The sequence below is a fragment of the Phaseolus vulgaris genome, chromosome 4 (assembly GCF_051622355.1).
Source record: "Phaseolus vulgaris cultivar YP4 chromosome 4, ASM5162235v1, whole genome shotgun sequence".
Taxonomy (NCBI): domain Eukaryota; kingdom Viridiplantae; phylum Streptophyta; class Magnoliopsida; order Fabales; family Fabaceae; genus Phaseolus; species Phaseolus vulgaris.
This window is the reverse complement of record NC_143501.1, coordinates 6798075-6862162: the sequence shown is the minus strand read 5'-3', so window position 1 is coordinate 6862162 and position 64088 is coordinate 6798075. Positions and strand designations below refer to the sequence as shown.

The 64088-nt window shown below is 33.8% G+C and overlaps 8 protein-coding genes and 1 long non-coding RNA gene across 23 annotated transcripts; 4 read left to right on the top strand and 5 right to left on the bottom strand.

Annotated features, from left to right (window-relative positions):
* Positions 1 to 3760: 3760 nt before the first annotated feature.
* Positions 3761 to 12504, top strand: LOC137837036 (uncharacterized). 3 transcript variants are annotated; one of them, XM_090301098.1, is made up of 9 exons: positions 5989 to 7446; positions 7527 to 7841; positions 7920 to 8019; positions 8096 to 8910; positions 9010 to 9424; positions 9513 to 9639; positions 9738 to 10025; positions 11725 to 12151; positions 12230 to 12504. In XM_090301098.1, exons 1-4 carry the CDS (start codon positions 6131 to 6133, stop codon positions 8882 to 8884), a joined length of 2520 nt encoding a protein of 839 aa, XP_090157224.1. In that variant the 5' UTR covers positions 5989 to 6130; the 3' UTR covers positions 8885 to 8910; positions 9010 to 9424; positions 9513 to 9639; positions 9738 to 10025; positions 11725 to 12151; positions 12230 to 12504. The 3 variants fall into 3 exon arrangements, with proteins under 3 accessions (XP_068501960.2, XP_090157224.1, XP_090157225.1); XM_068645859.2 differs by lacking the exons at positions 7920 to 8019; positions 8096 to 8910; positions 9010 to 9424; ... (2 more) ...; positions 11725 to 12151; positions 12230 to 12504 and adding exons at positions 3761 to 4018; positions 4944 to 5028 and having other exon boundaries at positions 5162 to 7446; positions 7527 to 7845; XM_090301099.1 differs by lacking the exons at positions 5989 to 7446; positions 7527 to 7841; positions 7920 to 8019; ... (1 more) ...; positions 9010 to 9424; positions 9513 to 9639 and adding an exon at positions 10125 to 10229 and having other exon boundaries at positions 9647 to 10025.
* On the top strand, positions 5165 to 6073 carry LOC137836964 (uncharacterized). Its single transcript, XM_068645773.1, has one exon. The coding sequence runs from the start codon at positions 5165 to 5167 to the stop codon at positions 6071 to 6073; it is 909 nt and encodes a 302-aa protein (XP_068501874.1).
* A 3623-nt stretch (positions 12505 to 16127) lies between the features above and the next one.
* Positions 16128 to 24296, bottom strand: LOC137836685 (putative disease resistance RPP13-like protein 1). 3 transcript variants are annotated; one of them, XR_016520468.1, is made up of 3 exons: positions 21374 to 24296; positions 20927 to 21263; positions 16128 to 16377 (listed from the first exon to the last, which is right to left on the bottom strand). XR_016520468.1 is itself a non-coding variant. In XM_090301435.1 (2 exons), the coding sequence occupies exon 1, from the start codon at positions 24294 to 24296 to the stop codon at positions 20964 to 20966; it is 3333 nt and encodes a 1110-aa protein (XP_090157561.1). In that variant the 3' UTR covers positions 16128 to 16881; positions 20927 to 20963. The 3 variants fall into 3 exon arrangements, 2 of the variants coding, with proteins under 2 accessions (XP_090157561.1, XP_090157560.1); XM_090301435.1 differs by having other exon boundaries at positions 16128 to 16881; positions 20927 to 24296; XM_090301434.1 differs by having other exon boundaries at positions 20927 to 24296.
* Positions 16128 to 27806, bottom strand: LOC137837047 (calcium/calmodulin-regulated receptor-like kinase 2). Its single transcript, XM_068645901.2, has 7 exons — positions 27678 to 27806; positions 26620 to 26746; positions 26407 to 26489; positions 26256 to 26327; positions 25727 to 25930; positions 23967 to 25651; positions 16128 to 16377 (listed from the first exon to the last, which is right to left on the bottom strand). The coding sequence occupies exons 1-6, from the start codon at positions 27753 to 27755 to the stop codon at positions 25517 to 25519; spliced, it is 699 nt and encodes a 232-aa protein (XP_068502002.1). The 5' UTR covers positions 27756 to 27806; the 3' UTR covers positions 16128 to 16377; positions 23967 to 25516.
* A 6-nt stretch (positions 27807 to 27812) lies between these two features.
* On the bottom strand, positions 27813 to 31091 carry LOC137837044 (chaperone protein ClpB1). Its single transcript, XM_068645870.2, has one exon. The coding sequence runs from the start codon at positions 30855 to 30857 to the stop codon at positions 28116 to 28118; it is 2742 nt and encodes a 913-aa protein (XP_068501971.1). The 5' UTR covers positions 30858 to 31091; the 3' UTR covers positions 27813 to 28115.
* Positions 31092 to 33453: 2362 nt separating this feature from the next.
* On the bottom strand, positions 33454 to 41742 carry LOC137837045 (pentatricopeptide repeat-containing protein At2g01510, mitochondrial). Of its 8 annotated transcripts, XM_068645893.2 has the most exons (10): positions 41375 to 41697; positions 37647 to 39199; positions 35564 to 36596; positions 35205 to 35392; positions 35040 to 35118; positions 34521 to 34585; positions 34320 to 34398; positions 34092 to 34218; positions 33857 to 33953; positions 33454 to 33685 (listed from the first exon to the last, which is right to left on the bottom strand). In XM_068645893.2, exons 2-3 carry the CDS (start codon positions 39144 to 39146, stop codon positions 35790 to 35792), a joined length of 2307 nt encoding a protein of 768 aa, XP_068501994.1. In that variant the 5' UTR covers positions 39147 to 39199; positions 41375 to 41697; the 3' UTR covers positions 33454 to 33685; positions 33857 to 33953; positions 34092 to 34218; positions 34320 to 34398; positions 34521 to 34585; positions 35040 to 35118; positions 35205 to 35392; positions 35564 to 35789. The 8 variants fall into 8 exon arrangements, 6 of the variants coding, with proteins under 6 accessions (XP_068501994.1, XP_090157565.1, XP_090157566.1 ...); XM_090301439.1 differs by having other exon boundaries at positions 33857 to 34218; XM_090301440.1 differs by having other exon boundaries at positions 33857 to 34218; positions 35205 to 35345; positions 35622 to 36596.
* A 7055-nt stretch (positions 41743 to 48797) lies between these two features.
* On the top strand, positions 48798 to 51929 carry LOC137837043 (chaperone protein ClpB1). The gene has a single exon (XM_068645869.2). It carries the CDS (start codon positions 48994 to 48996, stop codon positions 51733 to 51735), a length of 2742 nt encoding a protein of 913 aa, XP_068501970.1. The 5' UTR covers positions 48798 to 48993; the 3' UTR covers positions 51736 to 51929.
* Positions 51930 to 52050: 121 nt separating this feature from the next.
* On the bottom strand, positions 52051 to 53659 carry LOC137836921 (uncharacterized). The gene is made up of 3 exons (XR_016520472.1): positions 53550 to 53659; positions 53062 to 53215; positions 52051 to 52194 (listed from the first exon to the last, which is right to left on the bottom strand). It is a non-coding gene; the product is annotated as an uncharacterized LOC137836921 (long non-coding RNA).
* Positions 53660 to 58975: 5316 nt separating this feature from the next.
* On the top strand, positions 58976 to 63615 carry LOC137837035 (calcium/calmodulin-regulated receptor-like kinase 2). Of its 4 annotated transcripts, none has more exons than XM_068645856.1 (8): positions 58976 to 59369; positions 60240 to 60635; positions 60970 to 61123; positions 62101 to 62227; positions 62357 to 62439; positions 62518 to 62589; positions 62915 to 63118; positions 63194 to 63615. In XM_068645856.1, exons 2-8 carry the CDS (start codon positions 60307 to 60309, stop codon positions 63500 to 63502), a joined length of 1278 nt encoding a protein of 425 aa, XP_068501957.1. In that variant the 5' UTR covers positions 58976 to 59369; positions 60240 to 60306; the 3' UTR covers positions 63503 to 63615. The 4 variants fall into 4 exon arrangements, with proteins under 4 accessions (XP_068501957.1, XP_090157558.1, XP_090157559.1 ...); XM_090301432.1 differs by having other exon boundaries at positions 59026 to 59369; positions 62915 to 63105; XM_090301433.1 differs by having other exon boundaries at positions 59302 to 59369; positions 62340 to 62439.
* Positions 63616 to 64088: the final 473 nt, after the last annotated feature.

Genomic DNA, 64088 nt, shown 5'->3' with positions numbered 1-64088 from the left:
ATACAGTTATAGAGACTCAACTACTTAAAACAAAAATACATAAATAAAATATTTTAACATAAACTTTATTGATCAGACATTAGGAGGGTGTACAATTTACACAAGATTTGTTTGCCTTGATAAACTGCAAACTTTGAATAAACCAAAAGCAACTAAAATTTTTGGTTTGAAATTTTTTACATGTCTGAACTGAATACAATATTTACAAGATATGCTCCTCCTGCAATCACTCCTGTTTAGAAAAACTTTCAGAAGATGCGAAAGTATCAAAACAAGTTGTCGAAAAGAACCAGAAACATGAACTTAAAAGGTGTCATGATCATCCATCGTTATCAGTGTGCAGTCACATCTCCATTTCACCATCTTCATCCTCATCCATTTGCTCAATCTTCAACTTCTTCACTGCCTGGGCAGCATCAGATCGTTGCAGCAGTGGTCCATTAGGCATCTGAATCAGAATATATAGCTTCCTTGCATCCTTGGGTAATTACCATGTGTTTGACTTTTGTAGTAAACAATGCTACAACATTTTTTAACTTAGATAACCAACTTATTGTGCATCCTGAAAGTATAAACACATAGCCAATAATAGATCTCATTTTACCAAGATAACCTCTAAACTTTGAACCAACATAGCCCCTAACAACTAATTTGGATCCTCCAAAACATAATGTCACACTTGAAGTTCTTTTAATGTATTTAAGGATCCTCTTAATAACATTTCACTACTTTCCACCAGGATATTTTTCATAAATCTACTAATGAATACGATACTCAAGACATTTCCATCCTCTATGCTTTATTGTTAGGACCCATACTTGACAATAACTTATAATTGATAGGAATTTAGGTAGAAATTTGCTTACAATCTGACATTTTGAAGCGCCATGATGGAATTGTATAGTCGCGTCCAGTCTCAAAATAAAACTAAGAATATATATTTAATAGATTTTGGATCCAACTTGATTCTTTATTCTTTCTTGGTTGTGTACATCACGTACAAGGACAACTGAATAGACCTAAGAAAGATCAGTAAGATGGTTTTCCTATCTAAATCTTCATCGGTGTCTTCAAGCCAATAGTTATTGATGGTAATAGATTTATCACCTAACACACTATTTTAACTCCTTGTTCCTAGAAAGAGTTGGTCACTCGTGTTATTCTTAGCATAACCCTTGTTCTATTAAGGAAACTTCTACCCACTCGTTCTATCACCCCCATTTGGTTTAGGTGTGTGTAAAATAGAAAATTGTATCATAATACAATTTTGCTTGCAGAATGCTAAAAATCACCATCTACATGTTCTCCTTTATTATTTTTCCTTAAGCCTTTATTTCTTTTCATAGATTCAAGTTCTACTTGTGTTTTGAATTCCTTGAATATTGGAAACAACTTTGACTTCCTCTTAATAAGGTACACCTAATATCCTAAAGTAATAATCAATGAATGATACAATATAATTTGCTCCTTCAAAGGATAATACTAGTGATTCCCACACATGAGAATAAATCAAGTCCAATATTTGCTTACTTTTGGTAGTCATCCTAGTAAAATTCAATCTATGTTGCTTTCTTATCCACAATGCTCACAAAAAAGTGAAATAACTTATTTGAGTTCAGGTAAGAGATTATTGGTAGATAATAGATTCTTTATTAAGTTCTTCACATGTTGTATCCTTTGAATTGTGCATACAATACCATCATAAATTTTTATCTTAACAATACTTACTCCAAAAACATTTAAGGCTCAACGTGGAGTCATGTGTCAGGTTGGACTTGAATCCACTACACACCCATCATAAAATTGTTTTTTACTATTATAGCTAATTATTATTTTGCTAACCAAAATATCTTTATCTTCTGGCGTGCTTGCAACACAACCTTTCGAGGTTCGTGCTTCAAAGTTATGTCCTCCATTCTTCATATGCCAACAATCTTTCTTCACATGTCCTCTTTAGTCACAATGGTAATATTTAAGATTCTTCATTCTTAGATACTTTAATCTACCATGATTTTGACTCCCACTAGAGTCATGTTTTATTGATTTATCTCTCATCGTGATTAAAAGGGTTAGTCAATTAAAAAAGGTTAGTCAAGAGTCACTTGATGCATTCATGTGAGCCAAAAGTGATAATAAATATATTTGTTGTAATTTGTGAATTATAATAAAATCCTTTAAGAGTTGCTTGAAAGAGAACTTAATATAGCTTAGTTTGAATCAGCCAATATAAATAAGTACATATCTTCTTTTTTATTGTGCTAGTCGTCAAACTATTTTCAACTAAATTTTACAAAATTATTTTCAATAGTTAGATGATCTTCCACCAAACCATCTGGTAAAGGTTGTGTTTTCCAAAACTTATGCAAAAAAAAATTAAACTTCATTTAAACCCCTTCTTAAATTAGTTTAGTCGTATATTCTATTTGGTGTTGGTTATTTAATTTATTCTAAAGGTTTGCATCCATGTAATAAATTTGTTGTAGGTGACATAAATTATCTTATATGGAGACTAAGTGGACCAACTGACAATTGAATCGTAGCATTTGAGTTGTTACACTCTTAAGTAGAAAAATATCCACCCTACTATAGATTTTGGTCTAATTGTAAACACTTAATACAATAATTAGTATAAGAGTTAATTGGTACAATAAGTCACGAGTTTGATTCCCACAAGACAATTGTTGAGGAAAAAGTTGTTACAGATGACCTTAATTGTCTCGTGGTGGAGGTCAGGTGAGCATCGAATCAAGTGACATTAATTATCCTATGACAAAAATTAGATGAACTAAGTCACAATTGGATCATGACATTTGAACTGCTACACTCTTAAATACAAAGAGTTTACTATCACCTATAAATTTTGTTAATACTTGAAGAATCAGTCTTGGATAAATATATTTAAATCTTATAACCATGTCATTGATATAAGGAAACTTTATAACTATATTGCAAAAACATATATTAAAATATAAACTAAATAAATTTATAAATAATGAAGTTATTCATTTGTAAATTATTTAGTCAGTTTTATTTATCTTTACTTGCTTCAAACATTGTTTATAAATATATCAAAATACACACAACTATTAAATTAGAAATTTACAATTAATAAAAATTTACCAGTAATTTTATGTTATTAAATTATAAATTTACAATTAATAGAAATTTACCAATAACTTTATGTGGATACAATTTGAAAATTACAATAGAACATTCACTACAAGAAAATGATTAAATGACAACTAATTTAGAAACCAAAAAAAAATAGTTTCTATAGTAACTAATTTAGATACCATTTTATAAACTAAAAGTTATTAGTTACTAAAATGGTATCTATTATTAATAAAAAATATAATAAAATTAGATACTACATTTTTGGTAGCTAATAATAAATAAAAAATAAAATAAAATTAGAGACCATTTTTTTAGTCTCTTTGTTAAGATGTAATTAGAAACCAATTTTTAAGTCACTTTTAATCTATTTTAGAAACTAATTTTTTTGTTTATAAAAATAAAAAATTAAAAACTAATTTTTTAGTTTCTAATCATCACATAATTAGATACTTAAATTTTTAGTCACTATTATTTAAATTTAGATATTTAAATTTAGTTACTAATTTTAGAGTAATTAAATTTTATAAAATTATTTTTTTTTTAATTTGAGCAAATTGGGTGCAGGAGGTAAAATTAATTATTTTTTTAAATTTTTTTAACTTGAGCAAATTGGTTGCAGGGTAAAATTAATCTAGGGTAAAATGAATCTATCTTTTTCTCTGTAGCTTTTTCTTCTCATCTTTCAATCTCCACAACACACTCTCCAACCGGCGACGCATCCACGACGGCGACGCTCTCCGACGGCGACTCACTCGCGACAGCAGCGCGCAACGGCAGTGTATCCCGCGACAGCAGCGTGCGACGGCAGCGCATCCCGCAACAACAGCGTGCGACAGCAACGCGCGACGGCAGCGCAACGCGCGACGGCAGCGATTCTGCGACAGCAACGCACGACGACAGCAGAGTAGTATACTTCTCCTTGTCTCATTTCGTGCTCTATTCTTACTCTGTTTTTTATTTTTTGTGCTTGCTCATCCTTATAGATTTTAGGTCATTGCAGTAGAGTATGATGTTTTCCCTTGTCTCAAATTTAACAATTATATTCCAATGTGGAGTTTCAACATTTGATTTTCCCATAGAATGGTCCTCCTTCACATTTTTATTACTATTTCAGAAATTCAAAACTTAGCAATTCTTTTTAATCTTCTCAGATTGCGTAAATACTTAATTTATAACTTCTCAACTATAAACTGATAACACAGTTGTTCCTTATAAGATAATAATGTTAGTTTTATATTAGTTGATAGTTTTTTTAATCTATGTACAGAATCCTTATAACATAATAGTGTTAGTTTTTGTTTTTTGAATAGAGTATTCTCTGCTGTGTGCTATAAAATGCAAATCAATTCATTAATTTATTCACAAAAGTCTCCATCACTCTTAAATTTATGCATCTTGAACACATTAATAAGATATCCATTTGTATGAAATTGGTCTTATAATCTTGCACACACTTTTTGATCTAGTTCCAGACCTATAGGATTGTTACATATAATATTGAATGACTGAGTATTAAAAGTCATAAGATTAGAACGTCTTATGACTTGGGATAACCTAATTTTTTATGAGTTTCCTTTCTACTTATTGGACTTAGGATTTTAATTGGATATCCTCTTTGTTATCAATCCTTTTGAAAAATGGGATTTGTTTAGCACTACCATCTGCATGAAGCTGAAAATTAAACAAGAACTGCCCAAGATAACTTAATTTCTTCTATGTGTTGAGATGGATTTGTTTAGAAGTCTTATATTTATTCATAGGCTTTATATATGAAACTGTTTTGTTGAATGTCTACGTAGCTAATATGTGTATTAATATGTGTGTGGTAGGTGAGTAAATAGGTTGAATTCTTTTAGTCCAAGACTAGTACCTGTGGGGCTGCAAGTTTCTCCTGTTCTTCCGGCAAAAAAAAAGGTTAGAAATTTTTTATTTTAGTCATTGTATGTTAATAGTTTAGGGAATATTTGATTGTTCTCAAATAAATTAAATAATGATAGATTATTAGACTTTCTTTTATAGTTGAATGATGCATTGTGTTATACGACAGATTATGGATATTCGTCAAAATCGAAGTTGGATGTATGATAGATTTATGTCTGATAGAAGGGGATATAAAGATGCATTTTTAAAAGGAGTAGATGAATTTGTGTCATATGCATGTGCAGAAACAAATTTGTCAAATGGAAAAATAAGATGTCCTTGTTCTAAGTGCAAAAATCTAAGGTTCTTCCATTTTGAAGAAGTTAAAGTTCATCTTTATAAGAAAGGATTCATTCCTGAATATTGGTATTGGACATGTCATGGAGAAAGTGACCCAAACATATGCATAGATACTAGTCTTGAGATTTTGAGTACACAAGAAGGATACCTCAATAGATTTGAGAGCATGGTTTATGATGTTGCTGGTCTAGAGTATGAAATATATCATGATCAAGAAATGGATGACTCTCCAAGTATGAATGAGACTCCAAACATAGAAGCCCAAAGGTTTTACGAACTATTAGATGCAGCCCAAAAACCATTATGGCCCGGATGTAATAATCACACCGAATTATCTTTTGCTGTTAGATTTTTGACAATTAAATCAGAGGGGAACATGTCTCAAAGATCTTGTGATCAAACATTAGCCCTTATGAAAGAGACACATCCTATTGGTAATCTTATTCCTAAAGATTTCTATAGGGCCAAAAAGTTAGTCTCAAAACTTGGTTTAACTGCAAAAAAAATTGATTGTTGTGTTGATGGTTGTATGTTATTTTACACTGATGAAGAAATGAAGTTAAGAGAATGTAGATTTTGTCACAAACCACGTTTTCAGATACGAGGTGTTGGTAGAGATAAATACAAAGAGGTTCCTGTTAAAAGAATGCATTATTTACCTCTCATTCCTAGGCTTAAGAGATTATATGCCTCCATGAGTTCTGCTCCACATATGAGGTGGCATCATGAAAATAGATGAGAACCTGGGGTGTTGTGTCATCCATCTGATGGTGAAGCTTGGAAACATTTTGATAAAATGTATCCTGAATTTGCATCTGAACCAAGAAATGTAAGGTTAGCTTTATGTTCTGATGGTTTTTCACCTTTTAATAATTCGACTCCACCTTATTCTTGTTGGCCGGTAATTATCACCCCTTACAATCTTCCTCCAGAATTATGCATGACTACTCCTTTTATGTTTTTGACATTAATTATCCCTGGGCCACATAGTCCAAAAGGTAAAATTGATGTGTATTTGCAACCATTGATTGATGAGTTAAAACAATTATGGAATGGAGTGTTGACATATGATATTTCAAGAAAGCAAAATTTTATGATGAAAGCTACATTAATGTGGACTATTAATGATTTTCCTGCATATGGAATGTTGTCGGGTTGGAGTACATCAGGGAGATTAGCATGTCCATACTGTATGAACCAATCAAAAGCTTTTAGATTGAAAAGAGGTGGGAAAATTTCTTGGTTTGATTCTCATCGTCAATTTTTGCCTATGGACCATTCATTCAGAAGAAATAAGGATGCATTTTATAAAAATCGAATTGAAAAGTCTCAACCTCCAAAATTTTTTACTGGGAATGAATTGTGGGAACAAGTTTGTTTTCTCCCAAAAACAACTGAAGTTAGTCCTTGTATTTGTGATGAACATGGTGGGTCTCATAATTGGACAAAACAAAGCATCTTTTGGGAGTTGCCTTATTGGAAAACCAATTTGATAAGACATAATCTTGATGTAATGCATGTAGAGAAAAATGTGTTTGATAATGTCTTCAACACAGTGATGGATATAAAAAATAAGACCAAAGATAATGTTAAGGCGAGAATGGACTTGAAGGAGTATTGTAAGCGAAGAGAACTAGAACTACAAGTTCAATCTAGTGGAAAAGTCTTAAAGCCTAAAGCAAAGTTTGTTTTGTCCAATGAACAAAAAAATATTGTTTACAAATGGATTAGTGAGTTGAAAATGCCAGATGGGTATGCCTCAAATTTGCGTAGATGTGTAAACCTAAATCAGAGGAAGTTGTTTGGAATGAAAAGTCATGATTGTCATGTGTTAATGGAGATGTTATTACCTATTGCTTTTCGTGCACTTCCCCATCAGGTGTGGAATCCTATAGCTGAATTAAGTAAGTTTTTTAAGGATTTGTGCTCAACAATTTTGAGAGTGGATGATTTGTTATTAATGGAAAAAAACATCATCATTACGACATGTAAGTTGGAACAAATATTTCCTCTTGGATTTTTCAATTCCATGGAGCATCTACCTATTCATCTACCTTATGAAGCTAGAGTGGGAGGTCCTGTTCAATACCGCTGGATGTATCCATTTGAGAGGTAATTGTTTACTTCATTTAATGTACACAATTGTATATGTTACTTATAAGTTTAGTAGTTAACAATATGCTTTTGTATAGGTACTTGAATAGGTTGAAACGAATGGTTAAAAACAAATCCCATGTAGAGGGTTCTATTTGTGAGGCATACTTAAGCTTGGAGACTTCTCATTTTTGTTCATATTATTTTGAGTCACATGTCCAATCAATGAGAACTAAAGTTGGTCGAAATGATTTTGGAGGTCAAAATGACACGAGGCAAACAACTTTATCAGTTTTCAATCATGTTGGTCGTCCAGGAGGAACTTGTAAGAGTCATTATTTGAATGAGAAAGAATTAGCTACTGTGCATTTGCATGTCCTGCTTAATTGTGAGGAAGTTCAACCATATATTGAGTAAGTATTTTAATTTTATATCTCATTTATTTATTTTTTTAATAGTTTTAATGTATATAAGAATGTATACAATTACAGACACTTTGTGCAATATTTGGAAGCATCTATTCCAAATATAAGTAGAATTGATATTGATGGGAGAATTGCATCCGAATTTCCATTTTGGTTTCGAACATATGTAAGTATTATACACTTTTCTTTTGAATAGTTTTATTAATTATGAAAAATAATGATTTTGGGATTGTTATTTATAGGTTCATGATAGAAATAACTTAGTACAAAATCAACATTTGCATCACTTGGCATGGGGTCCCCAAAAAAAGGTTCATACTTGGCCCATATACTTTGTCAATGGTTTCAAGTTTCACACGAAAGAATGGAGTATTGGTAAGAAAACAATCAATTGTGGAGTTTGTGTGAAGGATGATAATGAAAAATACTATTATGGTATTATCAAAGAGATTATGCAAGTAGAATACTCAAGAGAACCAACCAAACAATTGGTGGTATTTAACTGTGAGTGGTTTGATAATACCATTAATCATGGTATAAAAGTTCAACCTCAATATGACATTGTGGAGGTTCATTGTCAAAGAAGATATTCAAATTTTGATCCTTTCATATTTGCAACAAATGCAATTCAAGTATATTATGTACCTTATCCAGAAAAAATAAAAGAAAAGGTCAATTGGTGGGTGGTTATTAAAACCAAACCAAGATGTACAGTGGATGATCGATATACATTAGAGGTTGCTTATCAAGAGTCAACAACTAACGTTAATATCACAACAAATGAGGAGTTACTTGGTCATTTGATGGATGAAGACGAGTATGAGGAAATAGATGAACTAGACATGAGAGTTGTTGAGAATTCGAAAGAAAGTAAGCAAATGGAAGAGGAAGAAGAGGAAGAAGAGGAAGAAGAGGAAGAAGAAGGTTTTTTTGAAAGTGAATTTGAGTATGATTCTGAAGATGATGAAAACTTAAATCAATATAGACTTGATGATTACTTTAATGGTAATAGTGATGATAGTGATGAGTAAATCACTTTCTTTATGATACTGTAAAGGTGAGGCTTCATTTGTATTTGTGTTCTATTTTCTATAATTTTTTCTATTATGTTTTATTGATTTCAACAATTTTCTAATTTGTTTTATAATTATTGCAGATGTTAAACAAAAATCATGGTAAAGAAGTTACTTTTTGTGAACATTCGACCAAACAACGTTCAAGACGTCCTTCTCAAATTACTTGTGCTTCTCGACCAATTGCTTTCCATCCATTGATTCATCATTCAGAACATCTCAGTTTGCAGCTCAACCTTTGGCATTAGGAGCTTTTAGTTCAAATTCAAAACCAAATGTTAATCAATCATTCAAAACACCTAAGTTTGCAGCTCAACCTTTGGCACCAGGAGCTTCTAATTCAAATTCAAAACCAAATGTTGATCAATCATTCGGAACATCTCAGTTTGCAGCTAATTCAACATCAAATGAAATTAATTCAACACCAGATGAAACTAATTCTACATCAGAGTCACATGGCAATTATGTCAAGTCAGTTTTAAACCTTGATGGGCAAGGGTATGTATATCAATGTAATCATTACTCTTATAACAACCAAATTAATAATAAACTGTGGAATTATGATAATTTACATGTCATTTTGCAGATTCTTACCTTCACGCCCTGCAGCTAATGGGATTGGAAATATCTTCAAAAGTCATTATACCGATCCATGACCATCTTGGAAGAAGATACCAATTAGAACAAGAGACTTGTGGTTTGGAGAGTTTTTGGTTGATTTCATATAATTAACTTTGTTTAATTATCTAGTTTAATTTTATTATCTATGTTAGTCTTACATATAATTAACTTTGTTTCTTTATTAATGCAGAAGAAGTTTTCGATTTGTCCACCGGATCATTGGTGGGCAAGAAAGAATTTTGAAATGCGAGGTGCTGTAATCATGAAAAATAATCTAAATAAGGCTCGACAGAGAAAGATTAAGCCAAACTGGATTGGAGATAGTACATGGGATATATTATGTCAGCAATGGGCATCTGAAGAATTCCAAAAGAAAAGCACGATCGGGAAAATAAATAAAGTCTCTGGATGTGGAGGTTTTGGAGGATCTCGTCACACATGTGGCTCTATTAGCACATCTCAGCATAAATATAATATGGTAATTTGTTTTCTAACTATTTTCTTTTTATAACATCTCAATATATATATATATATATATATATATAATATGGGAAGTGTGTGAATTTTATTTTTTTAGACAAAGATGAATGGAATTCCTCCCACTATATTAGAATTGTTTTGTCGCACGCACCAACGACGTAAAGACAACTCTTGGGTGGATAAAAAATCAGAACAAGTAAATGTAATGAACTATTACCTTTTATTTTAGTTGTTTTGTTATATTTTTTGTTTTTTCATTTTCAATGTTAAAGTTATTGTTAGTTTATTGCTGTTGTGTGTTTAAATATTTTGAAATTTTGGATGAAAAGTAGTGTGGTTGAAGTGAAACAGCTTGCGATAAAGCTCAATTTCATGATTTTCAAAAGCTGGGATAGGTTTGTAGAAAAAGTTGTTAATGTGCTTTCCCTGAAAACTGTTTGAGCTAGAGGCATACACTGCTATAGTGATTAGTCTCTCTCAACCTCTAGGTTCCTAGTCTATCCGACCTGTCCTTCATCATCAAGTTCATCTAGATTTTGCCTCTTAGGTGCATCTTACAAGACAAGGGTATGTATGTATGTTCCTTGTCACTTTTTTATTATTATATTTCAAGGGTAGGTGCATCCATAACTATTATTACAAAACACAACTCAATTATGCAAGACCACAGTGTAAGAACCGAGGGAAATCCTAGACATGGATGGGGCAACCTAGACATGGTAAAAAGCAACCAGAGAAAGGGTTACTCTAAGTGAAACCCTAAGCCTGCAAAGGAGTCAGACTCTGACTGGATATCTAGAATGGCCATAGTGAGCACGGGCTTTTGAATTAATATCTCACAGAGCAAATATGGAAGCATATTGTGATACTTAGGCCTTGAGGCCCTCCTGACCAATAGATTAGCTTTGAGATGGGTTTTCCTCCTGGGTTTGAGTCGTACTAAAAACATTGGAACAAATCAAAGGGAGCATGTCCCAATTAAATAAAGACTAAATCAAATTTAAATGCAACTTTCACGTTTAATTTAAAAATATAAACTGCTATTGGTGGTGATGAAAAGCCAGAGGAACCAATAGCTCCAGTTATGGCAGCATTGGCTGCCTGCTGAATATACACCATGTTGTTATTTTGATTACACCTGCTGAATATAAATCATTTGTTTACAGTTTTACACTTTAGAGCATATATAAGTGACCTCCAATTACAATAAAGAAGCTTTGCATGTAAGTACACAATGAATTTAAAGAAAATTAATAAAAGATAACAAGATAAATGTCTTGCACCACTGTATCAGAATGAAACCTGACAAGGTTTTAAATTTCTAATCAATAAAAACAATACCTTAAATCAATGCTAATGAACCGAGGGGAATCAAATCAGTGTGTTAGGTTGTTATTAGACATTGGAAAAACCGAGGAACCAGTATGACACCAAACCAACACTGGCAATTGCTTCTTTGGTGCCAAAGAGAAAGAGGGGAATTGCTGGCACACACATAGATCCTTACCAAATAAACCTCAGAGTACACTGTTATGATATGTCACTGTTATTGTTTACCTGTACATTAATGAAAAGTTTCCAACTAATTTCTTTTTAATTACTTCAAATAGACCGAGAAGCAATCATTCATGAAATAATATCTGTTTGTTTTCTTGATCAATATTCTATTGGTATAAATATTCTATTGATGTTAACAGGCAGAATTTACACGTAAATTTGAAGACTTAACACAAAATGCATCTGCACAAGGAATTCCCCCTCCAAATGAGTTAGATGTTTGGTGTGATGTAGCTGGAACCAAGAATGGGAGGATATATGGTCTTGGAATTGAATCTACTGTTATTGGAGGTAGGCCTTACTACCTTGGCTCATCTTCTTCCTCAAATGGGTGGATACAAAGTCAAGAGCTTGATGAACTTAAAAGAGATATGGAAGTAGTTAAGAAAGAAAGAGATGAGCTTCGAATCAAAATTTTAAATATTGAGCAACTTTTTGAGAAAAACAATGCAATGATTCGACAATGGATGGATAGTATTAATCGTCAATCAATGCCACCAAGTTTTGAGGAAACTCAAGATGAGGATGAAACACAACCACCTAGTCAACCACTCAGTCCTTATCAAGGTAATTTTGTTACACTATTCTATATATATTTTTAAATTTCAATCTTGCTAATAAATTTTATTTTATATTTTTTGACAGGTAGATGATTATTGTTATAGCTAGCATCAAAAGCTCACATGGTACACCACTGAGCATTAGCTCTTCATGGAATAAAGTTCACAAAAAAATGATAGATTAAGCATTTTACTTTTCAAGCGCCTTGTTTGAATCATTTGTAATGATTAGCAGCAGCTCTTAGCTTCTACATTGCATAAAATTACTTCTAACAATAGAAATAGTTGTTATAAGTTGTTAATGACAGCATAGTTGGTGCTGCAGAATTATAATATGTGTCATTCTCATGTGCTTTGAAGTCCTTTTGTTCTGTTTTTTATGCAGTTTTATTCCAGCTATGCCAATCTTTTTTTGCCTCACTGTCAGGAACTAAAACCATAGTTGGTAGAGGGTAGATAAAGTAAGAGTGGGTATGCTAGTAGGTGCAACTGTGTAATTTTTTACCTTAGCTGCAGGTTCCTTCTGTTGATAAGCTCAAGAGGGGTGGTTCTGCAGAACCTTATATAGACAAGTAAGATAAATGATATAGTGAACAATATTGAGAGGGCCACTATTACAACCATCTTGCTTGGACAAACTGGTTGATGGAAATCTTGCATGGTGTCTGTCTCACTGTATTGTGCTTGAACATTAGAATGAAATAAAGAACCATCATGATGAACACTGGTAAATGGTTCTTGAAAGGCATGTTCCTGAAAATTGAGATCATGCCACCAGTGATGATGCTCCAATGCATATTTGGCAAATCATTTTTAGAGCTATAGCTATATCTGTATTTGATAAATGCAGACAATGAGAAAGTTTTCAATCTTGGCTTTTAATTAGTTTTACACTCCCCAACAAGGAAGGTTAATCTGTTTGTTGGTTTATGCAATGAACGCATCAACAATTAAATAAAAAAAAATAATAATAATAAAATAAAAAAAAATAAAATAAAATAATAATAACATAAATAAATAATAATAAAATAATTAAAATAATAAAATAATATTTTATAATAAATTATATTATTTAGAGACCAATATAGTGACCATTTTTTGGTATTTATATTCTATATATTTTGGTCACTAAATTAGTTTAAATAAAATTGGTTGTTAATTTGGTTTTTATATAATTGGTCACTAAATTAGTTTCTATATATTTGGTCACTAAATTAGTTTCTACATATTTGGTTACTAAATTAGTTTCTACACATTTAGTCACTAAATTAGTTTCTATATATTTGGTTACTAAATTGGTTTTTATTTAATGTCACTAAATTGGTTTCTAAATTAGAATCTAAATTGGTATCTAAATTAGCGACCATGATTTTAGCCACTTAAGACTATTAGTTTCTAAATTAGTTTCTAATAAGTTAATGACTAATTTTATCATTTTAGAAACCAAAAAATTAGTTTCTAAAAGCACTTTTTCTTGTAGTGATTGATACGTTTGTCATATAAAAATATTATCTACTCCAAAATCTCATCACAAACTTAGACTTTAATGATAGGTCAGAATTAATTTGGTCTAATATTTTTCCTTATCTTATTTGGCATAGTTTTTATAAGAACCTGGAATGTCTACCTATGCATAGTTTTGCTTGATTCTTCCACATGAGTTTATGTTGTTTTGTTATCGTGTTGGAATGAATTAAGGAAAGAGGAAACACAAAACATCTGATAACAGAGAAAAGGATACTCTAAGATGCACCCAACCGTGTTGATTTTCAATTGGATTTAGTCCCTTCATTTTGATCTTAAGGGTTTAGGGTTTATATGCAGTGTATGTATGTGGTTTTTTTTTTCATTTGTAATGGAAAGGTTGGTTAGTTGATATCAATGGAAACAGATTTTTTCCTGAATTTTTTCAGTTTACTAGAACTTCTCAAGGAGGAGGCCATCATAATGACATTCTAGCACTCCTGATTATAGAAAAAAATTTATGTTGTTTCAAAGTGGCATGCAGGAACTCATGTTCTATCAAGAATGGTTCATATAGTGAATTTTCCCTTCAGTCCATGATTTATAAATGGCAACATTGGAACATTGATTTGAACATATAAGTTGTTTCATTAGATTAGCTGTAAAATTCCTTGGTGCCATAGTAGCAATGGACCAAAGTGATTCTTTGAAATCACCCCATATACAAGTAATTATGTTCATACAGTTTCTGTTAGGCTAATGGTTGACATCCTGCTAAGTTCAACCTATTCTATAGTCTCTACCTTCCTAACCCTAACCCTAACCCTAATCTCTCTCCAAATCTTTCTTTTTCAAACTCAAAATCTAGCTAATTAGCTTTAACACCAATGGACAAATTTTTTTTTACCAAATATTAAACAAGAACCAAAAGACTTAGAACACAATCACCAACTTTTTAGGTCAAACTCAGATTTAATTGGACAAACTTCAATACAAAGAGTGATAGCCCAACAATAAAAAAGAATAAATTAGCTCAAAGACAGCTTTGATAAGTAATTTTGGTAAAAAAAATATTGAAAATTTAAAATTATTTGGTTGAAAACTAACTTTTTCCATAAAAAAATATATAAGAAAAAAGTATATAAATATTTTCATAAATTAAAATTAACTTATATACACAAATAAAAAATGATCAATTTTTAAAAAACTTAAATATGATAATTTGGACTAATTATTTTTTGTAAATTATAAATTAATTAATTTCCTTTTTTTCTTTCATTCTTTTCTCATATGATTTCAAACGATTTTTAACAAATAAATACCACATCTTAATATTTACGAAATAAAAACATTACCAAAATGTAATCTATGGTTTTTTTTTACGAAAAAAAATAAAAATGACCTTTTATATTTTTTCTTCAATATGAAAGTAATGTTTTTTCTCGAACAAGGTGTGAAGAATCTAATAATCAATTATAGTGGGAAAATAATACACTCGTTTAATTTATGTGATAAAAGGTTTAATTTTTTTTACCAAGAAATTTGTAATTTTTTAAAATTGGTAATATCTATACATAATTCCAACAGTTTGATGAACATTAATTAATAGTTTTATGAATTTGAAATATTTTATATTATTATTTAATGACAAATAATAATATGTAATGATTTTTAGTAATCATTTTTCAAAAATTATATTTACGTTATTCTTTTACTAAGTGATAATAAACTTTTTATATTGATAATGTGTAAAATTCAAAACCTCAACATTAAACATTCAAATTCTCACATTATTATTTAATTTTTTTACATTTTAAAAAATAATATTATATGTATCACATGAATAATTATATAATAGGATAATATGATACATTTAATAAACCTTATTAAGATAATCTCTTGTATTATCTTAAATCAACCTATAAAAATGACTCTTAAGGTTATCTTTAATGTAGTATCTTATTATTTTTTATATCTCATTATTTTTCACATTTTCTTACTTCAATGCAAAAGTTATATAATTTTTCTTTTTTTTGATAAATTTCACATTAATAAATTTAATTTTGATAAAAATAAGGTAATTTAATTTGAGTAATCAATTAAATAAACTTTAGATGTGTTTTCAAAAACATTAAAATTGAAAATTGACATTTAATTTTTTTCATACTCTTAAAAGATCGAAAAGTATTCATAGTTATTTATTTCACATTTGAGAATCAAGTAAAAAATAAACTTGTTAATTCTGCAAATTTTGTGCTCTTACAAGGTTTTGAAACAAGTTTTTTCTCCTTATGCATGGTTTTTGTAGTCATTTGACTTTTTAAGCTTTTAGTGAGATTACTTTGTATACTAATTTGACTTTTCTTTTCTTTTAAATTTGAAACCAATTTAATAAAAAAGAAAAGAAAAGGAAGGTTAAAATTCCTTACTATTAAAAAGCAAGATTAAAAATCCAATTACAATCTCCAGATTGTAGAGGAGAGGTAATAAAGTAGTAAAATATAATTGAAACAGTAACATACAAATAAGAAAAGTGGGTTCTATTTTATTCCTTCAAAGACAAGTTTAGAATCAAATAGACCCACCAAGAGGTTCAACAAAAGAGTTTGGTTCAGAAATCCACTTTCCAATCTACAATGTTCTAAGAATTAATGTTTAAAGTATTTGAATTTCAAAACTCCATTCTTTCAATTTGTCTCTCAGATGTTGGAGTTTGCTCGGGAATTGTATAATATCATGGTACACTGCTAGAAACCAACTTTGGAAGAGCTGTGGAAGAAATAAGGTAGAAACAAAAGCATTAGCACATTGTTCCATTTAAATCATTAACTTAAAATTCAAGAAAGAATGTGTGTACCCATCATAAATACACTAGCATACAAATTTTATAGAGCTGCATGCAATGGGGTTGGAGTAGCTACAGCTTGAATTGAGTATGGTGAGTGAGTGATGTAGTTGATGAATGATAAAGCACATGTCTCTGCCATTAATGTATATTCTAATTCCTACTTTCAGAACCTCTACCATCACATGGAAAATGTTCGACACATTTGGTTGGAAGAATTGAAATAATTTTGCACGAAAATAAGAGTAAAATAAAAGTAATTGATTGATGAAAAACGTAGTTGAGCCATCCTCCTTTAATAAATATCATGAGTTTAAGAAGTATAACATGTGCTGCTCTTTTTTGGAAAATGGCAATTATAGGTTTACCGTTTGCAACTAAAAAAATTGTAATCCAAAAGGTACAAAGATACTGTGGAGAATTCGAACCTGTTGGGAAAAACGGGTAATTTTCCCACTAAAACAAAACCCTAACAGAGCTACCCGACAAATAATATTGAATAAATAAAGCGGAATAATAAAAGAGATAAAGAGGAAAAAACACACCCGAAAATTGTTAACGGAGTTCGGCCTGTTTAGCCTAATCTCCGAGCACAGCAAAAACAGCTCCCTTTTATTACTATGAGAGAAGATATTACAAATTGAGATATTTAACAGTGAAGGGGGAGAGTTTAATTTATAACCCTCAAACCTCCTTCCCAAACAATGAACCCACCGATGTGGGACTTGGGATTAAGCCAAAATCAACAAATCTCCACCTTGGCTTAATTTCAAGTCTCACCTAAAACAAATCTTCTCAAAACATAACAAAAACAAACTTTACAGTGCTTCAAATTTGCGCCTCCGGACGCCAACTTCAAATGTGCAAGATATTAACCAAGTCTAAACAGTGTTCAAACTTGGTCCTTGTAACCACCTTGGTGAGCATATCTGCAGGATTCTCCGTAGTGTGAATCTTCTGGAGAACAATCTCCTCTTCTTCGAGAATCTCACGCACAAAGTGATAGCGAACATCAATGTGCTTCGTCCGTGCATGAAAGACTTGATTCTTTGCTAAATGAATAGCACTCTGACTGTCAGAATATAACTCAAGTTGTTTCTGACCAACTCCCAAGTCTTTAAGCAACCCATGAAGCCAAATTGCTTCCTTCACAGCCTCTGTAATCGCCATATACTCTGCCTCTGTCGTAGACAAAGCCACCGTAGACTGCAAGGTAGACTTCCAACTAACTGGCGCTTTTGCTAAAGTGAACAAATAACCAGTAGTAGACCGTCGCTTATCCAAATCACCTGCATAATCAGAATCACAATATCCAACTATGCATTGACCAAGTGATTCATCTTGCTCAAATGTCAATCCAACATCTAAGGTATTTTGGAGGTACCGTAGAATCCATCTCACAGCTTGCCAATGACCCTTGCCCGGATCATGCATGTACCTACTAACAACACTCACAGCCTGTGAAATATCTGGTCTTGTACACACCATTGCATACATCAAGCTTCCAACTGCATTTGCATATGGGACTTTCGCCATGTATTCTCGTTCTTCATTAGTCGTCGGAGATAAACGGCTACTCAATTTCAAATGAGGAGCAAGTGGGGTACTTACAGGTTTTGTATCTTCGTGTATACCAAAACGTTGTAGTACCTTCTGCAAATACTGCTTCTGTGACAGCCAAAGTTTTCCCCTCTCTCTGTCCCTGTTTATCTCCATGCCGAGAATCTTCTTGGCTTCCCCCAAATCCTTCATCTCGAACTCTTTACTCAACTGAGCCTTTAACCTGTCAATCTCAACTTGGCTCTTTGCTGCAATCAGCATATCATCAACATATAAGAGTAAGTAAATGTAGGAACCATCTTCAAGTCTGCGCAAATACACACAGTGATCATATTTGCTTCTCTTGTACTTCTGATCCTTCATGAACTTATCAAATCGTTTGTACCACTGTCTCGGAGATTGTTTCAGTCCGTACAACGATTTGCTAAGTTTACAAACCCAATCTTCTTTACCATCAACCTTGTATCCTTCTGGTTGAGTCATATAGATTTCCTCCTCCAAATCACCGTGTAGGAACGCGGTCTTTACATCAAGTTGAGCAAGCTCCAAATTCAACTGTGCTACCAAGGCCAACAAAATTCGAATGGAGGAATGTTTTACAACTGGAGAAAATACCTCATTATAATCAATTCCCTCCCTCTGAGCAAAGCCTTTAGCAACCAACCTTGCCTTGTAGCGAACATCTTCTTTATTAGGAAATCCTTCTTTCTTTGCAAATACCCATTTGCACCCAATTGCCTTTTTACCTTTTGGTAATTGTGCCAGCTTCCACGTCTTGTTCTTATTCAAAGATTGCATCTCCTCTTTCATCGCACCTGCCCAATTACCACTCTCTGAACTCAAAATGGCTTCTGGGTAAGTGGATGGAATGTCATCAACAACTGGAAGTGCATAGGCAACCATATCCATGAAACGAGCAGGCTTCTGAATATCTCGTCTCTGTCTTCTAACTGCAATTGGCACTGATTGCTGTTGAGATTCTTGGGTAGGAACCTCTTCCTCATCTGACTCTTCTTCTGCCATAGGAGAGTCACTTGTGGTATTTCGTGTTGGGATCACCACTGTCGGCTCAAACTCCACTTGCTTCCGGGCACACTCCACCTGTTGCGGAGTACTATCAGCTCCTTCTGGATTTACCTTCTTTAACATGGCAGATTCATCAAAGGTAACATCCCTGCTGATAATCGTCTTCTTTGCCTCTAGACACCACAAACGGTATCCCTTCACTCCAGGACTAAAGCCCATGAAAAGAGCTTTCTTTGCCCATGGATCCAACTTTGATTCAATCACATGATAATATGCAATAGAACCAAAAACATGCAAAGAATCATAATCAGTTGCAGGTTTTCCAGACCATACCTCTAACGGGGTTTTGCCATCTATAGCAGATGATGGCAAACGATTGACAAGATGTTGAACGTATGTCACAGCCTCAGCCCAAAACTCTCTGCCTAACTCAGCATTAGACAACATACAACGAACTTTCTCCACAAGTGTCTTGTTCATACGCTCCGAAACCCCATTCTGTTGTGGTGTTTTTCTAACAGTGAAGTGCCGAACTATGCCACAATCTTGGCATACCTTCAGGAACGGATCACTCTTGTATTCTCCTCCATTATCTGTTCGGAGAACCTTAATCTTCCTTCCTGTCTGGTTTTCAACTTGAGCTTTCCACTTAAGGAAAATTCCAAGCACATCATTTTTGTTCTTCATAGTAAACACCCAAACTCTTCTGGAAAAATCATCAACAAAAGTGACAAAATAATGCCTACCTCCGATTGACGGAGTCTTGGCTGGTCCCCACACATCTGAATGCACATAATCCAGAATACCCTTGGTATTGTGAATTGCAGTGCCAAACTTCACTCTTCGTTGTTTTCCCAGAACACAATGCTCACAAAATTCAAGTTTGCAAGCCTTCGTACCTTTCAACAATCCTTGCTTGGTAAGAATTTGCAAGGATTTCTCTCCAGCATGTCCCAACCTCATATGCCACAACTTCGTTGCCTCAGCATCCTTCTTAGAGCTAGAAGTTGCTGCCGCTACTGTCCCCACCACTGTACTACCTTGATAGTAATACAAATTGTTCTTTATCACGCCTTTCAACATCACCAGTGCTCCCGAAGTTGCTTTAAGAATTCCATCTCGCATCGTCACAACTAGGCCTTTAGATTCTAAAGCCCCCAATGAGATGAGATTCTTCTTCAACTTTGGCACGTACCGTACATCCCGCAAAATTCTGGTGGATCCATCGTGATTCCGCAACTTGATTGAACCTATCCCGACTGTCTTACATGGATTATCATTACCCATGTAAACAACCCCGCCATCGAGTTCTTGAAAATCAAAGAACCATTCCCGAATGGGACACATATGATAGGTACAACCTGAATCCAATATCCACTCATCTGGATGCAATGATGCTGAAAGCGAGACAATCAACACATCACTTTTGCTTTCTGCAACATTTGCATCTTGCAGAGCCTTCCCTTCTTGATCCGAATTTGCCATTACAGACTCACAATATAATATTCAATATTACAAATAATTTCAAACAACCCAAGGCGAACCTTCGGCTCTTGATACCACTTGTTGGGAAAAACGGGTAATTTTCCCACTAAAACAAAACCCTAACAGAGCTACCCGACAAATAATATTGAATAAATAAAGCGGAATAATAAAAGAGATAAAGAGGAAAAAACACACCCGAAAATTGTTAACGGAGTTCGGCCTGTTTAGCCTAATCTCCGAGCACAGCAAAAACAGCTCCCTTTTATTACTATGAGAGAAGATATTACAAATTGGGATATTTAACAGTGAAGGGGGAGAGTTTAATTTATAACCCTCAAACCTCCTTCCCAAACAATGAACCCACCGATGTGGGACTTGGGATTAAGCCAAAATCAACAGAACCTGTTGAAGTGACAGACAAATTCAAATAGGTGCACGCCTAATATGATCGAATATCCAGTTTTTGGATGTGAGCAATCTTTCCCCAGTCTTCGCCATCTGGATTCCGACAACGCTCCTTCAGCAATGGACAACCACAGATTGTAAGAGAATAGATGGATTTGGGGAGACCCTCCGCTGGTAAGCATTCAAGCCTGGGACAACCATGAAGTGTGAGAGAGGAGAGGTGGCAGAGACCCTTGTAGTGCATCTTTTTAAGATTTGAACAATTATGGATATATAGAGAGATGAGAGAGCGTGGCAGCAAAACTTCATCGGGAAAACACTCCACGTCGTCCAACTGTTCAATAAACAAGGTTTGAAGAGATGTGTTGGGATCCAAGTTGTCTCTCAAGGAGGCTATAAGTTTTAAACTTGAAAGAAACATATGTTTTATATTTAATGGCAAACCTCCATCTGGGAACAACTCAACTTCTGGACAATTAAGTATATAAAGCTCAGTAAGAGACGGAAACAGGATTTGCATGGGTTTGGGAAACAGGAATGATTTAAATTGAGGGCAATCACGAATATGTAGATTCATGAGATGATTATGAGCGTACTCCTGTGAAATTATTTCTATGTGGTGGCACAATGTCAGATGAAGTTCATGGAGCTTTGGAAAGAAATGTAGTCGAAAGATGCCATCAGTATGCGATGTGTCCATACTGTTTCCGCTAATTCTGAGCTCATCACTAACAACTTCTTTCGTACCTTTCAGTTTCGGACAATCATTCACAAAAAGCAGTTGAAGACGTGGAAAAGAAGTAGTTTTACACTCCCATTCTTCCCATTCCTTCATATTCCTGAATTCCAACCACTCCAAGGATGCAAACGAAGAGTTACTCCCATAAAATTCATCACCAACGCTCACTATTCCATCTAACCCTATAATTAGGAGGGTCTTCAGTGATGACAAAAGTCCAAGGGGAGGCAAACATAGGCAATATTTACACTTCTCCAACTGTAAAAACACCAGATTTGAATTATCGAATTCCCAACTTGGGAATTCTGTACCACTGTAGTTCCTAATAAACAAATTCTCCAAGTGATTGGAAGGTTGTAGATTCTGAAGTACTTCCTTTTCTTTCTTTGGATCATCAGGCATGTGGTCCGACTTCCATTCTAATTCTAGCTTCACAAGGCGTTTATCTTTCAAATTTGCTTTTAATGCATCCAAAGGATTCCCAATATTCTGCACGTCATTGATTGATAGCCTTCCATGAAGATTGAGTCCTCCCAATTCGCCCAGTTGCTTAGTACTTAGCTCACTATTTTTATCCACGAAAAACATACTTAGTACTTGAAGATTCTTCAATTCTCCAAAATGCATTGGCATCTTTCTCACTTTTGTACCTTCAAATTCCAGGCAACGCAATTTGGTAAGCTTATGCAAATTTGAGGGAAACTCCTCCAACAATGAACAAGAGCTCAACTTCAGTATTAGTAAGTTATAGAGCAAACATATCGAGTCAGATAGCTTTTGTATAAATGTAAACGAAAGATCTAACGATTGGAGATGTTTAAGATCACCTACAGAATCTGGGACCTCTCTAAGGTCTGAACAACCATAGAAAGATAACACGCGTATAAACTTAATCTTGGAAAACAAATCATGTATCAAAATCTTGAAATGCCATCCCCCAAATGTTGAGATAGAAAGAAATGAACGAAGTCTTTTAGCATCAGTTAAACTCTCAAAACCATCAAAACTTTCGACGTCACGAAATTCAAATGAAAAATGACGGGTTGTTTTCGACATACATTTTTCATTATAAAATTTCAACCTGAAACAGAAATCCGCACATACATATTTTGCCAAATCATTCAGAAGGTCATGCATGACGAAACGCCCTACGAAGCTTGATTGGTTAAAAAAACACCTTGACAGTAGATCATTGAAGTACTCTTCACCAACTTGTTCTGGATGTCTAATCTGTTGTGGACTCAGTAGAAAATTTTGGGCCATCCACAAAAAAATTAACTCCTCCTTCCCAAACTTATAATCTTTGGGGAATAAGGCACAATAAGCAAAGCACCTTTTAAGATGAGAAGGAAGATGGCGATAGCTCAAAAATAACGCAGGAATAATTTCACTGTGTTCTTTTGGTAACTCCCATATCTCACTTTCCAATATGTTCTTCCAATCTGAAATGGATGACTTTGTGCTCAAAAGACATCCAATTGTTTTGAGAGCTAGAGGTAATCCCTTGCACTTCTCAACTATTCTTCTACCAACCTTCATTAACTCATCATTCAATTCAAGATCACCATCTTTTAATGCATGATTTTCAAAAACTTTCCAGCATTCATCCTCTCCTAATTGCTTTAGAAGATGCACTTCAGACCTCATGCTAGAAGCAACTTTCTCACTTCGAGTTGTGACAAGAATTCTACTTCCTGGAGCCCCGTAGCTAAGAGGAGTTCGCACAGCTTCCCATTCTGCTGGTCTTTCGTTCCAAACATCATCCAAAACAAGAAGAAATCTCTTTCCTAACAATTTTTCTTTCAGTTTTTTGTGAACCATTTCTAGGTTCCCACTGTCATCTTTTTGATTTGTGATTGCCTCAAGAATTGTTCTTGTCACGGTCAAAACATGAAAATGATCAGAAACACAAACCCATGCTTTGATATCAAATTTTGCATCTTCGATCTTAGGATCACTGTACACATGCTGGGCCAGGGTGGTCTTACCCAACCCACCCATGCCCACAATGGAAAGTATTGATGGCTGGTTAGGATTGTCAGTTTCAGATGTGAGCCAATTAATTATTATATCTTTATCAGCATCTCTCCCATAAATAACACTTTCAACCACCAAAGAAGATGATGGCAATTTCTGTGACATTCTACTGCCTGATCTATCATTATCATCAGAATAAGTACCCTTTTTCAAACCAAGAGCATCCTTTTGGTTTGCAAGATATTCTAGTTTCTCGAGGACTTCTTTCATCTCTGATTCAATTTTCTTGTTAAATGAAGTAGAGTTGAAGAAATTTGATACCTTGGAAGTAAAGGTTTGAGGTTGGGATTGAGCTTCGACTTGGCATCTGGTGAGTTCGTAGTCAATTTCACCCAACAGATCCTCTGCATCAAAGACAGCCTCTTTGGCATCAAAAAGCCATGCTTTGACGTGTGGATCTGTGAACTGCTTTAGTTCAGCATCATCAGCGAGAGCATTGATGGAGTGCAGCATGGTTTTCAAATTGCTGAGGAGCTTCTCATCAAGTTTTCTTCCACGAAAGAAGTCTACAATTTGAGGAGAAGCGAGCCTATCGAATGCAACCTGAAGAAAGGCGGAAAGAAGAGCACCACCAACAACTTCTGCTGCCATGGTAGGAAGGAGTTGGAAATGAAGTGAAATGGATTGAGTGCAGGAATGAATGGTAGAATGATGAAAAGAGAAGTTAGAAAGGATGACAGGGGAACATCTTTTTCTTTAAAGGAATGAATGGATATTGATTGAACTGAAGAATGATGGCTTGACTTTAATTGCTACTCAAGCAATATGCATTCAAGGGTTGTGATGAATTAAAGTATGAAATCCTGATATGGGAAGAGGGTTGTGGGCCCCAGTGAAGGAATAATTGTTGACTGTTTCTGATAAGAAAAGTGTTGCCAACTGTAATCCATGAATGGATGTCTGATAATAAGATGAAACAAATGAAATCTGAGAGTATTTCGAAACCAAAATTTTAATTGCTTGGATAATCTCTGACTTCAAATAATATCTTTTATGCAACAATTATATTATATTCATGCAAATTTAAAAGATATATGATATGGAGGAGTTTAATTTATTTATTCATATACTCTATATAGAGTAAAATATAACAAAATATCAAATATTAACAATATCTCAATCTGAATGTCTTAAATATAAATAATAAAGGAATATATTTTTATCTTTATGCAAGAGATATTTGTGAAGGAGAATTAGGGTAAGAAATGCTCGTAAGAGGAATGATGATAAAGATGCCAAGGAACCCTTGTCACTCTTGTTGAAACCTGCGACTGTGAAAATTTGTGTTCTGAGATACATGCCTTACCATGATGAAAGGCTTGTTTTTTAAGTTCTTCAATATAAAATTTTAGCACGTTAAAAATTAGCACCTGAATTGGACATTTTTTATTTATTTTAACTCCATCTTGAGTTCAATTACTATAATTTTTAATTTCTTATATTTTACTAATTTATTAAATGTTTACATATGTATTAATATAAAAAAAAAATCTTCAATACCTGTAAGATGACATTGTTTTCATATTGTTTCATTTTCTAAAGTTTTTTTTTTACTCATTAATAAATCTTAAACTATTCTATCATCTACGTTTCTTTTCATAATCTATCACTGTATTGTTACCAACTATTCTAAAAAAAAAGTTTAGTTGTAATGTTAACTTCAGACTCTTTTCTCTGGAAAGTTTGCTTTTTTTTTCCAACTAGTGAATTGGACATTTTATTATTTCTTTTTTTTAGCATGAACATAAACTGTCTATAACAGTTCTCTGTCTATAACATAAACATGTTCATCAATATGACATTGATGAACATTAGGACCATATGTTAGGTGATTTGTGCAAGCATTTGTGTCCAATCTTTGCAAGCTGCCTCACTTCTTCAAGATTGCATTTTCCCACTATTTTCTTGTCAAGAATCTCATCTATACCATCATGATCCATTGCAGCCTTGCAAGATAAACAACAAGATGAGACAGAAATTGTGAAGTATTCCAACATCTTCTTCAAAGAAAAGTAACTTACAAGGTTAACATACTCCATCAAATTTTGATGAGGGTGGATGGCAGTGATGAGCTCAAAAACTATGATACCAAAACTGTATATGTCACTCTTCGTTGTTAACTTGCTTGTGGAAATGTATTCAGGATCCATGTAGCCATATGTACCTTTGAGACCAGAATTCCGGCCATCAAAGATCTCTTCTTTTGAGAGTCCAAAATCAGCAACCTGCACAGTTCAATTTTGATAACAATTTATTCATATCTGGATAGAATATTATCAATGCCATGAATGCCAAATTTAACTGTTTATTATATATTCCAATATACAAACACAAGCTTTAGAAATGCCACCTAAGCTTCTTGATTTTCAATCATTTAGCCACCATGCAAGAGCTTCTCTCTGATTTTGTAGTCATGCACAAAGTTCTTTTGACCAACAATAACAACATAACCAATGAAGGATAGCACTGTTTGATTCAATATCTAATGCAAAATTAGGAAAATGAATGGGGATCTGACTTTTAAAAAGAGCATATACAAAAAAATATTACCTTAGCTCTCTTTGAGTGATCTAGCAATATGTTGGCAGACTTTAAATCGCGATGTATGACAGGTGGGATTGCCTGTTCCATGCATATTCATATTCATCAACACATTTTCTCATACATTTAAGAAAAAAAATACATCAATGAAAATACATACTCCTTCATGAAGGTATTCTATTCCATGTGAAATATCAAGAACAATTTGCAGCCTTTCATCCCAACTCAATACTTTTTCTTCACCTACAAACATTTGCAGACTATTCTCAATTGAGACAACTTAGTTTGTCACGTGACATGTAAAAACATGCAAAAGAAGATACTAGACAAAAAAACAATAAAAATAGATGAACAACAAAGACCTTCCTCTTACCATATAAAAGATTTGCTAAACTTCCATGACTCATATACTGATAAACCAGTATGCGTTGCCCTTTATCTACACAATATCCAACCAAATTCACAAGATTCCGGTGATGCAGTCTTCCTAGCAGAAATACCTGAAGCAAAAAGTTAAATATAAAAAGTTCAACAAACCAACTGATGGCTGATGTTATAATATATTAGCTTATCCTGAATTACTCAAATTAGAACCAATATCATCAATTACATAAATGATATAACCTTGCGGAAGTGGTCTTCCCTATCCATTTTAAACTGTGATATATTCAGTCTTGAAAATTAAACAACCACTGCAGGCTTTTATTTCCAATGATGATAACCATACTACAAAAACCAAAATAATAATTCTAAATTTTAAGGTCATTCATATGGTAATGTTCCAAAACAATTTGATAAAACGGGTACACTTGGGGTTTCAATTGTGAGCTAAGTTTTCTAGTTTTTTTATAAAAAAAAAATTATAGAACAATTTTCAAATTTTGGAGAGTAAAAGTGGGAGAATATGAAACAATGCAAGGAAGAATGCAAGTAACAGAAAACTTAAAGTAGAAAACCAAAACAACTTAGAAGAGATGTTCAGATCTTCTTTTAGATATGAAAGATGTCTTAGTTTTGAAAACAGTTTTCAAAAATTAATCTTATCAAGCAAGTTTTTCTGTTTTCTTTCTTTTTGTTTTTAAGAACAGAAAAAAATTTGCGAATGAGAATCGCTACATATTTTACATATATATACTGATTTTCTGAAAATGAACAATAAACTCTTTAATATGAGGAGTAATTGAAGCAAAAGCAAGGATAATCATCACCAGCTAGATTATTAATCACTTCAATTGAAGTCAAATAAATAAGTATCAAATCATCTATGAACTTTGCAACGGTTTAATACCTTTAAACTTATGTTTTTATGAGTCTCTGAATGAAAGGAAAGAAATGTAAATGGCTGAGGAGGAAATGTATAAGATAATTATGACACCTTTTTCCAGTACTATACAAAATTCTGAATCCCACAAACCAAGTAACAGAATATACCTCTGTTTGGAATTCTTTCTCCCCTTGTTTGGAATTAGGTGCAAGCACCTTCACTGCTACAACCTCCCCAGTAGGCATTGTTGCTTTATAAACTGTCCCAAATGATCCTTGTCCCAAGGTTATCGTGAAGTTTTGTAAGGTAAAATTAATTAAGAACTTAATACTAATAAAGTATTTTGGTACAATTTATACAAGATTTGTTTGCATTGTAAACTGCAAACTTTGAATAAACCAAAACCAACTAAAATCTTTGGTTTGAAATTTTTTACATGTCTGAACTGAATACAATATTTACAAGAGGATGATCCTCCTGCAATCACTCCTATTTAGAAAAACTTTCAGAAGATGCGAAAGTATCAAAACAAGTTGTCGAAAAGAACCAGAAACATGAACTTAAAGGTCTCACAGTCATCATCCATCGTTATCATCAGTGTGCAGTCACATCTCCATTTCACCATCTTCATCCTCATCCATTTGCTCAATCTTCAACTTCTTCACTGCCTGGGCAGCATCAGATCGTTGCAGTGGTCCATTAGGCATCTGAATCAGAATATCAGACTTCTGACCAGTCACAGCATCAACCATTCCACCGTTGTTTTCCACCCGGTAAATTAGGTCGCTGCCCTCAGGACCAGCATCAATGTAGACAGTGGAGTTCTCATCAATTTCTTCCTTCACAAGCATTCTAGAAAGCTCCGTCACAACCTTCTTCTCCAGCCACCTCCTAATCGGTCTGGCACCATAAACCGGATCATAGCTCTCACTAAGGATATAGTCAAGAGCTGCATCAGTGACTGCCATGGCAATTCCCCTCTCAGCAAGACGAGAAGCAACGTCCTTCATTTGTAACCGTGCAACCTTCCTTAGTTGCTGGTGCGAAAGTGGATCAAACACAACAATTTCATCAAGCCGGTTCAACAGCTCTGGCCTAAAATGTCTTCTTACCTCCTGCATTACTTTATCACGACCCACTTGCATTGAAGATTTTCCTGAAAGTCCAGAAAGGAGGTGCTCTGCTCCAAGGTTAGAGGTCATGATGATGACCGTGTTTCTAAAGTCCACAGTGCGGCCTTGGCCATCGGTTAACCTTCCATCATCCAAGACTTGAAGGAGAGTGTTGAAGACAGATATGTGTGCCTTTTCTACTTCATCAAACAGTACCACACTGTAAGGTCTTCGCCTCACAGCTTCAGTTAGCTGACCACCTTCTTCATGTCCAACATACCCAGGTGGTGCACCAATCAAGCGTGAAACAGAGTGTTGCTCCATGTATTCAGACATGTCAATTCTCACCAACTGGTTTTCATCGTCAAAAAGTTGCTCGGCGAGGGCCTTTGCAAGCTCGGTCTTGCCAACACCAGTTGGACCCAAGAACAGGAAGGAGCCCGTTGGTTGTTGAGGTCTCCCAAGCCCTGCTCTTGATCTCAGCACAGCCTCTGCCACAGAATTAACTGCTTGGTCTTGTCCTACAACCCTCTTGTGCAATCTGTCAGCAAGACCAATCAACCTTTCTTTTTCATTTTGCCCAAGTCTCGTCACCGGTATGCCAGTCCAGCGGCTCACCACCTCCGCAATGTGTTCGGGTCCAACAGTTTCTGTCAACATTACATTCTCCTCAGTGTTCCCTTCAAGCCCTTGAATTGCAGATTCCACCTCCTGAATCGCCCCATACCGCAAATCCGCAGCTCTGGCAAGATCATATCGCCTCTCAGCCTCCAAAAGAGCAAAGTTCAGCTCTTCTCTTTTCTGCTTTAGTCGTCGAATCTCATCAACCCTCTGCTTCTCCTTTCTGTACTTCATCATCAAAGGTTGCAGCTTGTCTCTCAGGTCATCAAGCTCTTTCCGCACTTCTACCAAACGAGCTTTGCTGGCTTTGTCTTTCTCTTTCTCCAGAGCATGAAGTTCCACTTCCAACTGCATTCTCTTCCTTTCAAGGTTGTCAATTTCCTCTGGCTGGCTATCAAGCTGAACTCTCACATTCGCGCAAGCCTCGTCAACTAAATCAATTGCCTTGTCTGGAAGATGTCGACCAGTGATGTAGCGACTAGACAATTGAGCCGCCACAACCAAAGCACGATCAAGAATTCTTACACCATGGTGGCCTTCGTATCTTTCTTTCAAGCCACGGAGTATACTTACAGTATCAACAACACTCGGTTCCGCCACATACACCTGCTGAAACCTTCTCTCAAAGGCTGCATCCTTCTCCACATACTTCCTATACTCCTCAAGTGTAGTGGCGCCAATGCACCTCAACTGACCCCGCGCAAGCATTGGCTTAAACAAATTAGCAGCATCCATGGAACCCTCACCTTTCCCAGCACCGAGAACCAGATGAATCTCATCAATGAACAGAATAACCTTCCCCTGAGCCTCTTCCACCTCCTTCAAAACTGCCTTCAACCGCTCCTCAAACTCCCCTCTGTACTTCGCACCCGCAACCAACGCACCCATGTCCAATGCAATTAGCCTAACATCAGCAAGATTACTAGGAACATCTCCTTTAACTATCCTCTGAGCCAACCCTTCAACCACAGCGGTTTTTCCAACACCCGGTTCACCAATCAAAACCGGGTTATTTTTTGTTCTTCTGGACAAAATCCTCACAACCCTTCGTATTTCCTCATCCCTTCCAATAACCGGGTCGAGCTTTCCTGCCTGTTCCACAAGGTCTCTTCCATAGGTATGCAAAGCCTGAAAGGTCGTGTCACCGGTGGCGCTTTCCACTTTCCTCCCTTCCTTGCCGCGAAGCTTCTCGACTTCCGATTTGACCTTCGATGCCGCCACGCCGGCTTCCTTGAGCAACTCCGCGATCTGAGAATCTTCCAGAAGGCCGAGGATGAGCTGGTCGACTGCCAGGTGCGTGTCGCCACGCGTCTTCTGGTGCGTCTGCGCTCTGCGGATGACTTTCACGAGGTTCGTGCTTGCCGGAACCTCATCCGGAGGAGGAGTTTGCGAGGGCAGTTTCGTCAGCGCCTTGCTGAACACTCTCTCCGCCGCGCGCGCCGATTCCTCGCCGGCCGCATTGGATAACGCTTGGAAGAAGATTCCGGCCTTGTCGGAGAGCAGAGAGGAGGCGAGGTGGAGAGGAGTGAACTGCGCGTGGCCATTGCTCACCGCTGTTTCGTGAGCAGTGACGAGAGCCTCGTTGGTCTTGTGCGTAAACTTCTCGGGATTCATTTTCGGACTTGAGATTATAGGTTTGATTTGTGGGAATAGAGAGATGAAATGTTAAGGAAAAAACGAACAGAATATGAATTGGTTTGAGTTTTGAGTGATCAATGTCTGAAATGAGGAAGAAAGGAAGCATAGCCAATTTATTACTGGAAAAGATGTTTCTTGAAAGTTTTAGAGCCTCCTTGAGGATGAATAAGAAGCTTCTTGAAAGTTTTAGAGCTTCTTGAGGATAAAGAAGAAGCTACCAGATACTTCCATTTTTTGTTATTTTAAATAAAATAATAGTTTATTATGTCATCATAATAAGCTATTCTCACTGTAAATACCAATTCTCTTTCTCTTTACAATAATTTTATTCTACCAATATTATTTTCTTCAATTGAAAATCAAAATCCTTACATGAGAACAAACCATTTTATAATATGTTCTTAAGAAAAGAATAATATGAAAAGAACCCAGAATTCGATGCAATAAAATGCAAAAGTTCGAAGAGGGAAAGAAATAAAAGAATTTATTAAATCAACATGTACTATTTCACTAGTAACTAATTATAAGACACACTGTTTTGATTTTGTTAAGTTTTAGACACTATTTTATTTGACAAACTTCCCATAAATAAATAATCACCAAGGAAAACATAAAAAAGTCATTGCTTGATCTCTTGATGTTTGAACAATTGCTCCCATTTGCATCATACATACTGAAATATGATATTTGTTGTTGACCCGAAAAAATAGACAAAATAAACTTCAAATATTACAATAAATTATAGACCATAATTAAATGTGCGATTAATTAATTAATTATGTATTGACTTAATTTGTGAACGATCTAAAAATAGTTAAGTACATAAGTCTTTCATAACTTAGATAACAGACTAAGAAGTATTTGAGAGAACAAAAATATTTAGTTTAAGAAAAAACTCATATCAATTATAATTTGTTAACAGAAGAAAAATCAGATATGTTAAAATGATATTGTCGAAGTATACTAACAAAATTATCAAAATTATAAAAAACCGAAATAAGGAGTGATATAATTATAATTGTAATTAGTCACGTCATTATTTAGATTTTAATAATATATGTGTTGTCTTTATTTTAATATTATCACGTTGATAGGACTTAATTTTTTATACCGTGAAAATATGACAAATTATTAACATGATGTTGTAGCAGCCTTTTTTTTTATTTCTTTTGCCAAAATGGTAAACATGATTTAATAGATTTTTTAATGTAGTTGTGGGTTTCACATACAACCTACTGTTTACTTATTAAGATAAAGTAATATTCATGCTATAAGATTTTAGTAAAATCATAGTTTGATTAATAATGTCAAAAGAAATAGTTATACCCTAAAAAAAATTATATTAAGGTTGAATAATTAAAATTATGATTTAATTGGATGAATATGTTAATGTGTGTTTGATATGGATTTCAATTTTAAATTATAGTTAAGCTAATTTGTATGTGATATTTCAAACTAAAAATTACGGAAATCATCTGTAAAAAATACAAATTTTCTTATATTGAAGTAAATTATTTTTATTATTTATTTTTGTAATTCAATTTATGTTTGAATACTATCTTTATTAAAATTTATGTTTTTTTTTTCCTTAAAAGACTATAATGTACTATTTATTCTTTAGATATTATTACATTTTTATTCTGTGGACATATTAATTTCTACAAACAGTTTAATTTTTGTTAACATTTGAACTTGAATTTTATTTAATATCTATTAAAGTTTTATTTTAAAATTTTGTTATTTTACAAATTATACACACTGACAATTATTATTTTACAGTGAAAATCCAATTTATAGGAAAAACACTTAAAATTTATTAACATTTAATCAAAAATTCATTTTTAAGAAAAGGAAACTTTGTTCATTTATTAAATATGTCAATTAATTTTTTTAATCTATCAAATCAATTAAATTATTGTTTCATTTTTCTTCATTTTTTTACTCTCTTTTATTAAACAATCAAATATTTCACTTTTTCTCTCTTTTCTTTCTTTCCTTCTTTGCTATCTTATTTTCACTTCTCAGTCCAAACAAACAATTAAAGTGGTGTGTGAAGTCTTAAGAAGTTCTTTTGGTGAGGTAAATGGTCTTTTGAAGTTGTTATAAAGAGCTAAAGCAGCATCATGAGAAATTAGTTGTATAACAAAATTTAAATGCATGATCAATTACTGAAAATGAAAGTTCTTTCTGATGATAGCCCATTTTGTTTTGTGGTGATTGAATCTTCAATCCACCTCATATTTGGTTGTTATTCCTCCTATAAAGTGTAACAAAGATGTTATGAATGTTGGAGCTTATCTAATCCTTTTTCTACTGATTATGCATCTCCTTTGTGACCATATTTGAGAAATGAAAGAGAACAAAAATGCAGAATTGTGAAAATTACTGATGTAATGTTTTGGTTTAAACCACTTATTATAACTCCAAGTTATTATATAATATAATTTCAAATCACTTAGATCGATGTTAAATTAGACAAATTTTAGTATAACTCCATATTATTATATATTTCAGTACAGTAATATAGTCCTAGATCACTCCAGAATCAAGAATAAATTAAACAGATTTTAATTGGTCTCCAATAAATATTGGCAAGAGTGGAGCAGAATTAAGTTAAAAATGAAACTTGCAATATTAAATATGTGATGAGCTTAGTCCATTTATCCATGCTAGATGTCACCATAAAAGAGATGAATATAGGACATAAAGTTTTCAAATTGGTATGGATGGATTATTCCTCCTAGAATTGTTACCCCTTGACCTTGGATTTTTTGAAAACCAATACACCACACTGCTGCACCACCCTGTAACATGCATAGGTTCACCATAGCATCTAGTGAGGTCACATATAGTACACAAAAGTTGGACAATACAAAGCAATAAAGTGTACGTGAAGAACAAAATGCTATCAGCAATATCTGTTCTCAAGACGCTCAGAGAATCTAAGAAATAGCAATTGAAGTTTGAATACTTACAATAGAATTATGTTGTATCAGGTAGTCCCGTGATCTTAAAAGCAGAGATGCCCCACCAGCAAAGTTCAGACTTACTTGAGGAAAAACGTTAGTGACACTAGACACCGTACATGCAAAAAGGATTTAGAAAAACAGACTATCAAGATGATCCACTTTTTAGAACCCAATTACCAATGGGAAAAATAAAATAAAAAAGAAAGTCCAAAAAAGAGAAGCATAAAATACTCAGTCTAACTTAGTGGTGAGTAAGTAACATTGATTTCCCCTGGAAACAACAGTGCGTACAGATTGTAGAATTGTAGTTGTAATCTGCATTGATGAAAATAAGCATTCTTGCCATCAATAATTGATAAACCTCCAACCTAGCAAAAAAGCATGCAATGATTAATGATTGCTAATTATTGCATGACGATAAACATTAAAGCAATATATGTTTTAGATAAACTGAATTATTTGAAATTACCTAACTGAAACTCATCGCATTGACAAAAGGATCATAACCCTTTATTAGATTGAGTTTCTCCAAATGATCACAAGTATGCCTGTACTATGCAAAACATCCATAAACTTCTAGGAAGAATGATATTTGGATCTCACAGTACAAGTTGCCATAGCAGTAGTTAATCATATGCACAAATTTATCAAGTAAAAACCCTGAAAATACCTTTTTATTTGGTTATCTTATCATGAACTTGGTTTCTTCATGGTGTCTTGCTCTTAACTTGCAGGCTGATAAACATGAAGCTCCAGTGAGCAGTTGGCATGAAAAACAAAGAATATTCTGATTTTTAGCATCTAGTAAATTTTCCTTTTGGGTTCCTTCAGCTTCTTTCAGGTTTAACCTTTTTTCAGATAGAAGTGACTAACTAATTACTAAAACAAGTGTTAATCACATTGCTAAGATGTTAATCTTTCTAAAACAAGTGTTTATCATCTTCTTCTATCAACTTCAAGTGGAAAAATTTAAAGATAACTCTTTTATTCCTAAAATTGTATATCAAAATGTAAATATGAACTTGTCCTTGTTTATATTAGAGAATCCCAACAAACATTGCATGATTGTTGAAATGTAAATGTCTACAACTTTTAAAATATTGGTATGCATCAATTGAAGCAAAGTGCAACTTTGAAAAGGCTTATGTTAAATACTTTATATTTTTCAATCAATTACTTTAGTCCTTACCACCAGGTGGTACAATTGCAAGAGCCATAACATTGTTTTCCTCCAATTCCATAGCTATTAGATTTATTTCATTAAGTCCCTACAAAGGTATACAAGTGTTATTCATTCCATAAAGTGAACATCACAAGCATCTATACAAACAATTATTTTATAATCAACACATACCAACAAATCATTTGTACCATCATCACTTGATATCAAAGGACCACCTCCTCCTCCTTGGAATGTACCTCTTCATCTGCTACCGAATCTTCCTCATTGACTTCCTCATATTGTTCTCCATTTTCTTGAGGCTCTCCAGTTTCACTGGATTTTGAATCTTCTTTAGATGATTCATCGTTTTCTTGATATTTCTGATGTTGAATGACATTTATTACATTGCAAGTATAAGTATTTTTATAGTGAAAGCATTAGAGCAAGTTTTTTATGAAAAATGATCACATTGTAATAATGACATTGATAAATTTTTGTTAACTATAATTCTGACAAATAAATTGTGAAACAGGATTCGGAAAAGAGATAACTTCTCTATGATGTAATTCAAAGAAATGCCACATTCCAACTTCAATCAGATGATCATACTTTGTGATTCTGACTAAGGTCGTTGCAATTCAGATTATCTGATCACCCTTGTCAGCTTTATACATTCGCGTGGATCAACACAGACATAAATGTGCTTCACATTGCTTTCAGCACTTCTCAAATAGTACAACTATTCTTTTAGTTAATTTCCATCGTATCTGTCTATTCTTACCAATAATCCCCACAGGAACAGATACCGTCATTGAAGTGGTGAAACCGGTTAGAATCCCTTAAGATAATCAATCTTCCAACAATCTTGGATATGTGTCTGATGGCATTATGACAGTCTTGACAAACACGTAAGTTTTTCATGACTCGTATTGGTCTGCCAGCACGAATAGTCAGAATTCCAAATGCTACAGCCAATTTCTCACTGTGATACTTGAGCATGTGCTCCTTTTCTTCCTCTTCCACATCATGCAAAACCAATTTTGTTGAAGAAACATACCCGTCACGCCTCATTTTCAAATCTAGCTCTTCTAAGAAGGCATATATTCTATCCTTTTCTGGGTGGAAACAATCCCCAACTGCGAATGTATGAATCTTGTTTTGTACCTCAACCCAACTATATCCAGTTACCTTCTGCACACCAACTTCCTTCATTCTTGATCTCATCTTGCCAACATCAACCCACCTACCAGAAGCCGCATATAGATTTGAAAGAAGGACATACATCCCTGAGTTGTGAGGTTCCATCTTAAAAACCATCTCAGCAGCCTTCTCACCCAGTTCAATGTTACCATGAATCCGGCTTGCACCTAAGAGAGCTCCCCATGATGCGGCACCAGGCTCAAATGGCATTTTTCTCATTAAGTTCTCTGCTTCTTCCAGGCGGCCAGCTCTTCCAAGAAGATCAATCATGCAAGTATAATGTTTTGAACTTGGTGTTACATTGTAATTACTATTCATTGAATAAAAGTATTCAGTTCCCCTGTCTATCAAGCCAGCATGACTACATGCAGATAAAACACTAACCTGAAACATAATTAGAAGAATAAACAGAAAGTTAGAACACAGGAAAGGGTTAACGAAGGCATGCCACTACTGATTTGTAGAGACAAACAAGATTAACGACTCCTTTTTAGTTCTTTTTTCAGTAATTGATTATAGTTTACCGGGCTAAGAGGAAAGTACTTGAACAACTAATTGTATTTACAGGGAAAAAGAAAAACTTTACTAAAACAAGGAGGTTGCAATAAAAATGAAGATACCACACAAAGGAAGAAAACTAAGGGAATCCGTTATTAGTGCAGGGGGCACCTATCTTTCATCTTATGAGATAAATAAAGCCAAGAGGTTCAGTAACACAAGCTAGATAAAACTAAGCAAATTGACATTGTACACAAATGCTCTAGTAGCATTTCTGATAGGATTTGCTTATCCAAGTTGATGATAGTGACAAAAGAAAGACAAAGTCAGAGAGACCACAGCAGTATACTCTCGCTTTCCCTTATTCCACTTTTGTCTGTACTTAATTTTTTGGTATTTTTTTGTGTACTTGATGAAATACTTCTCTTGCAACAAATTTAAAAGTACACAACGGCATGCATCACTCATAACTAAAGAAGAGAAGTAGTGGGGGTAAGAACCAACAAAACTGTATTAAAAAGTTATCTTTTATATTAAGCTGTTCCAATTAATAAGGTCAACTAATCAAGAACATTCTTAACACCATATACTACATCAGTGTCAATTTCTTCATGAACAAACATAATCATCACAATATAAGTAATAGATTAAGAAAATGATAATGTATTACAGTATTACTAACAAGGATTAATTTCATATCAAGAGAGATAGCAGGTTCTAGAGTATGAGATACTGAGTACAAAGAAAACAGGAGAACGAATGGTCCAAGGGAATTCAAGAGATTTCCACATCTTCCCAATGCCCAATCTAATTCCAGCCTAAACCTTCCCAAGCTTATACCTCCTATAAACCAAACTGGATGACATATGAAGTACATGCAAACAACAAGCTCTAAATGAAAAATCTAAATTCTTATGAAATGTAAAGAATGTATACCATTGTAATCTCATCAGGTTTAACACCTTCTTTCTTCATTGATTCAAATAAAATTAAAGCTTGCCCACCAAGTCCATGCCTAGCATAACCAGCTATCATTGTGTTCCAAGAGACGACGTCTTTCTCCTCTATTCCTTCAAACACTTTATTAGCCTCATCTGTGCTGCCACATTTAAAATACATCCCAAGAAGCGCATTTCCCACAAAACAACCAGTCTCAAATCCTGCCTTCACCGCCTGCCCATGAACTTGTTTCCCTAACTCCAAGGCAGCAATATCAGCACATGAGCTCAAAGCACAACTAAAGGTAGACCTATTGGAACTTTCCCCATCTCGTTTCATCTCCAAAAACATGTTAAGAGCCTCCTCAAAGTGTTCATTCTGAGTATAGCCAGCAATGATCGCTGCCCAAGATACACAATCACGCTGAGGCATCACGTCAAACAGTTTTCTGGCTTGAGTTATACCACCATTCTGACAATAGCCAGTAATCATGGTATTCCATGAACTTATATTTTGACAGGGCATTGCCTCAAACAACTCCCTCGCAGTGTCCATTTTCTTGTCTTGCACATATCCCGCAAGCATTGCATTGTATGAAATTTCATTTTTTACCGGCATCTCGTCAAAATATTTTCCTGCTTCATCCACCATTCCATTTTGCACATATCCAGAAACCATTGTCGTCCAAGTGAACACGTCCCGAACTGGAGATTCATGGAACAACCTCTTAGTCTGAGACAAATCTCCAACCTGAGCATAACTAGAAATCATAGTGTTCCAGGAGATGGCATCCCTAACAGGCATCTGGTCAAAAATTCGCTTAGCATCACCCAACATGTTTCTCTTCACATACCCACCCATCAAACAATTCCAAGAAATCAATTCCCAGTCCGATTGGGACTCAAACAGTTGTCGTGCCTCCTCAAGTCTCCCGTTGTGAACATAAGCTGCAAGCAGCCCATTCCAGGAGATGGAATTCCTATGAGGCATCTTATTAAAAACCTCCCTTGCCTCATCAACAAATCCATTCTGGGCATACCCAGACAACATGGCATTCCAGGATACAACATCCTTTTCAGGCATAAGGTCAAACAACTTGCGGGCTTCGCCGAGCCTGCGGTTCCTAACATATCCAGTGAGCATAACGTTCCAGGAAAACAAGTCCCTCTCAGGCATTTTATCGAACAGGTCCCTTGCGAGGGAGAACTTTGCGTTCCTCAAGTACCCAGATATCATGGCGTTGTAGGAGACAGAGCTCCAACGAGGCATGGAGTTGAAGACTCGAAGAGCAGAGTCGCAGTGGCCATTGCGCATGTGGGAAGAAATGGCCTTGTTCCATGTCACAATGTCAGGGTCTTTGACTTTGACGGAGTTGGTGGTGGTGGATGAAGACTCGTTGCTTCTGCTTCGTCTTTTACTCCTATAACTATTCGTACAAAGATAACGTGAATTACACTTACGCAAATGCCTCACAACATAGACATAGTTGGTGTGCATTATATTATGCTTCCACGCACACTGTCTTCTTCACCATGCATCAACTTGTTCAACTATCAAGAAAATACATGTCACTAATGTTAGCAAAAAGAGGTAAAATATCTTCATATACTATTAAAGTATAACACATAAAGAAGAAAGGTTCAACTCTCAAAATAAAGTATAAAGGTCATCGAAGAAAGAGAGAAGGTACAATAATAGAGTACAATTTGTACTTATAACTAGTTTAATTCTCATCATATTTCACACTGTTACCAATAATCCCCACAAGAACAAATACCCTCACTGAAGTGGTGAAATCGATGAGAATCCCTTACAATTATCAACCTTCCAACAATCTTGGATTTGTGTTTGTTGGCATTATGACAGTCTTCACACACTCGTAAGTTTTTCATGACACGTATTGGTCTACCGGCCTGTAGAGTCAGAATTCCAAATGCTACAGCTAATTTCTGACTGTGATACTTTAGCATATGCTTTTTCTCCTCCTCTTCCACATCATGCAAGACCAATTTTGTTGAAGGAACATACCCTTCTTGTTTCATTTTTAAATCTAACTCTTCTAAGAAAGTGCATATTCTACGTTTCTCTGGGTGAAAAAAATCCCCAACTGTGAATGTATGAATCTTGTTATGTACCTCAACCCAACTATACCCTAGTGTTTTCTGAACACCAACTTCCCTCATTTTCAATCTAATTTTACTAACATCGACCCATCTTCCTAAAGCTGCATATAAATTTGAAAGAAGAACATACATTCCCGAGTTATGAGGTTCCATCTTGAAAATCATCTCAGCAGCCTTCTCACATAGTTCCATATTGCTATGAATTCGGCTTGCACCTAATAGAGCTCCCCATGTTGCAACATCTGGCTCAAAAGGCATGTTTCTGATTAAGTTTTATGCTTCTTCCAGACAGCCTGCTCTACCAAGAAGATCGACAGTGCAAGTATAATGATTTGAATTTGGTTTCACACCATAATCCTTATCCATTGAATGAAAATATTCAGTACCCCTGTCTGTCAAGCCATTATGACTGCAAGCTGACAGCACACCAACCTAAAATATTATTTGAAGTAAAATGATATTTCTTGTAGAATAGAGTCAAAAGGCAAGCTAGTGCATTATAGATAAAACAATAATATTCCTCATTCATAATTGATTTGCCATTTGCTCCTGCAAAAAGAAAAGTTATTTGAAAGATAGGAATAACTTTGGAAATGGATGATTAAACTGGGTTAAGTATTAAAGCCTAAAACTTAATCAGAAATTGAGTTATTAATCTGTTGAAGTAAAAAAACAATTAAGTGAAATTTAAGCAATAATGACAATTATTCACGCATAAGAAGAGCGTAAAATATGTGTACCATGGTAATCTCATCAGGTTTAACCCCAGCTGTGATCATTGACTCAAATACTGTTAAAGCCAGCCATCCATGCCTAGCATAACCAGATAACATTGTGTTCCAAGAGCCATCTATGCAGCCACATTTACAGTACATTCCAACAAGTGCATTCCCCACTAAACACCCGTTCTCATACCCTGTCTTCACCACCTGTCCATGAACTTGTTTCCCTAACTCCAAAGCAGCTATATAGCACATGTGCTCAGCGCACAACAAAGGGTGGATCTTACCTAGGCAAGTCTTGGTTAAACATTTGGTTAAAACTTGTTCAAATATTGGATTGACAACTTGCACATTAAACAGCCTTTGTTCTGTTTTTTTGGAGATTTCATTGGTTTCATATTTGTTATTACTCATGGATTTTAATATTAATGTCTTTTCAAATATGAGTTTGGCAGACCAGCCTATGAACTTTTTTTTTTATTTTTATAAAATGCCTATGAACCTTTTCTGTAATACTCAATTTCACTTTATGCACAGAGAGAGTTTGTGCTCCCAAGGATGAAAGTAAACAACACAACGATTCTGAAAATCCAAGTGGATCAAATCTGCCGAGTTCTACAGAGTCTAATGCAACAGGTTTTCAAAATCATGGTTGTCAAGTCAACTCGTTAACTCATCCGAGTTCACGTTTCCACATACCTTACCGAGTTAACTCGGTAGTAAACTCGGTTTTTTGAGTAAACCCGGCAGAATCGGAGTGAACTCGGTGAACTCGCTCAAAGTCGCGAATCTGCTCCAAGTTTGCGAGTTCAACTGGGTTTTCGTTTTAACCCAAAACGGTGTCCTTTTGAATGGGAAAAATTAAATGAAATAAACTGACCTTTAGGATTTCGCGTTTCGTTTTCGTTTTGGTTTCACTTTGCGGCTACTGTGGAGTGCGCGGAGGTTGTGCGTCTTCTCTGAACGAGTGCGGCGGTGGTGGCGATCGAGCGGAATGGTTGCGGTTGTGGCGGTTCGTACATTCGTGCGTTCGTGCGGCGGCGATTGCGGTGGTCGCGAGTTGCAGGTCGACGGTGGTGTGAAGGTGTCGTTCATCATATAAGGTTAGAGATGGATGGTGTGGAATTAGGGTTCCATTGTTACGTGGTCTGATATAGGAAATTAGGGTTCTGTTTTTATTTTATTGGTTGCACAAAATGGACTCCAAATTGGATTTTTTTTACTTAATTGAGGTGCAGAATTTATTTTTGTTTGCTAATATCTTTTCACGTGCATGGCTTTATGAAAAGAGAAATTGTTTTCTAGTTTAAGAACATGATGTTCCAACCAATCTTTTAGGGGGTGTTTGCTTTTGGGGGTGGTACTGTAGACGCAGACGGATGTTGGGTGCCATCCCCGTTTGGATTTGTAGATGGGTGAGGGTGAGGGTGAGAAGAAAGTTGGTCAAAATGAGGGTCTTCTCATAAGTGAAGAGAAAGGAGAGGGTGAGGGAGTGAGTGCCACGTAGGATAAGAGAAAAGTTATGTGTGCCCTTCACTTGAAGGTATCTGGCCATGCATGAGGAAGTATTTTGTTTGAAGCTTTTCAGCAAAAGCATGCATGCACATCAGCAACAAGCACATGAGATTCCTCACAAAACAGAGACAATTCACTTGTTCACAAAGCTTCTGTGAATTTAATTTCGTTCTTAACCGACTATGAGTGAAAATGAACGTCTGCCATAATCGATTATGTGGGAAAAAATTTGGTGGGATAATCGATTATGGTGTTTTTTGCACTTGAAGCATAATCGATTATGTGTGGTATATTGTGAATAATCGATTATGCTCACGACATAATCGATTATCTGTAAAAAAAATTTGGTGGGATAATCGATTATGGTATTTTTTGCACTTGAAGCATAATCGATTATGTGTGGTATACTGTGGATAATCGATTATGTGATAATTTACACTGAGGTGATAATCGATTATGTTTCTTAATTTTTCAGACTTTTGGATTTCTATTTTTTGAATTAATTTTTGAATGATTTTTTGGACAATTTTATTTTGAATTAAATTTGTTTTAATTATTTTAAAGTACTTGTTAATTAGTTTATAATTTTAGATGTGAATGTTTAGGAAAATTGATTATCTAAAATTGTATATTATTAATGTAAAAATTTCATGAAATTTGAATATGTTATTTTTTTATATGAATTGAATTCAATTTATTATAGATTGAAATTAGAGATCTATTATTTTAATATGCCTTTATTAAAAAGATTATAAAAATTGTTGCAGTAATTTAAAAACGGAAAAACTAAATATACAAAAGATTTTTTAACATTTAACAATGTTAATAAATAAATTTATGAATGTATACATAATAATTTTATTTTTTTAACTTTGAAGCTGTTAATAAATAAATTTTTTGATTTAAATTTACATAATAGATTATTTTTTAGAAATTATTATTTTTACAGAATGTAAATATAACTTTTTAATGTTATTTTTTAAAACAAATATTGTATTAATAAAAAAAAGAAAAAAAATTACATAATAAATTAGAATTTGTAATATTATGTGTACATAGTTACTATTTTCTGAACATTTAATTCTTTATAAAAAAATATATTTATTTATTTGAAATGATTATTTTTACTTAATGGAAATATAAATTTTGAATGCTATATTTTATAATTTTGGACATTTTACATACACATACCATAAAATACATATAATTTATTTGTCATATGTTATTATGAAAAAATTAAAACAAATATTGTAGTAATTAAAAAGAACAGAAAAAATTACATAATAAATTCGATATTTTAATAACATATGTAGATATTTAATATTTTTTTAACATTTAATGCTTTATAAAAAAACATTTATTTATTTGAAATTATTATTTTTACAGAATTTAAATATAATTTTTTAATGTTATTTTTTTTAAAAAATATTATTAATTAAAAAAACAGAAAAAGATTACATAATAAATTAGAATTTGTAATAATATGTCTACATAGTTACTATTTTTTGAGCATTTAATTCTTTATAAAGAAATATATTTATTTATTTGAAATGATTATTTTTACTTAATGGAAATAGAAATTTTGAATGATATATTTTATATTTTTGGATATTTTACATACACATACCATAAAATACATATAATTTATTTGTCATAGTTTACATAAAAATTATTTATTTGAAAATTATTATTTTTATAGAATGAAAATACAAATTTTGAATGTTATATTTATAATTTTTGTTCATTTTACATAGACATACCATAATGTTGTGAACTATTTGCATTATATATGGCATCCCAGAAACGCCACAGAATCCATAAGGGTAAAGAGCCAGTAGAAGGTCATGCCGTTAATCCTCCACCAACAACGGGGATTGAAGAAGTACTTAATTATTCAAGATACTTTACTTCAAAACGGCAAATGATGGTGTTTGAAAATATGTTTCATGGAAGACCAGTCATAACTTCGAAAGCAATGCATTCTCCTTTTTTTGTTGCACCAGGGTTTGAATTTCAAAAGCTTCTAAACTTCCAGCACTTACAAACTTTCCTTGGAAAGAAACTTCCCTACTATGAGGAATTAGTGCGAGTGTTTTATACAAATTTGAAGATCACACCTCATGGTGAACTTGCCATTGAGATTTGTGGTAAGCGGATACACATCAATGAAATGGATTGGATTAATATTGCTTATTTGAGGTATGACGGTGTTAAGTTAACACTTGGGACGATCCCTGAGGACTGTAATTTTGATCGAGCCTTAGCATTATCGTCCATGCTTCGTGAAGATGTTCAGGAACAGAATGTCAGAAATGTCGCTAGTCTAACAATGAATTTAATAATATTAAAACTATCAACAAACAAAAATTTAACTAATACAAATTTTTTCAATTAATAAAATTAAAAATAAAGAAATCATATTTCATTTCTATATTTTATTTTTTAATTAATTTCAATTTTATATTATTTTTTAAGTTATAATTGAAACTTACAATTATTTTAATTATCAAAGTTATGTACAAAATTAATAATTATTTTATTTTTATTTTTTTACACACATGAACAAAAGTGTACTTTATTATTATATATAACATAATGTAATAGAAATTAAATAATATAATACTAATTAATTTAATTAACTTAAATTTCCTTTAAACTAATTAATATTTCATTTTCTTATTTATTTATATATAAGGGTAATTTTGTAATCTTACAATTTACACTATTCAAAATATATTAAAATACTCTCACAACTATCACATCATTCACACTTTCCAATAAACTTTCTTCACACACATCCCTCAATCCAAACACCCTCAACTTTCTCCACACTTTCTTCACACTTCCACTCACTCACACCCTCAACTTTCCACTCACCCACAACCCCTAATCCAAACAAAGCCTTAGTAACCAAACCACGCACGTGTAAACGCATTCTTCACTTTATAAAAAAGTGTTAATAATGTGTTACATAAAAATAGGTTGGAACCAGACGATTTTGGACCTCAAACTAACAACAAAACCATTAAATAAAAATTAATTAATTATTTTATTAACTAAATTAGATAATATTTTAGATACTAGAAAAACTATTGATTTCTAAATTACTTTATATTATTGATAAATAGTTTTTAAATTATATCTAATTAGGTACAAAGGTTTTGCTACTAATTTAGAATCTAAATAATTGGTAATTAAAATATTGGTAGTTAATTAAGTACAAATTTAGAAACTTTTTATCAATAATAGAAACTAATTTAAAAATCAATATTTTTTTAATTTCTAAAATAGTATCTATTTTGGTACAACAACTAATTATTATTTTTTTATTTAATAATTTTTTAATATTAGTGTGATTGTAAATGTTGTGAGTAAGATATATTGATGTAATTATGTATTTGTTTTGCATTAGCAAGAGGCAGTGAGGGAGATAAATGATGAAGAGGTGGATGGAGTGAGAGATGTTGGTGCCCTCCATGCTTGATTATGATTTTGGTCTTGCTTCGTTCCTTATTTCCATACTTTGATTCTTTGCAAAATCAGAGAGAAGTGTTGATGGTGGTTTGAAGCAATGTTAGTGCGAGAGAGTAAGGTACCCTGTAGGGTGTGCAGTTGAAATTTATTAAATTTGCTATATGATATTAATTGTTTACTTAATAATTTAGGCATATTGTTTTGCATTCTATGAGGCTCGAACACGTATCTTAAATGGTGTATTTGTGTCAGACATATGTATTGGATACTGACACTCGTACGACATTTGCACTTCTATGATATGTATCCGTGAACCGTGAAAAGTCAAATACAAAAAACATTGTTGAATTTATGACAATTTTAGCATAATTTTAAAAAGGAGAAATATATTAATTTTTTAAAAACTTAAACTTATTGTATAAATTCTTATTATGATTATAAAAATATGGAATAAATGTTTTTGAGCTAGTAATGAGAAATATATTTCTTTTAAAAAAAAGTGAAACATGTTTGTATACATAAATTTGTATTGTCAATTTATGTAATTTATTATTATATAATATATAAATCTGTGTCAATATGTCATACATTTTAGAGATTATACATATCTCTGTATCCGTGTTTATGCTACATATTACACTTCATTGGGCTAACATGTATGCTACATAGGCAATTTCTTCCTGCACCATATCATTTTTAAATTGCCACAAGAGCAAGCCTATCCGCCAGTATCTTGGAAATAATTTTAAATTTGAAATTAGCAACAGCAATTGGTCTGTAATCTTTAATGGAATCAGCACCCTGAATCTCAGGAATAAGAGATACCACATTACTGTTCATTCCAGGGAGAACCCAATTTTGTTTAAAGAACTGTTGAACAGCATTACAAACATCTGTCGCAATAATTTCCCAGCAAGAATGATAGAAAACACCACCAAAACCATCAGGACCAGGAGCACTATTACCGTTAAAATTAAAAACAGCATTCTTGATTTCAGAAAAATCAGGACATTTAATCAACATCATATCCTCCTCAGAGGAAACCATCGCAGGAATATAAGTACCAATAAAATCTTCCATATTATCAGTATACTCAGCATAAAGATTTTTATAAAAGTCCAAAATATGATCCTCAATGATTTTAGGATCCTCCGTAACTCATTATCAATCCGTAGACGATGAATCCCACTAGAATTATTTCTCCTTTTGACCACAGCATGGAAAAAAGTGGTATTTCGATCTCCATCCTTGAACCATAACATCTTAGCCCTTTCTTTCCAAAACAAATATTGACAGTGAAGAGCATGATCCAGCTCCTCCTTAGCAATCTTTTCTTGACAAAGAAACCCATCACTATCAGACAAACTAGCAGTCTCTAAGTTTTTTTGAATACCAAGGAGGATACCCTGCTTAAGAAGAACTGCATTGTGAACATTACCAAAAGAATTTTTATTCCAGTCTCGGAGCTCAAGTTTCAACCTTTTTAACTTATGTTGCAAGATAAACATAGGACAACCAACAACCTTATTAGCCCAAGAATCATGAATAAGCTTCATACACGAAGTGTCCTGAAGCCACATAGAAAAGAAACGAAAATTGCTAACCTTCCGCAAAGAATTACTAGCAAGACTAGCAAGAATAGGGGAATGATCAGAACAATTTTTAACAAGAACCTGATAAGTACAAGAATCTCATTCATCCAGACACACTCCATTACATAAAGCCCTATCCAGTCTTCTATGAATTCTATGCAACCCTCTCCTTCCGTTACACCAAGTATAACAAGATCCAGTAAAAGGCATACAAGAAAGATCATTAGTATTAATCCAGTCTAGGAATTCATTACAAGAAACCTGATTAGGAGCCACCCCCCTTTACAGTCCTCCGCCGAGAGCACAACATTAAAATCTCCCAGAATACACCAAGGCCCTGTAAAGAAACTAAGATCCCTCCACAAAAATCGTCTAGACAAGTATGTGTTAGCACCATAAACACCTGCAAAGCTAAAACTTTTATCCTGTAGAAGACAAGTTACAGAGATAAATTGATCATTAACCAAGAAATTTTGGACAAGATTAGGAATCGACAAACACCAAAACTTAGCAACTTTATTAACAATAGGAGACGTAGCCACCAAATGCATATTAACAGATTTGAAAAGGACATCGAAAGCATTAGTGTACGGCATCATGGGTTCAGCAAGAAAAACCAGGATAGGTTTATGTAGATTAAGTAAACTAAGCAACATCTCCACAGTTTTGTGGTTTCCCAATCCTCTGACATTCCAAAAAAATGAAGAGACCTTCATTGCGACGTTGTAGAGAGAACTGCCTTAGCATTTTTTCTGGATTTACCAGTCCCCTTAGGTGGTCTTCCTGGTTTTCTTTTAGTGCGAACTATTTCCTCCCCATTATCACTGCCATCCTCCTCCATATCATTAGAGTCAGCCCAAAATTTTGAAACAACCTGATTTTCAATATGATCAGAATTAATTCCAACAATGGTAGGTGGAATAGTTGACGCTCCAATATGAGAATCACCTCCCACATTTGTAGTTTCCAAACCATCAAGAGAGAAAAAGTGATTTTGAAGGACCAACGATATTGCTTTAACATCCCCAATATATTTAGCCTTCCGAGGGGAGGTATGAGGTGACTGAGATGGTACAGTCACAATAGCAGAGACCTCCACATTAGGATTAGTATCTGCATGTGATTTAGCCATCCGAAGAGAGGTAGTACGCAACGGAGATGGTACAATCACAGGAGCATAGGCCTCCACATGATGACCATCAATAAGAATCGTTGAATGTGACTCTGAGTCCTTAGCTTGCATAACACCAAGTGAGTCCAAAGTGGGAGTGGACAATAAATAAATAATCCTTGGTGATTATTTATTTATGGGAAGTTTGTCAAATAAAATAGTGTGTAAAACTTCAACAAAATCAAAATAGTGTGCCTTATAATTAGTTACTAGTGAAATGGTACATGTTGATTTAATAAATTCTTTTATTTCTTTCCCTCTTCGAACTTTTGCATTTTATTGCATCGAATTCTGGGTTCTTTTCATATTATTCTTTTCTTAAGAACATATTATAAAATGGTTTGTTCTCATGTAAGGATTTTGATTTTCAATTGAAGAAAATAATATTGGTAGAATAAAATTATTGTAAAGAGAAAGAGAATTGGTATTTACAGTGAGAATAGCTTATTATGATGACATAATAAACTATTATTTTATTTAAAATAACAAAAAATGGAAGTATCTGGTAGCTTCTTCTTTATCCTCAAGAAGCTCTAAAACTTTCAAGAAGCTTCTTATTCATCCTCAAGGAGGCTCTAAAACTTTCAAGAAACATCTTTTCCAGTAATAAATTGGCTATGCTTCCTTTCTTCCTCATTTCAGACATTGATCACTCAAAACTCAAACCAATTCATATTCTGTTCGTTTTTTCCTTAACATTTCATCTCTCTATTCCCACAAATCAAACCTATAATCTCAAGTCCGAAAATGAATCCCGAGAAGTTTACGCACAAGACCAACGAGGCTCTCGTCACTGCTCACGAAACAGCGGTGAGCAATGGCCACGCGCAGTTCACTCCTCTCCACCTCGCCTCCTCTCTGCTCTCCGACAAGGCCGGAATCTTCTTCCAAGCGTTATCCAATGCGGCCGGCGAGGAATCGGCGCGCGCGGCGGAGAGAGTGTTCAGCAAGGCGCTGACGAAACTGCCCTCGCAAACTCCTCCTCCGGATGAGGTTCCGGCAAGCACGAACCTCGTGAAAGTCATCCGCAGAGCGCAGACGCACCAGAAGACGCGTGGCGACACGCACCTGGCAGTCGACCAGCTCATCCTCGGCCTTCTGGAAGATTCTCAGATCGCGGAGTTGCTCAAGGAAGCCGGCGTGGCGGCATCGAAGGTCAAATCGGAAGTCGAGAAGCTTCGCGGCAAGGAAGGGAGGAAAGTGGAAAGCGCCACCGGTGACACGACCTTTCAGGCTTTGCATACCTATGGAAGAGACCTTGTGGAACAGGCAGGAAAGCTCGACCCGGTTATTGGAAGGGATGAGGAAATACGAAGGGTTGTGAGGATTTTGTCCAGAAGAACAAAAAATAACCCGGTTTTGATTGGTGAACCGGGTGTTGGAAAAACCGCTGTGGTTGAAGGGTTGGCTCAGAGGATAGTTAAAGGAGATGTTCCTAGTAATCTTGCTGATGTTAGGCTAATTGCATTGGACATGGGTGCGTTGGTTGCGGGTGCGAAGTACAGAGGGGAGTTTGAGGAGCGGTTGAAGGCAGTTTTGAAGGAGGTGGAAGAGGCTCAGGGGAAGGTTATTCTGTTCATTGATGAGATTCATCTGGTTCTCGGTGCTGGGAAAGGTGAGGGTTCCATGGATGCTGCTAATTTGTTTAAGCCAATGCTTGCGCGGGGTCAGTTGAGGTGCATTGGCGCCACTACACTTGAGGAGTATAGGAAGTATGTGGAGAAGGATGCAGCCTTTGAGAGAAGGTTTCAGCAGGTGTATGTGGCGGAACCGAGTGTTGTTGATACTGTAAGTATACTCCGTGGCTTGAAAGAAAGATACGAAGGCCACCATGGTGTAAGAATTCTTGATCGTGCTTTGGTTGTGGCGGCTCAATTGTCTAGTCGCTACATCACTGGTCGACATCTTCCAGACAAGGCAATTGATTTAGTTGACGAGGCTTGCGCGAATGTGAGAGTTCAGCTTGATAGCCAGCCAGAGGAAATTGACAACCTTGAAAGGAAGAGAATGCAGTTGGAAGTGGAACTTCATGCTCTGGAGAAAGAGAAAGACAAAGCCAGCAAAGCTCGTTTGGTAGAAGTGCGGAAAGAGCTTGATGACCTGAGAGACAAGCTGCAACCTTTGATGATGAAGTACAGAAAGGAGAAGCAGAGGGTTGATGAGATTCGACGACTAAAGCAGAAAAGAGAAGAGCTGAACTTTGCTCTTTTGGAGGCTGAGAGGCGATATGATCTTGCCAGAGCTGCGGATTTGCGGTATGGGGCGATTCAGGAGGTGGAATCTGCAATTCAAGGGCTTGAAGGGAACACTGAGGAGAATGTAATGTTGACAGAAACTGTTGGACCCGAACACATTGCGGAGGTGGTGAGCCGCTGGACTGGCATACCGGTGACGAGACTTGGGCAAAATGAAAAAGAAAGGTTGATTGGTCTTGCTGACAGATTGCACAAGAGGGTTGTAGGACAAGACCAAGCAGTTAATTCTGTGGCAGAGGCTGTGCTGAGATCAAGAGCAGGGCTTGGGAGACCTCAACAACCAACGGGCTCCTTCCTGTTCTTGGGTCCAACTGGTGTTGGCAAGACCGAGCTTGCAAAGGCCCTCGCCGAGCAACTTTTTGACGATGAAAACCAGTTGGTGAGAATTGACATGTCTGAATACATGGAGCAACACTCTGTTTCACGCTTGATTGGTGCACCACCTGGGTATGTTGGACATGAAGAAGGTGGTCAGCTAACTGAAGCTGTGAGGCGAAGACCTTACAGTGTGGTACTGTTTGATGAAGTAGAAAAGGCACACATATCTGTCTTCAACACTCTCCTTCAAGTCTTGGATGATGGAAGGTTAACCGATGGCCAAGGCCGCACTGTGGACTTTAGAAACACGGTCATCATCATGACCTCTAACCTTGGAGCAGAGCACCTCCTTTCTGGACTTTCAGGAAAATCTTCAATGCAAGTGGGTCGTGATAAAGTAATGCAGGAGGTAAGAAGACATTTTAGGCCAGAGCTGTTGAACCGGCTTGATGAAATTGTTGTGTTTGATCCACTTTCGCACCAGCAACTAAGGAAGGTTGCACGGTTACAAATGAAGGACGTTGCTTCTCGTCTTGCTGAGAGGGGAATTGCCATGGCAGTCACTGATGCAGCTCTTGACTATATCCTTAGTGAGAGCTATGATCCGGTTTATGGTGCCAGACCGATTAGGAGGTGGCTGGAGAAGAAGGTTGTGACGGAGCTTTCTAGAATGCTTGTGAAGGAAGAAATTGATGAGAACTCCACTGTCTACATTGATGCTGGTCCTGAGGGCAGCGACCTAATTTACCGGGTGGAAAACAACGGTGGAATGGTTGATGCTGTGACTGGTCAGAAGTCTGATATTCTGATTCAGATGCCTAATGGACCACTGCAACGATCTGATGCTGCCCAGGCAGTGAAGAAGTTGAAGATTGAGCAAATGGATGAGGATGAAGATGGTGAAATGGAGACGTGACTGCACACTGATAACGATGGATGATGACTGTGACACCTTTAAGTTCATGTTTCTGGTTCTTTTCGACAACTTGTTTTGAAGGTTTTTTTAAATGGTAGTGATTGTAGGATGAACATCTTCTTGTAAATATTGTATCCTTCCTTGTTTTTTTTATGCAAGATTAAATATCTTAGTCCCTTTTCTTCACCTAGAAACATTCGCAGACTATTCTCAATTGAGACAACTTAGTTTGTCATGGGACATGTAAAAACATGCAAAAGAAGATACTTGACAAAAAAACAGTCATTTAAAAAACAACAAAAATAGATGAACAACAAAGACCTTCCTCTTACCATATGAAAGATTTGCTAAACTTCCATGACTCATATACTGATAAACCAGTATGCGTTGCCCTTTATCTACACAATATCCAACCAAATTCACAAGATTCCGGTGATGCAGTCTTCCTAGCAGAAATACCTGAAGCAAAAAGTTAAATATTAAAAGTTCAACAAACCTAACTGATGGCTGATGTTATAATATATCAGCTTATCCTGAATTACTCAAATTAGAACCAATATCATCAATTACATAAATGATGTAACCTTGCGGAAGTGGTCTTCCCTATCCATTTTAAACTGTGATATATTCAATCTTGAAAATTACACAACCACTGCAGGCTTTTATTTCCAATGATGATAACCATACTACAAAAACCAAAATAATAATTCTAAATTTTAAGGTCATTCATATGGTAATGTTCCAAAACAATTTAATAAAATGGGTACACTTGGGGTTTCAATTATGAGCTAAGTTTTCTAGTTTTTTTAAAAAAAAATTATAGAACAATTTTCAAATTTTGGAGAGTAAAAGTGGGAGAATATGAAACAATGCAAGGAAGAATGCAAGTAACATAAAACTTAAAGTAGAAAACCAAAACAACTTAGAAGAGATGTTCAGATCTTCTTTTAGTTATGAAAGATGTCTTAGTTTTGAAAACAGTTTTCAAAAATGAATCTTATCAAGCAAGTTTTTTTTTTCTTTTTTTTTTTAAGAACAGAAAAAAAAATTTGAGAATGACAATCACTACATTTTTTACATATATATACTGATTTTCTCAAAATGAACAATAAGCTCTTTAATATGAGGAGTAATTGAAGCAAAAGCAAGGATAATCATCACCAGCTAGATTATTAATCACTTCAATTGAAATCAAATAAATAAGTATCAAATCATCTATGAACTTTGCAATGGTTGAATACCTTACTAAATGTGTTTATGAGTCTCTGAATTAAAGGAAATAAATGTAAATGGCTCAGGAGGAAATGTATAAGATAATTATGAAACCTCTGTTTGGAATTCTTTCTCCCCTTGTTTGGAATTAGGTGCAAGGACCTTCACTGCTACAACCTCCCCAGTAGGCATTGTTGCTTTATAAACTGTCCCAAATGATCCTTGTCCCAAGGTTGTCGTGAAGTTTTGTGTGGCCTTTTGAATTTCTCTGCACCATGTAAAGTGTCAGGTTCATACCATTACAATGTTAATATCCCTTTAATAGTGTTTTTATCTGAATTACGTAACATCTCCATTTCCCTACTTTCTCCTTTTCCTTTGTCTTCTGAACTAAGGTAAAATTTGCAAGGCGATTCATCCAATTTATAAAGAAACTTCCCTATAAAAAGATATATAAAGTTCACGATGCAACAAATCAAATAATGAACAAATTTTGATATCTATAGTTATATGCTTCAATTTTAATAGTAGTTATCCATATACAGAACAATTAGGCAAAAAATAAAGACTTAACCTCATGCTTAAGAGAGAAATGGGCATACCTGTATGAATACTTCAGAATGCCTGATGCAGAAGTAAACCGATCTCTGTTTTGATGATTCCACCAAGTGAAATGGGAATTTTTCTTGAGATGCACTGAAGTTTCAACCAGATCTAAATGACATCAATTGAACTCCAAGACAGTAATATATCCAAATATTCTTCTATTTTATTCCCCTTTTGACAATAGAGGAGATAAAAGATTGTTTAAACCAATGACTCAAATGCAACAGCATTTGCAAACTTTCAGATGTAAAACTCATGGATGCAAATTTACTCTACAATTGCAAAAAGCTAATACCATTATCAATATTGAAACACCTAAAAGTTAGGCTTAACTAAAGAATGTAACACGGATACCTTAATTCTGACAACAATGACTACATGCATCATATCTGAAGTACCATATTTAGAAGAAAAAAATTTCAAACCAAAAATTTTAGTTGCTTTTGGTTTATTCAAAGTTTGCAGTTTATCAATGCAAACAAATCTTGTGTAAATTGTACCAAAATACTTTATTAGTACTAAGTTCTTAATTGATTTTTCATAATTTCCCTTTTAATCTTTTATAGCTTACACTCTTCAAGGAAATATAGGATTCTTTACAATATCATCTAGAAACCCTCCTAATGTCTGATCAATAAAGTTTATGTTAAAATATTTTATTTATGTATTTCTGCGGGCCTCAATAACTGTATAAGCCTGATAGTTTTTCCTTTTCTGTTTTTGCCACATGTTTAGGGAAAGCATTTTCTTATTAATACACCACTGTAATTGCTTTCGGATACAAATGATATAATAACCTTTTTTCACTTTACTTTCATATCAGACTTCTTTTTCTTCTCTCATGCTTTTGTCACTATTTGCTTGCGTTCTGATTAGGAGCTTTTGTTTCTCTCTTGCTTTTTTGTGTTTTCAGAGGATCATCCTCATCATGAACAAAGCATCATCCTTATCACGGATCGTAATATGATTTCAGAGCTCTTCAAAGAACTTTGCTGCGTTTCTTTATTTATTATATGAATTCCTATGCTACTTGACCCGAAATACAAGACCCAAAAGATATTCTACATTATTTTGTACAAATATTTACGAGACTTAGAATAAAGAAGACTCAAAGATTGAGTGTTCTCAATAATATTTTATCTTATCTGATTTTCTTAGTCAAAGATGTGGTAACTTGGATAAACCTCCATCAACTGTTCCATGTGACTACCGCCTCACCAATGAAAAAATGAAATATTTTGAAAATATTTTCTTGTTTTATAAAAGTAATATTCCTTTCAAGCATGTCCTTCTTATTAAACACATCTTCTTCTTATTGTGACTCTTCTTCTTCATTTTCTTTAAATTTATGGAAAATATACTTTGATAAACCCCTAAGTTTGCTGGTAAATAAACCCCTAAATTTAATTCCATATTGATTTTTTTTTCTTCCATTCATTCTTCTTTTCCGTTCTTATTCATTTTACTTTTTTATTTTCACCATTTTCTTATTTATTATCATCCATTATCTTATTTCTTTTGTTTTTTTCCCTCTTCATTTTCCTTTATTTATGGTGTAGTACGGGGTGATTGTATTGATTATATGTGATATTATGAATATTTTATGTGGACAACTAGGAATGGCAAAGCGGGCCAGCCTGCCCCGCATTGGCTCGTCTCGCGCTTGGCCCGTCCCGCAAAGTTATTGCGGGCTAGAATTCCCGACCCGCCCCGCATAAGAGCTGGTCCGTGGATTTGCGGGCCAGCCCGCGTTTTTTTTTATAATTAAATATTTATTTATTTTACATTTTGTTCTTAAAAAATTGTCAAATTAAACCTATATATTTGTTATTATCCAACCTAATTTTTTTTTCTTCCTTTTCAAATATAGTCAAACATTAAAACATTAAACATTAAGATAAATATCAAATATCACTATTCTTCCACTTCCAAAACATTAAAAATACCTAATTCCAAAACATTAAACATAAACATTAATTCAACAACATTAAACATAAACATTATTGAAATTTTTCAATAACATTGGATGCCACCTTAGAAGAACTTTCATCCATTTTTTCATAATTATAATCTTCCCTGTCATCTGCATATATTAAAATAATGACAATTAATTAATTAATTTTTCATAAAAATAATATAATAAAAATAAGATAACTTTTGGCTCAATTGAAGACTTGGTCATGGGTAACTTCTAAAATATCCTCTGCTTGCTTCTCCTTTTCTGACTGGTGTCTTGCTCCTTTATCGTGTTTGAAATCGATTTAATTGGCATGACCCAGTTTAGGGTGATAGGTATCTCTATTTCGATGGTTGTTGGTTTTTGTGGAATGTTGGGTTGATGGATAAGAATTGTTGTTCTTTTTGCCCCTGGTTATGGTTGCAATGAGTTTTTATTGGGTTTGTTTTGAGTTTGTACGAGTTTGTACGGGTTTTTTAGTGGTAGATTTTTTTTTACGTTGCCTGCAGCTACTAAGTGTCAATTTTTTTTTTCTTGCGGGTTAGTGAGCCAGCCCGCCCCGCCCTGCTACTGGCCCGCGCAGGTTGCGGGCTAATGCGGGTTAGCGGGTTGAAAAGGTCAGCCCGTCCCGCGTTTTTTACCAGCGGGCCGGCCCGCCCCGCTTTGCCATCCCTGTGGACAACTATATAAATTATAGATATTTTGCTTGGAAATAACTTGATTTTTTTTTCAAATGATTATTTTAAGTAAGATATATGAAATTGAAAATTGATGTTATAAAGTTTGCAAGTTGTAGGTATCAATTCCTCTAAATAACTTTCCTAATCTACTCATTGAAAAGAAACTGAGTCTTTGAAGTTCTTGACATATACTCAATTCGATCCTTTTGGAGCTCAAGTCATTTCCTCATGATGAAGCTCTAGTCATTTTTTCCACCAAGTTTCATCAACTTTCCAATTATAATTTTGGGTTTAGGGTTTAATGTAATGTAATCAAAGACTATGTACATTATAATTTTGATTTTTTTTTTCTTCTTGATAAGTGAAAAACACAATTAGTTGGATTACCTAAAAGGGAAGATTTTTAATAATAAATTTTACATAATAATGTATGAAAAAGAAGAAGATGAATGAAAAGGAAAAGAAGTCACATGAAGACGATGACGAGAAAGAGGATCCAATAAAAAAAAAACATATTTTCTAAAACATTATTCTTAACTGACACATAAGTAAATATTTTATAAAATATTATTCTTAACACAACACAAGTAAAAATAAAACTCTTAGTTAACATTCGTGTATCCATTTAAAGACTAATTTTAAAATTTAATATTTTTAGGTATTAAACCAAAAATTAAACAAATAAATAATATATAAATAGGATAAAATTACAAAAAAAGTAATATTATGATGAGAAATGAATAGGAAAAGTATGTGATTTGGATGAATAGGCATATGAATGAAGTGAAGAAATTTCTCCACTTATTTAGATTGATGAAAAAAATGTGAATTTTATGAAACTAATAGTATTTAAAAATGTAAATTATTATTCTTTTTTTTAAAACATGATAATTTTTGAAAATGAAAGTAAAAAAAATCATTTTTCTTATTTCATTCCATTTTAAAGAACATGTCTGGACACACTGCCCTACCTCTTATGAATTGATTGTTTTAGATTACAAGACTTTGCAATTAAGCATTTGAAAAAGAAAGTGGAAAAAACTTACTTATAAGTGTACATATAGAAAAAGTATGTGCTAGTGGCAACTTTTTCTTAACTTGACTCATAATAAAGTGCTTTATTCTTGTGAGTCACCAGAAGATCTTGAGTTCTTATTTGAAGTCTATTATCCACTTTCATAACCCCAAATAACATAAACAAAACCATTAATAAAAAATAACTTTTTAAAAAATAATAATAATTTATTATATTAAATAAATTAAATATTATTTTAATAACTAAACAAATATTAATATATAAAATAATTTTTATTATTGATAAATATTTTTTAAATTAATATTTAATTAATTACTAAAATTTTAGTCGTGAATCATTTAAATTCTAAAATTATAATTAAAATCTTGATTTTAGATACAATTTAAAAATTATTTATTAATATAATAAAAAATATTTTAAATATTAATATTTTTTTTTAATTTTTAAAATAATATATAATTTTATTAATACAACAACTAATTTTTTTTTACGTAATTAATTTAATAATGAGTATATGAATAAGTTAGAAGTTAGCCCCCTTGTAAAATTGACCATTAAAGTATAGAAAAACAAGGTAAGATTGAAATGCAGGCATGCAGAGGCAGAGACATGCAATAATACAAAATAAATGAAATACAGTTACCGGCTTTCTGCTTTTATTCCAATCAAATATTAATAACTCATTGTGAAATCAGAGATTCTTTTATTAATGGAATTTTATTTTAGAAGAATAAAATATAAAAAACTTTTTAATTTAAAAAGTACTTATAGAAGTTACATACATGTATTTTTGTCTGACAGTTATGAGACATGGTCTTTGTCATTTAACACAACCATCATTTTAGGGTTAGGAGATTTTTTTAACTATTTGAAAATTGTTTTAACTATACAAACAATTAAATTGTATTTCCTTATTTCTATATATTTCTTAGAATGAAAAAACTTAATTAAGATGGTGTATATAGATTATGATTGAGAAAAATAGTTGAAAGTTGAACAATAATTAATTATTAAAGTTATTGGCTAAAAGTAGAAAAATACTCAGATGATTTATTGAGTTATAAGTATTTGATAAAATTATTCGTTAAGATATTCAATAAATGTATAGTAAAAAAAAGAGCATATTTACGTGATTAAAATTTTATAAATTAAAAGTTTTTTCATGTATGAAAAATATTTTTAGTAATTACAAATTTAGTTCTTAGTTGATTACAGGATCTCTTTTAATTTTTATTTGAACAAGTTATTTTAATCATAACTTTTAGTTTTGGTTAATATAACTTTCACATCATATCTTAAAAGGAAATTTTAGTAAACATTTTAGTAAAAGCTAAAAAATTAAATATAAAAAAAGTTAGAAGATAAAGCGTTACTTGAAGCAACATTTCAAAAAATTATGTTAGTTATTGAAAAACTATTTATTAAAAATTACTTAAGAAACTTACTGTTTTTTTGTATTTTAAGGAATGTTTTAAATTTTTTGGAAAAGTGATATAGGAGTAAATGATAAAGGAATGTTTAACCGTTTTTATTTAATATATTTATAAAGTAATGATTAACAGTTTTCATAAAAGCACGAGAGAAGACATTTTTTGATGAAAGGTTTTTTTAAAAAATAAAATTAAACTGTTTAAATTTTCTTAATTAAGATAGATTTTTTATTTATAGTAAGGTTAGAAAAGTAATATTTTTTATTTCTGTTTTATCATAAAAAAGTAAAATATTAAAACAGCAGAAGAATAATGAGACAAACAAAGAAACAAACATTCCAAAATCTGTACCCATTTCCCCAAGTTTTTAAAACCTTAAAACCCACTCTCACTTCAATTCAACTGCACTTAACGCCCTCACCCACTCCACAACCCTCTTTTTTATCTCCACTCACTTCCATTTTCAATCCAACTCAAATCTCTTCCAGTTATACACTTTTACTGTTTCACTCTCACCACTAACAAAAAACAGTTTCTTTCATCAACTTGGTCTTTGTTTCTTCCACTCATGCCGTTGACTCTGGACTCCTAAGTCAACAACAAGCTCGTATAGCCAAAAGGGGGTTTGTTTCAGAACCATGGTTCGCACTTCACACACCCCAGAACAAAAAAATCTGTTTTTTCCATCATGGTGTTGTTATTCTGCTGATTAGGTATGTGGGTTTTTTTTTTCTTACAAGGTCAGTGAAGGTTTCTGATTCAATTTTTAAGCTTGGTGGGTTTGTTTTGGAGGATTGTTTTGTTGCTGGTTTGTGGGTTCTTTTTTGTTTATGCTTTCACCGTTTGAAGAGGGTAGTGAAAAGTGGGAATCTTTTTTTATATGCTCATGTTTGATAGGTAGTGCAAAGTGAATGAACAATTAATTGATGTTGATGAGTTTGTGGATAGCGCACTATCTCCCAAACCCACCCTACTCCATTTTAGTGTTATCTGAATCATATAATGGAGGAAAAGGGTTTACTTTTGTTTTTATTAATTTTTCAGATGTGTGATCTATCTTCAGGGAAACTTTTAATATGCCTCAGTTTTTTGTGGTTTTATCTTACTGTTATTATCAACTGTAAAAGATAATTAGACTGTCTTTTATATCTTGTAATGTTTTAGGAAAAAAGGAATTCTTTGTTTTTCTTCCGAAGGCTCTTTTAGAAAGATGCAAAATGGAAAGATGTTGTTTCTTCTAAATATGGTACTTCAGATATGCATGTAGTCATTGTTGTCAGAATTAAGGTATCCGTGTTACATTCTTTAGTTAAGCCTAACTTTTAGGTGTTTCAATATTGATAATGGTATTAGCTTTTTGCAATTGTAGAGTAAATTTGCATCCATGAGTTTTACATCTGAAAGTTTGCAAATGCTGTTGCATTTGAGTCATTGGTTTAAACAATCTTTTATCTCCTCTATTGTCAAAAGGGGAATAAAATAGAAGAACAATTGGATATATTACTATCTTGGAGTTCAATTGATGTCATTTAGTTCTGGATGAAGCATTGAATTAACATAAAATTGTGCCAACTCTGTGACAGTGGACCTCTGCAGTACCAGTCTTCTGCAAAATGATTTCATTGTTTGAGTATCAAGAGAGATCAAAGAATGGTTCGCCAAACTGATTTAGTTATCATTGGTGTTTCTGTTGGTTTGGCACTTGGAATTCTGATATCTTGCCTCATATTTTTCGGCATAAGATGGTACAAGAAACGTGCTGCTCATCTTAGATTATCTGCAAATGAGTCTAGTATAACAACTCTTCCAATACGAACAAATGGATTGGGAACAAGTACCGACTTCAGTGCATCACTTGATAGTTCCATAGCCACATCGAGGTCAGAAAATCTCAAGAAAAATTCCCATTTCACTTGGTGGAATCATCAAAACAGAGATCGGTTTACTTCTGCATCAGGCATTCTGAAGTATTCATACAGGTATGCCCATTTCTCTCTTAAGCATGAGGTTAAGTCTTTATTTTTTGCCTAATTGTTCTGTATATGGATAACTACTATTAAAATTGAAGCATATAACTATAGATATCAAAATTTGTTCATTATTTGATTTGTTGCATCGTGAACTTTATATATCTTTTTATAGGGAAGTTTCTTTATAAATTGGATGAATCGCCTTGCAAATTTTACCTTAGTTCAGAAGACAAAGGAAAAGGAGAAAGTAGGGAAATGGAGATGTTACGTAATTCAGATAAAAACACTATTAAAGGGATATTAACATTGTAATGGTATGAACCTGACACTTTACATGGTGCAGAGAAATTCAAAAGGCCACACAAAACTTCACGACAACCTTGGGACAAGGATCATTTGGGACAGTTTATAAAGCAACAATGCCTACTGGGGAGGTTGTAGCAGTGAAGGTCCTTGCACCTAATTCCAAACAAGGGGAGAAAGAATTCCAAACAGAGGTATATTCTGTTACTTGGTTTGTGGGATTCAGAATTTTGTATATTTTGAATCTTTATGACTTGTATAGTACTGGAAAAAGGTGTCATAATTATCTTATACATTTCCTTCTGAGCCATTTACATTTCTTTCCTTTAATTCAGAGACTCATACACACATATAAGTTTAAAAACCGTTGCAAAGTTCATAGATGATTTGATACTTATTTATTTGACTTCAATTGAAGTGATTAATAATCTAGCTGGTGATGATTATCCTTGCTTTTGCTTCAATTACTCCTCATATTAAAGAGTTTATTGTTCATTTTCAGAAAATCAGTATATATATATATGTATATATATATATGTATATATGTAAAATATGTAGTGATTCTCATTCGCAAATTTTTTTCTGTTCTTAAAAACAAAAAGAAAGAAAACAGAAAAACTTGCTTGATAAGATTAATTTTTGAAAACTGTTTTCAAAACTAAGACATCTTTCATAACTAAAAGAAGATCTGAACATCTCTTCTAAGTTGTTTTGGTTTTCTACTTTAAGTTTTCTGTTACTTGCATTCTTCCTTGCATTGTTTCATATTCTCCCACTTTTACTCTACAAATTTGAAAATTGTTCTATAATTTTTTTTTTTTATAAAAAAACTAGAAAACTTAGCTCACAATTCAAACCCCAAGTGTACCCGTTTTATCAAATTGTTTTGGAACATTACCATATGAATGACCTTAAAATTTAGAATTATTATTTTGGTTTTTGTAGTATGGTTATCATCATTGGAAATAAAAGCCTGCAGTGGTTGTTTAATTTTCAAGACTGAATATATCACAGTTTAAAATGGATAGGGAAGACCACTTCCGCAAGGTTATATCATTTATGTAATTGATGATATTGGTTCTAATTTGAGTAATTCAGGATAAGCTGATATATTATAACATCAGCCATCAGTTGGTTTGTTGAACTTTTTATATTTAACTTTTTGCTTCAGGTATTTCTGCTAGGAAGACTGCATCACCGGAATCTTGTGAATTTGGTTGGATATTGTGTAGATAAAGGGCAACGCATACTGGTTTATCAGTATATGAGTCATGGAAGTTTAGCAAATCTTTTATATGGTAAGAGGAAGGTCTTGATGTTCATCTATTTTTATTGTTTTTTTGTCTAGTATCTTCTTTTGCATGTTTTTACATGTCACGTGACCAACTAAGTTGTCTCAATTGAGAATAGTCTGCAAATGTTTGTAGGTGAAGAAAAAGTATTGAGTTGGGATGAAAGGCTGCAAATTGTTCTTGATATTTCACATGGAATAGAATACCTTCATGAAGGAGTATGTATTTTCATTGATGTATTTTTTTCCTAAATGTACGAGAAAATGTGTTGATGAATATGAATATGCATGGAACAGGCAATCCCACCTGTCATACATCGCGATTTAAAGTCTGCCAACATATTGCTAGATCACTCAAAGAGAGCTAAGGTAATATTTTTTTGTATATGCTCTTTTTAAAAGTCAGATCCCCATTCATTTTCCTAATTTTGCATAAGATATTGAATCAAACAGTGCTATCCTTCCTTGGTTATGTTGTTATTGTTGGTCAAAAGAACTTTGTGCATGACTACAAAATCAGAGAGAAGCTCTTGCATGGTGGCTAAATGATTGAAAATCAAGAAGCTTAGGTGGCATTTCTAAAGCTTGTGTTTGTATATTGGAATATATAATAAACAGTTAAATTTGACATTCATGGCATTGATAATATTCTATCCAGATATGAATAAATTGTGATCAAAATTGAACTGTGCAGGTTGCTGATTTTGGACTCTCAAAAGAAGAGATCTTTGATGGCCGGAATTCTGGTCTCAAAGGTACATACGGCTACATGGATCCTGAATACATTTCCACAAGCAAGTTAACAACGAAGAGTGACATATACAGTTTTGGTATCATAGTTTTTGAGCTCATCACTGCCATCCACCCTCATCAAAATTTGATGGAGTATGTTAACCTTGTAAGTTACTTTTCTTTGAAAAAGATGTTGGAATACTTCACAATTTCTGTCTCATCCTCTTGTTTATCTTGCAAGGCTGCAATGGATCATGATGGTATAGATGAGATTCTTGACAAGAAAATAGTGGGAAAATGCAATCTTGAAGAAGTGAGGCAGCTTGCAAAGATTGGACACAAATGCTTGCACAAATCACCTAAGAAACGTCCCTCCATAGGTGAGGTTTCTCAGCTCATATCAAGAATAAAGCAAAGGCGTCAGAGACGTCTGACAGAAGATAACTTGTCATTTGCAAGCAACAACTTTTCTCGAGCTGTGAGTCGATTAGAAGATCGACAGGTTGAACTTAGCAGGATGTCAACCATTAGCCTAACAGAAACTGTATGAACATAATTACTTGTATATGGGGTGATTTCAAAGAATCACTTTGGTCCATTGGTACTATGGCACCAAGGAATTTTACAGCTAATCTAATGAAACAACTTATATGTTCAAATCAATGTTCCAATGTTGCCATTTATAAATCATGGACTGAAGGGAAAATTCACTATATGAACCATTCTTGATAGAACATGAGTTCCTGCATGCCACTTTGAAACAACATAAATTATTTTCTATAATCAGGAGTGCTAGAATGTCATTATGATGGATATTTTTCTACTTTAAGAGTGTAACAATTCAAATGCTACGATTCAATTGTCAGTTGGTCCACTTAGTCTCCATATAAGATAATTTATGTCACCTACAACAAATTTATTACATAGATGCAAAAGATTAGAATAAATTAAATAACCAACACCAAATAGAATATACGACTAAACTAATTTAAGAAGGGGTTTGAATGAAGTTTAATATTTTTTGCATAAGTTTTGGAAAAAACAACCTTTACTAGATGGTTTGGTGGAAGATCATCTAACTATTGAAAATAATTTTGTAAAATTTAGTTGAAAATAGTTTGACGACTAGCACAATA

Bases quoted from the DNA above. Each gene is read 5' to 3' on its own strand.
- LOC137837044 (XM_068645870.2), bottom strand. From the start codon at position 30,857: ATGAATCCCGAGAAGTTTACGCACAAGACCAACGAGGCTCTCGTCACT.
- LOC137837043 (XM_068645869.2), top strand. From the start codon at position 48,994: ATGAATCCCGAGAAGTTTACGCACAAGACCAACGAGGCTCTCGTCACT.
- LOC137837036 (XM_090301098.1), top strand. From the start codon at position 6,131: ATGTATCCTGAATTTGCATCTGAACCAAGAAATGTAAGGTTAGCTTTA. The intron at 7,447-7,526 runs GTAATTGTTTAC...GCTTTTGTATAG, and splicing joins TGGATGTATCCATTTGAGAG to GTACTTGAATAGGTTGAAAC. The intron at 8,020-8,095 runs GTAAGTATTATA...TGTTATTTATAG, and splicing joins CATTTTGGTTTCGAACATAT to GTTCATGATAGAAATAACTT.
- LOC137836964 (XM_068645773.1), top strand. From the start codon at position 5,165: ATGGATATTCGTCAAAATCGAAGTTGGATGTATGATAGATTTATGTCT.
- LOC137837047 (XM_068645901.2), bottom strand. From the start codon at position 27,755: ATGCCTACTGGGGAGGTTGTAGCAGTGAAGGTGCTTGCACCTAATTCC. The intron at 26,747-27,677 runs GTATATTCTGTT...TTTTTGCTTCAG, and splicing joins AGAAAGAATTCCAAACAGAG to GTATTTCTGCTAGGAAGACT. The intron at 26,328-26,406 runs GTATGTATTTTC...TGCATGGAACAG, and splicing joins TAGAATACCTTCATGAAGGA to GCAATCCCACCTGTCATACA.
- LOC137836685 (XM_090301435.1), bottom strand. From the start codon at position 24,296: ATGGCAGCAGAAGTTGTTGGTGGTGCTCTTCTTTCCGCCTTTCTTCAG.
- LOC137837035 (XM_068645856.1), top strand. From the start codon at position 60,307: ATGGTTCGCCAAACTGATTTAGTTATCATTGGTGTTTCTGTTGGTTTG. The intron at 62,440-62,517 runs GTATGTATTTTC...TGCATGGAACAG, and splicing joins TAGAATACCTTCATGAAGGA to GCAATCCCACCTGTCATACA. The intron at 62,590-62,914 runs GTAATATTTTTT...TGAACTGTGCAG, and splicing joins ATCACTCAAAGAGAGCTAAG to GTTGCTGATTTTGGACTCTC.
- LOC137837045 (XM_090301438.1), bottom strand. From the start codon at position 39,146: ATGCACACCAACTATGTCTATGTTGTGAGGCATTTGCGTAAGTGTAAT. The intron at 36,597-37,646 runs GTATACATTCTT...ATTATGTTTCAG, and splicing joins AACCTGATGAGATTACAATG to GTTAGTGTTTTATCTGCATG.